At 38.2% G+C, this 72,089-nt stretch overlaps 1 protein-coding gene and 1 long non-coding RNA gene across 8 annotated transcripts; one reads left to right on the forward strand and one right to left on the reverse strand.

Moving 5' to 3' along the window:
• Positions 1–27,648: 27,648 nt before the first annotated feature.
• LOC110912678 lies at positions 27,649–48,323 on the forward strand. Of its 7 annotated transcripts, none has more exons than XM_022157453.2 (26): positions 27,650–27,908; positions 28,078–28,158; positions 28,231–28,368; positions 28,467–28,577; positions 28,652–28,702; positions 28,773–28,873; positions 28,946–29,039; positions 29,119–29,250; positions 29,320–29,544; positions 29,632–29,710; positions 29,887–29,975; positions 30,057–30,140; positions 30,230–30,304; positions 30,388–30,435; positions 37,632–37,727; positions 37,803–38,032; positions 38,117–41,067; positions 41,145–41,221; positions 41,338–41,418; positions 41,500–41,571; positions 41,648–41,744; positions 46,202–46,256; positions 46,917–47,045; positions 47,152–47,269; positions 47,687–47,766; positions 47,898–48,323. In XM_022157453.2, the coding sequence occupies exons 1-26, from the start codon at positions 27,741–27,743 to the stop codon at positions 48,190–48,192; spliced, it is 5,757 nt and encodes a 1,918-aa protein (XP_022013145.1). In that variant the 5' UTR covers positions 27,650–27,740; the 3' UTR covers positions 48,193–48,323. The 7 variants fall into 7 exon arrangements, with proteins under 7 accessions (XP_022013146.1, XP_035830478.1, XP_022013145.1 ...); XM_022157452.2 differs by having other exon boundaries at positions 27,651–27,908; positions 41,639–41,744; XM_022157455.2 differs by lacking the exons at positions 27,650–27,908; positions 28,078–28,158; positions 28,231–28,368 and having other exon boundaries at positions 28,487–28,577; positions 28,777–28,873; positions 41,639–41,744.
• Positions 48,324–49,738: 1,415 nt separating this feature from the next.
• Positions 49,739–51,637, reverse strand: LOC118479797. The gene is made up of 3 exons (XR_004860852.1): positions 51,547–51,637; positions 50,378–50,430; positions 49,739–49,939 (listed from the first exon to the last, which is right to left on the reverse strand). It is a non-coding gene; the product is annotated as an uncharacterized LOC118479797 (long non-coding RNA).
• Between the last annotated feature and the right edge of the window lie 20,452 nt (positions 51,638–72,089).

The following is a 72,089-nucleotide window of genomic DNA, read 5'->3' on the forward strand; positions in this document are numbered from 1 at the left end:
CACACAAGTCTCGCTATTCGGTACATCCAGGGTCGGATAAAATGTACCACGATATTAGCACTACTTATTGGTGGCCTAGCATGAAGGCCCACATTGCTACGTATGTTGGAAAATGCTTGACCTGTGCGAGAGTCAAGGTCGAATATCAGAAACCAGCTGGCCTACTCCAGCAGCCTAAGATACCTCAGTGGAAATGGGAAGAAATTTCCATGGATTTTGTTACGGGTTTACCTAGATCCCAGCGTGGGAACGACACAATATGGGTCATAGTTGATCGACTCACCAAGTCTGCACATTTTCTACCGATTAAGGAAACAGACAAGTTCTCCACACTTGCAGACGTCTACCTTAAAGAAGTTGTCTCGAGGCACGGGGTGCCCACATCTATTATTTCGGATCGCGATGCACGATTCACGTCAGAACTATGGCAAGCGATGCATAAATCCTTTGGCTCACGACTAGACATGAGCACAGCATACCACCCTCAGACGGATGGGCAGTCTGAGCGTACGATCCAAACTCTCGAAGACATGCTTCGGGCATGCGTCATCGATTTCGGCAACGGCTGGGAAAAGCACCTCCCTCTGGTGGAGTTTTCTTACAACAATAGTTATCACACCAGCATTCAAGCCGCTCCATTCGAGGCATTGTACGGGCGTAAATGCCGGTCACCTCTCTGTTGGGCAGAGGTGGGAGATAGTCAGATCACGGGTCCAGAGATTGTTGTGGACGCCACAGAAAAGATTGCACAGATACGACAACGCATGGCGGCAGCACGCGACCGTCAGAAAGCCTACGCAGACAAGCGTAGAAAGCCATTGGAATTCGAGGTCGGGGACCGGGTTTTATTGAAAGTTTCACCCTGGAAGGGTGTGGTACGTTTTGGTAAACGGGGCAAACTGAATCCGCGATACGTCGGACCATTCGAAATTTTAGAAAAGATTGGCAAAGTAGCCTACAAGTTGAACCTACCAGCTGAACTCGGGGCAGTTCACAATGTCTTTCATGTATCGAACTTAAAGAAGTGCCTATCAGATGAAAACCTCATCATTCCTTTTAAGGAACTCACTATCGACGAGCGATTGCAGTTCGTCGAGGAACCAGTAGAAATCACGGACCGGGATGTGAAGGTCCTCAAACACAAGAGAATCCCTCTTGTCCGAGTTCGTTGGAACTCCAAACGTGGCCCAGAGTACACCTGGGAACGCGAAGACAGGATGACAGAAAAGTACCCCCAGTTATTCGGGAACAAGGCAACCACTACTGAGGCTGAAGCTACTACTTCGGAATTTCGGGACGAAATTCCAGATCAACGGGGGGAGGATGTGACACCCCAGGAAAACCAGTGAACAGTACAGTTTACCTAGCTTCCTCAGTGAGTGCATACCAAATTTCGGGACGAAATTTCCAATTGGTTGGGGATAATGTGACAACTCGAACTTTAGACTCGTTTTGTGTAACGTTACGTGTCTATACGATATTTTGAATTAATAAATGTTGCATGAACTTTGTGAAAATGTGCAATGTGTTGCGTTATATTGAATGTATGTATGTATTTAATGATCGAACCGTACAAGCTCACACCACTCGCACAAGGCCGTTTGGGCCTCATTCTTGTACGCGGACCAATAGGGCGGCCCATGTGGGGTTCGGCCCACACCTCCTCTACGTACATGCTCACATACACAACTAGGGTTTTTAGTTTTCAATCTTGGCAACACACACAAACTCTCTCTCTCTCGGTTACCTTGGAATCCGACGGCACCAAGATCACAAGTTGGATCAACCCTCGTTTACTCATCCTAACTGGTTAGTGTTTTGATTGTTGATTATGTGTTGAATAATGTTTGATCTACTGTATCATATGTCGATTTAGGGACATGATGTATATTGAATTGTGATGTAAATGGATGGGATATGGTGTTCTTGATGAATCGGTTTACATGTTTGTGTGCGTGGATCAACATAGATAATCGTATATGATGCTTTCATGATTTTGTTTAAACCGGATGCATGTTAGTTGTGATGTGTTTATGGCTGATATAACAATGATCGTAGTATTGTTTAATGATTTAGATTGACGGTATGAATGAGTTAGGAACGTGTTATTGTTCATATGGATTAAAGGGTAATTGCCATTGTTTGATCGGTTCTATGCTAAGTAAACGATTGGAAACTGTTGATTGATAATTACTAAAGTTGGAAACTATTGAATTAATCAAAAAGGGATTGATTTAGATTGTAACTGTTATGCATAATTCTTGGCAATTAGTTAATGGGTCACACAAGGTCTCTTGTACGATCAAGAGGTCCATCGCACAAAGCCGGCCTGATCACACAAGGAAACCCGGTCGCACAAGGGCTCCTAATCGCACAAAACGTATTTGGGTCACACGGGTTTGAACTATTGGGCCGGACAGCCCATAATGCTTCGTACAACCCAACCTGAGCGTACAAGATCAGTCGGGTCGCACAAGCTGGCTGTGATCTGTTAACTGATTTGGGCCTCAAGGCCCAAAGGCAAATCGCACAACCTGACTCGATCGGGCAAGACCTGTCGGACCGCACAAGTCATCTATGTGGGCCGTTCACATTATTGGATCGCACAAGTCCACTATCGTGTTTTATTTATTTGGGCCGAGACCACTATGCTTGAATTGTTATATGTTTGGATCAATTGATGTTGGATCTCTTATGCATGTTATTGGGCTTGTTCTACTTCACACATGTTAACCATATTGTTTGACTGATTTCGGGTTGCTAAGATATTACATACGTGGTTGCCATGATAATTACGTGCTAACAACGTGTTCACCTGTATGATACATACGTGCAATGTTTGAACCGAACCTGACTTGTGTGGTAATCTGTTAGGACGTGGTTAACCTGTTAGTCAAGAGTCTTTTATTTGTGTATCTGCCGAGCAAACCAAGGTGAGTTCACACAGCCAAGGCATGGGATTCCCGGGTTGGGGATTGGGTTGGATATGATGAATGTGGAATGATTACTCGTACTTACGCATATACCAGACTATAGACCATCGTCCTCAGGTTAGTCAGGACACGTTACGTAAAGCCTACGTAACCCAGTATATTTGCCCTATGTCTCCCGGGTCGGGAAGGACACGTTACGTAAAGCCTACGTAACCCCATACCATTCACTGGCTTCCAGGTCGGAAGGCCACGCTGCGTAAAGCCTACGTAGCCCCCACGCGTACCACTGTCCTCGGGGAAGGGCACGTCACGTAAAGCCTACGTGACCCTGTACGTATTCCTGTTCTCGGTAAAGTAGAACACATGGTCGGATGTTAGTCTAGTAAGTACCGTTAATGAGAAGCCCTCATTAGCCAGGATGAACATGGGAAACCCCCACCTTTAGTACACACTAGTATGGGAAGCCCCCACTAGCTATACTTATGCATTACGTTATGAACATACTTTTTGTGAACTCGCTCAACTAGTTTGTTGATTATTTGCTGCATGCCTTGCAGGACCTTAGGTATACTTGGAGCTTGCACCAGAGGAGAAGCGGGTCGTTGTGGACAAGAACATGTGGATGCTTATTAAACACTTTTACATTCACACATTGATACTTATGATTTGGGTTTTACATTTAATGCTTCCGCTACTTATAACAGTATTTGGTTTTGAAACATCAATCGTATCTTTGATTATTGTTAAATGCTATGTTTGATATGATTGGTGGCTTGATCCTGGTCAGTCACGCTCCCAAGCGGTGGTACTCCGTGTGTGGGATTTTGGGGGTGTGACAACAACTTTTTCCACAGACAAGCTTATATGGGGTTGTACCTATGGTTATTTTATATGCGGTTCGAAAAGCCCATAAAGCGTCGTCTAATTTATCGGCTCATTCTTTTTTATTCAATCCTACGGTTTTTCAAGTATTCTTTTTAAACCTCGATTAGTCACTTCGGCTTATCCATTTGTTTGAGGGTGATACGCGGTTGAGATCCGGTGATAGACCCCATATCTTGTTAAAAAAATTTCAAGTTGATGATTACAAAAATGGGTACCCCTATCACTGATTAATGCTTTTGGAGTTCAGAAACGAGAAAATAGTCGTTTCAGGAATCTTACCACAACTCTTCCATCATTTGTTGGAAGAGTTTCGGCTTCGGCCCATTTTGACAAGTAATCCACTGCCACAAGTATATATTTGTTTCCTTTTGATGGTGGGAAAGGTCCCATAAAGTTTAGTCCCCACACATCAAAAATTTCACAAACAAGAATACCATTTTGTGGCATTTTGTTTTTGGAAGAAATATTACCTGACCGTTGCCATGCATCACATGTCTTGATAAGACTTTAGGAGTCTTTATAAATGGTTGGCCAATATAATCTTGAATCAAATACCTTTCGCGCGGTACTAGCGGCACCATGATGTCCTCCGTATGGTCCCTCATGACAATGGCGGAGAATTTTTCTTGCTTCGCTACCATGTACGCATCGTCGGATAAGTTGGTCGGCACACATTTTGAAAAGATAAGGGTCTTCCCAAAAATAATGCTTTACATCGGCAAAGAATTTTTTTTTTTTTTGATGATGTGACCATCCTTTTGCGACTATTCTGCTAGCTAGGTAGTTGGCGTAGTCGGCGTACCATGGTTCTTCTCGGTATTCCACCATTTCTAAGGATTCCGTTGGGAATTTTTCATTGATGAGCTCGTCCCTAGTTGCCTCCAAAGCTGGATCTTCCAAGCGGGATAGATGATCTGCAGCGGTGTTTTCTGCTTCTCTTTTGTCTTTTATTTCAATGTTAAATTCTTGGAGGAGTAGAATCCATCTGATTAAACGTGGTTTGGCATCCTGTTTTTTAAAGAGATACCGAATGGTTGCATGGTCTGTATAAACTATCGTTTTAGAAAGAACATGATAAGAACGAAATTTATCAAAAGAAAATACTACAGCTAGTAATTCTTTTTCAGTTGTTGTGTAATTTTCTTGTGCATCGTTAAGTGTTTTACTAGCGTAGTATATTGGGTGAAAATGCTTATCTTTTCGTTGTCCCAAGACAACTCCAACTGCAAAGTCACTTGCATCGCACATGATTTCGAAAGGTAATTTCCAATCAGGCGCTATCATGATTGGTGCATTGACTAGCATTTCTTTTAGTGTTAAAAATGCTTGATTGCAATCCTTGTCAAAGATGAACGGTGCATCTTTTTCAAGTAATTTTGTTAAAGGTCTTGAGATTTTAGAAAAGTCTTTGATAAATCGTCTATAAAATCCGGCATGCCGTGGGAAACTTCTGATGGCTCTAACGGAGGATCGAGGTGGTAAACAGGAGATGTATCTATTTTAGCCCAATCAACCTCCATTCCTTCGCTTGATATTTTGTAACCGAGTACTATTCCCTCCGTTACCATGAAATGACATTTTTTTCCAATTAAGGGCGATGTTAGTTTCCTCACATCAGGATAGCTTTCGTTCAAGGTTGTCAAGGCATTGGTCGTAGGAATCTCCAAAGATAGAAAAGTCGTCCATGAAGACTTCCATAGTCTTTTCTATCATATCATGGAAGATGGCCACCATGCAACGTTGGAAAGTTGCGGGGACATTACATAGACCAAAAGGTATGCGTCGATAAGCAAAAGTTCCGTAGGGACATGTGAATGTTGTTTTTTCTTGGTCTTCGGGAGCTATCGGTGTTTGAAAGTAACCTGAAAAACCATCTAAAAAACAATAAAATTTGTGACCGGGTAATCTTTCTAACATTTGATCAACAAAAGGTAAGGGAAAATGATCTTTCCTTGTTGCCTCATTTAATCGACGATAATCTATACAAACTCTCCATCCGGTGATGGTTCTTGCTGGTATTAATTCATTTTTTTCGTTGGTGACCACCATCATACCTCCTTTCATGGAACTACTTGGACGGAACTCACCCAAGGACTATCGGAAATTGGGTAGATAAGTCCAACGTCAAGCAGTTTGATGACTTCGTTTTTAACCACTTCTTAAACGTTTGGATTAACTCTACGTTGTGGTTGTATTACCAATTTATAGTCATCATTCATTAAAATTTTGTGCGTGTACATAGAAGGGCTTATTCCTTTAATATCTACAAGCTTCCATGCGATCGCGTTTTTATGTTTTTTCAAAAGTGTGATTAATTTTTCTTTTTCTAAACTAGTTAATTTTGAAGAAATAATTACAGGTAGCTTACCATCCTTATCGAGAAAATCATATTCCAAACCTTTTGGGAGTTCTTTGAGCTCAAGTGGTGGGTCTTTGGGAGACTCCTTATGTCACACCCTGAAATTTATCAGAGCATTGGCGTGACTGGACTGGTATCTTCATTGCACAGCGGAAGCAAATAAGCTAAGACTTTCTAGAAAATGAACGCCACTAAGTACTCGACTCTTCATGGTCATCCTATTCCAACCGCGCCTTGTCTTAGAATGCAACCTGAGAAAGAACATGCGAAAAAGTCAACATAAAGTTGAGCGAGTTCATAGTTTGTTTGTAAAAGATCTGAAATAAATCTTTTGAGTTGTGAAAGATTTGAAATAAATCTTTGGAATAACCGGTTTTCGAAATGGTATTGAGAAAACGAATTTAAAAATCATTTTCTTGTCCAGATTATATGAGGACTTTGTATTTGTAACGATCTATGATCGTAAAACCATGTATTTGTAAAGTATGTATAACCGTCAATGCCCACCCTGACTTTGACTCTATGCCCGTATAATCCTATACCTTAAATTTGTATAAAACATGGTTTTTATTTTGTATAAATCAAGCGTTTTGTAAGCGTGTATGATAAAAATCCCTGGTATGTAGCAAATAAGGAAAAGAGATCACCAATGGTTTGCAAGGCCATTGATATGTGTGAAGTGGAAGTAGGGAGACTCAAACCTAGCGGATTTATGCGTCGGGCACAAAGTCACCCCGAGGTCCGTTTCTAGTTTGGCCTGGGGCTGGGCTCGCTACACCCAGATAGATCTACCGCTCCTGTCCCTCGGTCCTACCATGAGGATTAATGGCCCCATGTTGCTCCTACCCACTCACATGATCTAAGTAGTAAACCTCCTTACGCTAACCATACCATGTAAAAAGTATTCGTAATTACTGTAACATATATTCCACCCCAGCCACCCTGGCTAAACCTCTCCAACCACCCTGACTGAACCTCCCCAGCCACCCTGGCTGAACCTCCCCAGCCACCCTGGCTGAACCTCCCCAGCCACCCTGACTGACTCCCTAGTTATGAAAAATCATTCACATTTCGAAAATATGCATTTGTTTTGTAAAAACCGGTATGTTTAGTATAAACCTTTCGTAAATCATTTGAGTTCCTCGAAATCCATTCGTGATATGATTTAGAAATACGAGTTTTGCGTTTGTTCAAAACTTTGTATGTTTCTGAAAATCGTGCATGTCTTACCACCCCGAAAACATTTACAAAAAAAAATGTAAAACAGTAAAAAGTGGGGGTTATGAACTCGCCTGAATATTCCTGTGCAAAGCTAGCTAATTACGACTTCGTGATGTCGCTTCCAATATGAGACTCGCTAGCGTGCATCCTACAATATTCCTAACACGGAATATCTAATAAGTTTCTAAATAATTGCGGTAACTACCCTACGTGTTACCGAGCTCTACCGAATCGTTAATCGAACGATTCGACGGTGTGTTGATAACTTAAAAGAAACGAAGAAGTTAAACTTGCTAAGTTTCGTTTACTATATGTCGAATGTATATGCCGTTTAGGCGTTCGAAATAAATATATAAGTTACATTTATTTTATGAAAACTTCATCGAGTCGTTGCATGTTTAAAGTAAATATATACTATATTTATTTTTATAAAAGCGAATCCATCTTGTTTGATATTTGGAATAAATATAAAAACTTTATATTTATTTTTACAAAATGAAATCATGTAATTTGATATTCGAAATAAATATGTGAACTATATTTATTTTGTAAAAGATTCGTCGACTTGTATTGGAAAATAAATATATAACTATATTTATTTATAAAAGGATTCGAGTTCGTTTGAAATAAATATAATAATAACTATATTTATTCTTGTTGTCGAAATAATTTTCCATATCGTTGTTCTCGTAAGTTGTAAGTCGTTGTCGAAGGAAACTTTATATTTGTATCTCGTAAAAGTCGCTTTAATACAATAGTTGTCGTTTTACAAGAAAAACACGTTTTTATAATAAAACTCGTTTTATTTTACGGGTTTTCTCGAAAAACGGGCAGAGTTTCCTCTGTTTTTGGACGCCCCCGACAACGCGAGTTGTCGTTATTTTTCAAAATCAATCAACATATTCAACCAACAATATATATTTCCAAAATTTTAGTCATATGTAAAAGCGTAAATAATCGCTAATTATGTTACGAGGGTTCGAGCTCGGTTGTCACGTAAGTAATAAAAATTAATGAAGGTAAATAATGTTCGCGTGCTTAATTCTTTACCAAGTCTTCATGCTGAAAAGTCGAACCGCCTGACTGAGTTGACCGGGTCAACTGAGTTGACCGAGTCAGCTCTTGTTGAACCGAGTCGAGCCGAGTTGGACCGAGTTACGCTGAGTCGGACCGAGTTTGACCCGGGTTGACCCGAAATCCCGATTCTGAGCCGATGTCCGATGTGAACCCGAACCTGACCCGTGACTAAACTGAAACATAATCCGAATCACTAAACCAATATAACTGTATATGAACCGAATCAAATATAAACAACCTCGAAGCAAAGTGAACTGAGGAGAACCTGAGATAAAACCCGAAATCCAACATAACCTGTCGGATAAAGCCGCTGACCGCCGGACCAAAATGCGGACCGCCGGACCGACACGCGGACCACCAGATTGAGACGCCAGCCGCCGCTATGATTATCATCATCATCGTCAAACGTCGTCATCATCACCTCCGTCTGAAACCTGCCGGATAAACAGGCTGACCACCGGAGAAATGAACCGACCGGCGGTCCGAGCCTTTGACCGCCGGTTCTTCCTCTCTGCTCGGCTCTCTCTCTCTCTCTCTCTGCTCGACTCTCTCTCTCTCTTCTCGACTCTCTCTCTCTCTTTTCTCTGCTCCGTCACCGCCGCACCACCACCAGACGCCGGTGGTGGTGGTTCGTTTCTGAACCGCAAGAAAAGGGGGGGGGTTGTGATGCCGGAAATAATCTCCACTGGCCGGAGCTCCGCCGCCGCCGGCGGCTCTGCCGTGCACCGGCCACCGGCTCAGCCGGTTGTCGTCGATCAGGTGTGAACGAGGGAGGGGGTTGTGTGTGTTGTTATTGTTGTCTGTGTTTCAAATGAAGGAAAAACAAAAGGGGCAGTCCCCTTATATAGTAAGGTTAGGTGAATTGGGCTTTGGGCTTGGGCCCAAGGCCCACAAGCCCAAAGTTGCGTGTTATGTGTAGCCCGACAATTTCTACGAGGCACGTTTTAAGACCGGAAACTCCGTAGCCTGGTAAAGTAATATTTTGGAGTGAAAACGCGTAAAATAACGTCGGTATCCGTCGTAGTCGCGTCTTGATCGTCAGTTGCGTAAAAAGCGCGTAAATTGCGTCGTTTACCGTTTTTCGATCCGGTTTCAAATACGATTATTAAAATTCGAAAACGAAACCAAATATATCATAAAATTTTAGTTTTTAAACAATACGCTCCTCTTTCGTTACCGGTGCGTTTCCTGCAGTCGCGTTTCTCGTTCCTGTCCGCGTTTGTGTTGTACGGAAACCTAATAAATTCACCAAATTAATTTTATAGACATAAAATATTCGTGTAACCTTCATATTTGTCGGCGTTGTCAGTATTTCGTACGGCTTCAGTTTGTTGTCGTGTAATATTCAGTAGGTTTCTCTGTAAACCACCATTTGCGCATTGTATAGTCGAATGAACGTTCCTGGGCACTCCAAAGGCCTAATTAAGTTAATTTGCTTTGTAAACACTAATTATTATTGTGTTAATCATCTGTTAATCACGTAATTAAGATCCGTAAATTGCCGGTTGTCACACCTTATTTAGTTGCTCATTTTAGTCAAGAACCAAAAAGGTTTGTTCAATGGCGACCACTTCTTCGACAAAGTGGTCGATTTCGTCTTCCGTATCGGGTAGTTCATCCTCATCTTCAATTAGGGGGTCGTCATTGCCGATTGGATATTTCATTGATTGGTCAAGATCGACATATTTTTTGTTGGCCCCTAATTGAATGGGTAGGTTGTTTTGCTTCCAGTTAATCAAAGCTTTATGGGTTTTCACAAAAAGTCGTCCCAACACAAGTGGAGCGTCATCAAGAATGACGAAGTCGGTTGGGACTACCGTTTGATTTGTTTGGACTAACACATCCTCAACTACTCACATTGATTTTATTATTTTCCGATTAGAAAGAAAAATGGGTATTTGAAGTGGAGAAAAATCACTAATACTTAACTTTTCGAAAATGTAGTTTGGCATTATATAAACACAAAGATCTTTATCGATTGTAATATTACTAATAAAGGAAATTTGAAAAAAAACATGGAACCGGTGTGATGTTAATTTCAAATGGATCATCTTTTATTAGCGTAGTTTGATCATTTGCTAACTTAATGCTTACCATTTCGTCAATTTTAGTGTTAGTGTTTAGCTCTTTTAAAAACTTAGCATGAGTAGGTACCAAACAATGGTTTTCGAAAGAAGGTGTTAAGAGATTAATTTCTTGAAAATTAGACTCTTTTTGAAGATTAGCGTTTTCGGGCTTACCTTTTTCGTTGTTTGGTTCATGCGTCGGTTTTTCACTTACTTGTTCTTCCATTTTTACCTCTTCTACTATTACCTCTTTAGTACAAACTACCTCTTCCCTTGCGCGGGATTCTTTTATGTAGCGTTCGATAGTTTTGAGGTGTTCTATTATTCTTTCGGCTACGGGGAGGATAGTTGGTGGTTCGTCAAAGTGAGCGGGATAAGTATCCCAAAAGCTTGAGTGCGGAAGTTCGATCCTTGGTCCTTCATAATACCCATATGAGGTAGGTGGTTCACACCATTGTTCCTCATAGTAAGTATATGATGGAGATGATTCATACCTTGGTTCTTCAAGATATGAATATGAGGGTTCATACCTTGGTTCTTCAAGATATGAGTATGAAGTTCATACCTTGGTTCTTCAAGATATGAGTATGAGGGAGAAGGTTCATACCTTGGTTCTTCATAGTATGTGTATGAAGTGGTTGGCTCGTACCTAGGCTCCTCATGGTATGTATACGAAGTGGATGGTTCGAAGAGGTCACAATATTGTACCGAGTGAGGATTACCGCAAATGGTACAATACTCTTCTTCATAATCATCCTCTTCATAGTAGTAGTTGTAACCTCCTGAGTATTGATCCATAAGAATCACTCAGCAGACCACACAAGAGTCTCGGGACCAGAAAACAAAATAAAAACGAAAACAGAGGCTCACCACGGCCCCGTGTTTAGTGAGCACGGCCCGTGGTCAGGATCTGTATCTGGGCGTTTTAAAAATTATTACTGGTTTAGTTCAGCACGGGGGCGTGTTCAGTGAGCACGGCCCCATGTTCAGACTCTGTATCTGGGCGTTTTGAAATGTTTTTGTTGTTTTTATGTAGCACGGGGTGTGTTCAGTGAGCACGGCCCCGTGTTCAAACTACTGTAATGCAAAAAGTTCCTAAAAATGTAAAAATGTGCGCATAGTTTTAAAAAGGTTTTTAAAAATGATTAGGCCGTCAATTTTAAGCTTTCTTAAAATCCTTGTGTCGCTGGTAACGGCGCCAAAAACTTGGTGTGCGTTAGGTGTGATATGATTTTATTGATATTTTAAGCCCATTTTACGCATTAGTCAAGTTTTAAATTTATAAAACACGATATTCTACTAACACTAAACACACACTTGGGCAACTGCACCCATCGTGAGTGTAGTATAGTGTTGGAAAGATACCGAGATCGTCCAAGGACACAAGAGCTTTTAGTACCGGTTTATCCTCAACGTCTAATCGATCTAAATTTTTGAGAAAAGGTTTGAAACATGAAAAATAAAAACTAAAATGCAGAAATAAAATAAAATAAAAATAGATAGACAAGATGAATCACTTGGATCGACTCGCCTTTAATGTATCTTTTGATGATTTTTGCACTTTCAGACTTTTTAAGTGATTATCTTAGTTATAGTAGTAGGCCCCTCTTTTGAAGGTGATGTTACCCTCAACCCAGTGGTTTGAGTCAGCAAGGATACAATCCCAAAGGGTCGGAATATTGAAAGATAATTAATTAAGTTATTAATGCGAAAAGTGGTAGGCCCCTCTTTTGAAGGTGACGTTACCCTCGGCTAAGTGGTTTGAGTCAGCAGGGATACAATCCCAAGTAGCCGGTTTAATGTATTAATAGTAGTTTACATATGAGGGGTTCAAGTTATTCGCACCCCCGCCATCCAATACCAGTGGGTATTGAAGGAGGTCCTAGTAAGCTTGAACCAGGTCTTTGCAGGATCTATACACTGAACAAGGCAAGAACCTAACTAAACCATTCCCTTAACCCCCCACTAGGTAGCCAACATATCTCTATATAGACCGTACAGACATGAATGATGCAATCTTTTACTTTATATAGACTATAAAGTAACGCCAAAACACCACGGACAAATGATAAATAAAATTCACCTTCAATATACGAAACTAGTTATTAAAGTCATTAATACAAAACCAAATAAAAAGTGCCGAAAGATTAAAAATCAAAAGTAATACATAAAAGACTTGTCTTCACCAAGTGATGTAAGAGGCTTAACCAAACATGGCCTTTGATTGGTAAGAACTCTTACTATCAATCTTAGATCCTAAGAATACTACACACTCTAAAGATGGATGATGGATGATGGTGGTGGGTGTTGGTGGTGTAGTGGTGGTGGAGTGGTGGCAAAGTGGGAGAGTAGTGGTTTGCCAAGGGATGCCTTTGAAGTGAGCCAAGCACCCCTATTTATAGCCTGCACAGAGCTTTGGCCACGACCTCGTGTCCAGCGGGCACGCCCCCGTGGCCAGCCTTTTCTCTTCCTTCATTAAATGCAAGTGTCAGCAGAGGGTCCCACACGACCCTGTGTCTAGTGGGCACGACCCCGTGGTTAGAATCGTATCTGTACTATCAAGATTTTGCAAGATTCTGCGTATCTTTGCATTGACCATGCCCCGTGTTGAGCTGGGCACGCCCCCGTGGTGGGCGTAGAAACTTCTACAGGTTTGTCTTTTCTGCAGGCACCTGACCACGCCAGTGGGCATGGCCCCGTGGTCAGTCCTCTGTTGTCTTGTTTTTGCTTTGGGGATGTTGCCGAGGGGTCGGGCATGTCACGTTTTTTCCTTTTCTTTGTATTTATGTTGGTTTTGGCTGTATATTTGTTCATTTTGCTCGTTTAAGCTCATTTGGTCCTGTAAATTCAAAAGGAAGACAAAAACACACTTTTTCCAACATTAGTACTAAAAAAGGGTTAGTTTTATGCCTCATTTGATGTAATTTATATGTTACATTTTGCAGACATCAATAACCCTTAGGGTTAGGCGTTAATTGTTTGAATGGGGAAAAATTGGATGCACAACTACTGCGGATGAGTGGACGCTGTACGCACGAGGTAAATTATCGACCTGCTCGTTGACGGGCGTGGACTTGTTCGTTGACCTGTGAGTTCATTAATTCTTGATTTCTTGTTTTGTTTTATTTTCTTAGCTTTGTAGTTAGGGGGTGTTTGGCCTAGCTTTTATTTTTTTTGGCTTATGCTTATATTTTAAAGTAGCTTATGCTTATTTTCTATCATTTGATAAGCTCTTTTTAAGTGTTTGGATTAGCTTATATTCTACAAGTTGATAAGCTCTTTTTAAGTGTTTGTGTTAGCTTTTTTTATTTAGCTTATGTTAGTAGGGTCGAGATTTAGAGAAAACGGTAGAAAGTGTGAGAACGGTGAGAACGCTTATGGATCGTCCGATCAAAACAATCTATGGACTAGATTGGCACGGTGGCGTTTTTGTAAATAACATCAATTTTATTACGTGGACGCGCCTCATTAAGGGTAAAAAGGTCTTTATACTTCTATACCAAAACGCCATACTAATGAATAAAACGCCATTACGAACCAAAACACATCCCTATATAAACAAAAACATCCCAGACATAAAAACACACCCCTAGAACCTGAAACGCCATGTTTTCTACTATATACCATTCATCTTACAAATGCCAAAATCCCCAAAACATCAAACACACCTACTCAAAAAACGCCATATTTACTATATACCAATCATCTTAGAAAACGCCAAAACACACAAACATCAAAGATTCCAAAAAATCGACGGTTCTTTCAAATACACTATGTCCTCAGTAAAATGCCAAAAATGGCAAATATCGTTTCTTGTATATTCAAATATTGTTCTACGCCAAAGTTTTGGAGAATGCATTCTTCCCTGAGGTGCTGTGACTCAAATAGCATTTTGCTGCATGAGATGGACAAATCATAAACAAAAAGATCCTGGTGTCAGACTTATGACATTTTTTGTGTTTTATTATTGATGAATATTATAATGGCATGAAAAGACAAATGACACTGATGAGTTGTTTGAAGATACGTATTCAAAGAAAAAACTTATGTCATTTTGTCTTTCCAAACGGCTACAAAAAACACAAGCATGACAAAGCCAAACCGCCAGCGAACATGTTTCAAAGAAGAAAGTGACTGATGACCGTGAAGATTTGGAAGATGAATTGTTTCTATTTTTATTTTTTTAATTTTCTTTTTCTGTTGTTTGTTATGTATTTTTCAACTTAGAATAAAAAAATACATTATACAATATATACAATTTACGTAGCCCCTTAGGAACAATTTCAGTTTCCAAGTTTAGTTCACCTACATCTGCCGGTCTTTCTTATATATTCTTGCCAGTCTCGCAATTTAGAGAGATTCAGCTTCCGAAACACACCACAACCGCTTGTGGAAAACGTGCTACTCCGACCGAAACAATAGTTGTCGATGCCGGCTGCTGCGGTAGAAATTTGTGATGGAAAATTTGCGGTAAACAGCCACTAATCCGACGGAATCAACTGACGATGGTGGTTCCAAGGCTGGATCGGGTCTTCTAGCGGTGAGTTAGGGCATAAATCGGAAACCGATGATGAAGCGAGCTACAGGGGAATGCAGGTAGATGTCGACGGTATCATTTGGAAGCCCCCATTTGCCGATCTCCGGCAAGTAGTGGCTGCAACTGGTGGATAAGGGCGGTATGAGAGGGTAGTGTCTTCTAGCGGTGAGTTAGGGCATAAATCGGAAACCGATGATGAAGCGAGCTACAGGGGAATGCAGGTAGATGTCGACGGTATCATTTGGAAGCCCCCGTTTGCCGATCTCCGGCAAGTAGTGGCTGAAACTGGTGGATAAGGGCGGTATGAGAGGGTGGTCGTGATTGTTATCGGTGACGGAGATGGCGGTTTAAAGATGGGATGATGACGGCAGTGGTGGTTTTAAGTTGAACCGACGGTGGTGGTTACAAAACTTTATCTTTTTGGTGGAAAGGCAGGTCCGATGTGATTAGGTTGAGCGACGGTACATGGTGGTGTTGTGATGGAGGCGATTAGATGCTGCTGCTACTGTATGGTGGCGTTGTTGGTTTTGTGGTGGTGGGTGAAAAGTAGACTGGTAATTGTGGAGTGTGGCGGTGATTTGGCCGGAGGTAGGTGTAGTGGTGATGACAAAATTGTTTGAGAGAGAAAGAGAAGATATAAATTTTTCATTTAGCTTTCTTGAGAAAAAGGAGTACAAAGAAAAAGAAAAAAAATAAAATAAAAGGAAAGAAGTAAAAAAGTAATATTAATTTGAACTTTGGAAATTTTGGAAAGTTCAGTAATACGGTCCTCTGTGGTAAAACTTAAAAAATAGAATTTAAAAATCATGAAAGCAACTTGAGGTAAGCCTTTAATTATTATTTTATTATTTCTTCTAAAAAGTTTGATACAATCTGTTTTATTAATTTTATAACCTGTGTTTTTGATAAATTCTTTTTACTTGACAAAATAAATGATATTTAAACTCTTTATATCTTTAAATTCTATTAAAATGTTATTTTCATTGCTTATATTGATGTTAATTTATTTTAATGTACCCGACTGGTCATTGTGAATTTGTATATTAGTTTGTATTAGTAAATTATTTTGAAAATTACATGAAAATAACAACCATTCTTATTTTCGGAAGAAACCCGCCGCGAAGCGCGGGGCTTCCTTACTAGTTATATTAATAAAACGCCAGACAGTCATAATGCTTGTGAAACGCCATAAATGCAGTAAAACGCCAAAAACTTCCAAACTATAATGAAAGTAGTTTGCAGAAGTATTAATAAAAGCTAAAAATGAAAAAAAAAACGCCAAAAACTACTTAAAGCCATTAAAAAACGCCAAACTTGGGAGATGGAAAATCTATGACCCTAAAAAGTCATAAAAAGCTGAACAAAACAAGTAAAAATACACAGTAACTGAAAAGACGGCTACTTTATTAATATCAATTATTATAAATAAAATCCCGCCTAAACTACGCGCCAAAAACATCCTATAAGAGAGACGTCTCTGCACAATCAACTGATCACAAACCAAAAACAAACGCCATATTTCCTAGAAACCCATCACTTTAAAAACGCCAAAATAATAGTTAAAAAGCCACAGATGCAAAACCTTGTTTCTTCTATAGTGAGTATTAGTCTGAATGAAGTTTCACTGAATGGATTCTTCTCTGAGGTGGGTATCTCTATAAGTTTTTGCTGAATGGGATGGACAAATATTCAAGAAAAAGAGACTGATGACACTGATATGTCATCATGTCACTTTGTTCTTGATGGATATATTGATGGCATGAAGGGATCAATACATTAGAGTAGGCGTTGGTCTTTAACATGTCATCAAACAAGGATATATCAAACCACAACAAAGAATGCCACAAAAAATAAGCATCTTCTAAAGACGGGCGTTATGTAGGAAAATAAGGATCTACATAAGGTATTCAAAAACAGGTTTAAAACGCCAAAAAAGGTTAAAGTAGAAGAGGCTGATGACAGTGAAGATTTGGATGAGAAATTAGATTATAATTTTTAATTTTTTTTCATTTTCTATTGTTTGTTATCTAATTCTCTGTTGTTTATTATCTAATTCTCTACTAATAAAAAAATTAAGTATAAAACGCCAAAAACTACAAACACCAAAACATCTGATAGTGTGAAAAACTGTGAGAACGGATGCTAGCAAAGCACGATGTTGCTATATAAAACGCCAAAAAACGCCAAACAAAGTATTACTGGAAAAATCAACACTAATTGATAGATGAAATTGAACGAAATATTAATTGCTAAACAGTAAAATGAAGAAACGGTAACATTATTGCCAAACATTTATTATATTAAAAGCCTCTACATGGAAAATTGAATTTATTTATCTTTTCAAAACGCCATAATTGCCTATCACATTATAGGCCTGTATCCTACATGGCACAACACTTGATATAATAAAATCAAGAAAATTACTGATGTTTTTTACATTATAGGCCTGCATCCTGATCTAAAAAAAATAAAAACGCCAAAACATACTTAAAACGCCAAAATATTTACTATGATCCTGATATAAAAACAATAAAAACGTCGCGTATTTATTAAACGCCAAAAAATGGAAAGATGAAGTGACACGCGTTTAAAAAAAGAAATATGAAAGGACAAAAAAGCCCCTCCGCCCTTCTTTATGTCGCGTGACACGTGTTGGGCCAGGAAGCGTTCTCACCGTTCTCACACTTTTGAGCGTTTTCTCTTGATCCCGTTTCTATGTTAGTAAGATGACCAAAAGGGGCATGGTTACATATTATCACATAACTCTGATGATTGCGTAGATCTCGTATCACGTGCGGAATCCGTGTACGAGAGTAGATCGGACACAAGAATGCTGATTCAAAGTTGTTCATGTTGATTGATATGACAATTACAATACCTTGAAACAATATGTTCTCAAAAGTAGCAAAAGTTCTTAAATGTTCAAGACTCCTCCCCTATTTATAGGGTGAGTCCATCCTTACTAACACTTGCACCCTTTTCGTACAAATGGACTCCTCGTACTAATGGACTTTTATCTAAAGATCGACACTTAATCAAGGACGAACTTCTTAACAAAGTATGATCCTTATCTAAATATCGACAATTCTAAACCATGTCTTGAACGTTTCTTAGCTACGATACGTGATTGATGGAAGCGATAGACATTTGCATCACACTCAATGATGAATGATGGTAGTTAAATATCTCTTTAGGTCCTCTAGGAGCACGACTAGCAACCGTTTTTCCACGACGATAATCTGGTATATGATAACGAATGTTGGTTCCTTTATATGGAGCAAGATAACCTCTAGTATATGGATATCCAGCATCAACAACGTAATATTTATCTATAATGAATAAAATAAATAGTATTACTTATAAAAGAAGTTAAGCAAAACATAAGATTTAAGCAAACATGGAATGGTACTAACCACCTATTGGACGTGGAAAATTAACCTCGGGCCTACGCAATGCTTCATTGAAAATTCTAGTATCATGTGTTGTCCCCTCCCATCCAGCTCATGCAAACGTAAAACACATGTTAAAATCACATGTCGCCATTATGTTTTGCGTCGCGTATCCTTTTCTACCAATATATTTTGGTTGCTCGTGTTCTTGGACAGATGCCCTCACATGTGTCCCATCGATAGCTACAATGCAATCCTACATAGAGAAACATAGGTGGTTCATTATTTCAAGGTATACTTTAAATATGTAACATATGATATGGACTACCTTGAACATCCACTAATACCTTTGCAATTTTGATGAGAGAATGAATACAAATTTGCTTAACCCTTCTGCAGTTTTCACGAGAATGAACTTGGCTTCTTTTAATAAAACTTCAATGTGGAATGCAAATATAAATACGAGGTAGTTGGCTGCAGTTTTCACGAGATTGAAGTTGGCTGCAGTTTTCACGAGATTGAAGTTGGCTGCAGTTTTCAGATAATGAAGTTATGCTATACCTGTTTATTAATACACTATAAATGCAATATAAATGCAATTTTAACCATGTGAGGTAGCTTCAATATAAATGCATTTATATACGTGTTACTTCTCAAATTTTATATACTTATTAGTTATATATCATTTTAATAATTAAGCAAATCCATTATATACTTATATATCATTTTAATAATCAAGCAAATCCGTTATATACGACAGTAAATGATGTGTTTTCATTTGTATAAACCCGTGGGTAATGAGTAACGATGGTAAATGATGCGTGCATTCTTTAATTTGTTACAATAATAAGTTGCTTCAATATTAATCCACCACCATTTGAGGGCAAATGAGTAACTTGAACCTTACATAAATAAGCTTCTTCAAATAAGCTAAAAAACCATCTTCATATTCATATAAGCTTCTTCAAATTAGCTTATATAAACTAATAAGCATAAGTGTTGGGATCTAGGGGCCATCATGATTGTGTTTGTTTGCATAAAACGAATAAGTGCAGCGAAAATGAGTAGCAAACTTTGTAAACATAATCATAGGAAAATATAGATTGATAAACAATTGCTATTTCATTGAGTCAAAAGATTTACAATAGAAAGCAAATGATTACAGCAAGCTTACAATCTAAACTCCCCCTCAGCCTGATACACCAGAGTTGGTTGCACAAGATGAAAGGATGAATTGAGGAGAAGAACTCACTCAAAACGATCAAGTATAACAGTACAAAATACTGTCATATTTATAGGCAAACCAAACTACTGATCTACCTCAGCTGACGTCTCCATGATAGTGACATCTAACGACCTAACAAACTACAAATACTGTTCTATACAAACTACTGACATGCAACATCTGATAAGTAATAAAATGTAAAGCTAAGGAAAACTACTGCTTCACGTTCCACTGTTGTAGCCTTAGTATAGATGTTGAGTCTTCAGTGCTTTCTTCAAAGGTGATCAGTCTTTGGGAGGGCAGTGCTTGAGTCTTCAGCAGTACTTAGGAAACAGCAGTAGATAGAGCAGCAGAGTTTGTCTTCAGCAGTTGTTAAGTAATCATCAAGGTTTGGTTTGTCAGTTGTTGTAGTTGAGCAGCACTTTAAGATCCATCAGCTGTTAGATAACCACTGTCAAGGGGAGAGCATAGGATAAATTGCTGCTTATTGATGGTCCACTGATGAGATCCGGTTTTGGCTTTACATTATCTGTTCCTCTGTTAGGGTTCAATCCCAACAATCTCCCCCTGGAACAGATAATGCCAAAACCCTTCATTATTTATGGATATTTTATTGCCTCATTAACAGCTCCCTTATCTGACCTTTAAATTGTAATTCAAAGTCAAGGGCATCTGTATCTTCATCATCCCTGCTAAGTGGAAGATCAAGGAGATCCTGCAAATCTTCAAGACTCAGGCCAAGAGCTTGTTCCCTTGATATTTTCTCCACTTCTCCACCAGACCTGAGCAAAGTCAATACGCAGGTCTGTTTGTCAGTTGCCCACTTTTGTATTTTTGAGCCTGGTGGGTTTCTTGAGAGATGCTTATTTGCAGAAGTATTTGGTGAGGCTGGCCTGTTCATCACTGGCTGAGCAGTGGTAGCAGAATTTTCCTGTTCAAGTTCTTCTTTTAACGTTCTTATCAAGCCTTCTTTTACAACAACATTTCCAGTAAGAATTTCTTGAACAGTTTCAGCTCCTAACTGGCTTTGTTTCCTTCTTTTGTAAATGGCATTACCAGCTGGAGCAGTGGCTCTCCTGTTTTGCAGCTTTGATGGTCTTTTTGAAACCGCTGCTTTAGGATAGTCAGATTTTTGAGGAATTTTTGGATCTTTCTTTCTTAATTCCTCCAACCTTTTGTAGGTTGACCTGACCACATCTTCTTTCCATCTAGCAATTTGTCTTTTTGTACCAAAATCAGCAACAACCAGTTCTTCTTTCATTCTCTTTAGCTCCATTTGCTTATCAGGTACATTCTTTCTGAACTTTGCCCAATCAGGAGGAGTGTGAGTGACTTTCCTTTTTATCATGTCTTGAATTCTTGCAGCTTCAACTTCAAGTTCAGGAAGAGTCCACTCTTTGTACATGTGTCTCTCTCCTTTGTATCTTTTGTGAAACATAATGCTTTCAATGTAGTCTTTCTTCAAAGTTTCAGCTGCTCTTTCTGAAATTTGTTGACTGACATTCTTTGCAAAACGTTCTAGGGAACTGACTTGTGTGAGCAGATATTGGTAGTATCTTGATACTTCTTTGTCAGATTTCCCTTGTGTGTTTCTTTTTGAAATATCCTCTGCTTGCTTGGCCTTTATCTTCAAATATTCTTCAATATTTTTGGGCCGGGGATATCCTTTGATTGAAGGCAAACTCCTTTTGGCAGGGTCATCCTCAGTATAGAAAGATTTTATTTCTTCTCTAACAGCTTCTAGTTCAAGAGGAAATTGAACACCTGTAGGAGGTAAGGGCTTGTGCATTGGAACAGAAGAGAGTGGGACTGGTTTTGGTATTTTGACAATAGCTAAAGGTTTTGAAGATGTTTGGGAAGGTGCAGTGACATCATCTTTAGGAATTAGCCTTCTCCTCTTTATTTGAGGAGGGACTGATGATGTTTTGGATGGAAAGGTGGTTATAGTGGCAGTGGTTTGTGATAGACTAACAGTTGTTGAAACAACTGGTGTTCCAACCACTGTTGTTTTTACAGCAGAAGTTATAACAACTGCTGTCTTCTGTCTTTTGACAGGAGGTGATTTTGATTCTGGTGGTGATGGTGGTAAAGCAGTGGATGTAGTGTGTGTTGAGATGGTGTGTGTTGAGGTGGGAGCAGATGTTGAAACTACTGAAGTACCAGCAGCAGCTGATACAACAGAAGTTACAACAGCTGTTGTAGGTGGTGGTTTTTTAGCAGACTTTGAACGTCTGACCGGAATGGATTTGGGTAGCCTTACTTTTCTAGTAGGCTTCTTCTTTTCATCAATAAGATTTTCATTATCTCTTGACCCTGAAGTACCCTGATCCGGATAATCCACCCTGGCTTTCTTTTTGGCCTCTCTATCTCTTTTCACACATGCAAGTGCTTCTGCAAGTGCATTTGTGGTCACATCAATTTTCTTACTCCCATCTGGCAAAGGAATCTTTTTGGTCATATTTGAATTTTCTGGTGCAAGGTAGAGACCATCTGTTATTCCTTTCCTTCTCCACTCCTGAATTTTCTCCCCCTTTTTGGCATTATCTTCGGGGAGTTGATCAATGAAGAATACTGGTGGAGGAGCAGTGCCAGAGTTGTGCAGGATCTGAGTTTTGAGAGCCTTTAGATCAGCCTGAGTGTCTTTCAACCTAGACTCCATAGCATTTCTCAGCTCTTGAACATGTTTTTCATGTTGCTGATCTGCTATTTGTGCTTGATGATGGAGAAAAGGTTGAAATAGAGTCCAGAGCTCATTTATAGCAAGTGCCTGTTGGAGAGCAGGTGCTTGAGGTGGAACAGCAGTGGATTATACCTTTTGTACCTGTAACAACTGTTGAAGCATATCTTTGAGCTCTGCAACAGAGTTATCAAGTTTTTCAACACGAGCCGTCAATTTCTGGTACTTTAAATCATCACCCAATTTAATGGGATCATCTGATTTCCCACTAACAGTGGTTGTATCAGTGGTTGAAGTAGGGAGTTTACTCCAAACATTAACCACTGATGCCCCTTTGTCTTGGTACTGGGGTCTTCTTCCTTCAAAACTTGACAACCTTTTGATGTTGCCAGTAGGATAAATAAATCCACTGGTGGTTGGCAGAGGTGCTATAAAAGGAATTGCCTCCAAGGAAGTCTTATTGATGTAACCACTATCCAACTGTAAATCAATGGGTTCAACAGTTGTAGTGGCTGCTTCACTTGGATTACCACAAAGAGTTATTTGTAACTCAATGGGTGTAACCTCCTCAGGTTGTGTTGGTGGGTTAGCAAAGAATGATACAGCAGGCTCAGTCATTTGTTGAGGTATATTCTCATTGACAGGTGATTGAGAAGGACTGAGTAATGCCTGGTTCAAATCAATTGCATCCAACAGTAATTGTGTTTTTGGTGGAATTGAGGATGTGATGGTGGGTGTAGAAAGTGGATTTGCTCCGGGCATTAAGCTGTGGATGATGGAAACGAGTGTATCCAGAGCATCATAATGTGGTGGCCCTTTGTGTACAACCTGTTCTTTTTGTGAAGAAGCAGGAGGAGTTATGGTTATGGGTTGAGATATTTGTACCAACTGCTGTGAGGAAGAAGCAGCAGTGGTTTCTTGTGACATTTGTGTTGTCACAGGCATTAACTCTGGTATCTCATCCTCCAGAGTTGCCGTTTTGATTGGTTTGGGGGGTTTTTGATTTTTCTTTTTGTAAAGCTTTTTGGGTTTTGTAGGTGTGGGTTTCAAAACAGTTGGGCTGCTACTTTGATCACCTAGAGCAGTAGGCTCAGCAGCAGATACCTGAGGAGCAGTTGTAGCTGCTAAATTCTGCTCAGGTACCCCTGCTTGTGTTTTGCAAGGTGCTAACATTCGTGAAAAAGTTTCAGATGTTAGGCAGTTTATTACAGTTATTTCACCTTGGTTTATTAAAGCTAAATCATCCTTACTGAATTTCTTTTCAAAATAGTAACTTAAAAACCTTGGAAACAGTAAGAATGATTTGGTTTCAACATTATTAACCAAATCTTTAAAGATTTCCCGAGAATAGTTATAATTTTCTTCTTGAAGAATTGCATATCCCAAATTTTGAATCTTTATAGGGATCTCATTAAAAGAAGTGGTTTTGTTTGAAACACACAGTAGGAGGGTATGAAATAGGAATCTGGGTGCAGGAGGAAAATAACCTTTTTCTAAGGTCAGTTTCTTCATCATGGTGGCTTCATACCCTCTTTCAATGAAGTCAATGTGCAACTCGTTTTTAGTGAAGGAAGTTTTACCTGCCTGGTCATCGAGTTGAAAGACTTCGGAGATGGATTGTGGCGTGATTTGGACAGTTTTACCCTTTATAGAAGAGTGAATGGTGGTTGTAATGTCTCCTTGTTTTTCAAGGGTTGCATTTTTCCAAAACTCCCTTTGGGTCGCCAAATAGATTGGTGCATCGGCGGTGAGCAAAGTTTTGTACTTTGACTTTGCCATGATGGTAATAATGGAATCGAAAACATCTGTGGTTCCTGGTTTTGCGAGAAGACCCAGGAGATTGTGAGATTTTTTCAATGGAATTTCAGTGGAGGTTGCCTTTTGAGAGGCTGTTTTCGATGATTTTGATGTGGGTTTTGCAGATGACTTCGATTTTGTCATTTTTGAAACGAACGATCGAAGGAATTTTGTGAGAGATGAGAAGAAAAACTGCTTTGAGAAGAGAATTTTTAAGAATTCAATTCGACAGTAAAACCCTGTTTGGATTTAATCAAGGTTTTATTTAGGGAAAAAGTGATTGCTGATGTGGCAGCGTTTATTTTTTATCTGAAGGCTAAAAACTGACCACGTGTCAAACATCTGATGGAATGGTAAATAATGGAGGACAGTTGTTTTGACAACTACTGATGGATCAAGTATCAGTAGTTACAACGGTAATAAAATGAAACAGTGGATGTAACAAAGATTTTAAGCATCAGTGTTTTGGAGAACAGAGGTTGACACTTTAGCAGTGGACAGACTTTAGTGAGCAGATGTTAAGGCACAACAGCACTTTAGAAACAACAGTGGTAGAAGATAAATTGGTTCAAACAACTGATAGTGCAGCAGTATCTCAACTTTTGACAAACAATGTTAGCATCTGCTTGTTCAGATGTAGAAAATGATTTGTTCTTGTATAAGCACAATCTCTTGTCTATCATCTGTTGAGTACCAGAAATGCTATTCTTAACAAAATACATTTTAGATGTGTAATATCAAGATTAAATTGTCAGCAGTTATCTTCAGAAACTTTGTTCAAGGTTTTGCCATCTGTCTATTTTCTAGACAGTGGTTTAGCATTCCAGATGATGAAGACATTTCTACATGAGCTGCTCATTTTGTGTCTAATTACATGAACTAGATCATGAGTATCTCAGTAGTCTAAATCAATTTGCAATCAATTTATGATCTGTGAAAATCAAACTTGAGCTTAACATGACCTTGATATGTGTGTCATTTCCTTTTGACCAGATTTAAGGATAGTAATTTCACACAAAAATAAGGAAATTACATCCTGACCAGAGATGAACTTTTACTATCAAAAAATGAGTAAAAGTACACAATATATCTTATAAAAATGAAATATATCTGGCTTTATTTAGAGAAAAACACCTTAAGAAAAATTAAAGGAAGTTTTGAAAATGATCAAAAGGATCCGACAATTTTCCAGTAAATCCATGATCATATTATCTCAAGTTATTTTGACCATTGTTTTGGGGTCATTTACTTGTCAATTGATTGAAAATTTCTTTTAAGCATAATCACTGGAGATGCCATTTTTACCAGAACAATTTCTGCATTGATGAATGCACACAGTTGCGTGATGATGACCACTGATGATCTAACTTTTAAATCCCAAAAGTGTTTTATGCTTATACTCTTTTGCTTTTGATTTCAAAAGTTTTTTTGAGATAGCTACACTTTGAGATTTGTTCATTTTTCTTTTCCCTTTTTACCCTTTTTATTCATATGTTCAGAAATGCTCACTAGGAGATCATATTTCGAACATACTTTGTCCATAATCACTTTGAAGCAATGTTTTGAGAGATCTGACCATTATTTGATCATGCTTAGATCTCACATTTACCTATGATTAGGACAGTTTTGACACCTTATTTTCTCAATGTGTTTTGGACAAAGTTGATTTGGTCCTTTTGAAGGATACTCATCTTGCCTTTGAGCACATGAGAGATTTTGCCCAAAGTTTTATTTCCCCCTTTTCTATGTCAGCAGTATTCTAGTGTTTCGGATGAACACAAGTTTTGCTGAACATAGGTACATACTTTAGTGTTTATTGAAAACATCACAAATATCGAAACAACAATTGCAATCAATTTTGAAAACATCGAACAATCCCACAATTTATCAGATATTTTACGGATCTGAAAACTATGAGTGACATATGCATGAAAACACTTGTTGTGAGAGATTTGTGTGTCATATGACATCTTGGTTGATTTACAGAGTTTCTAAATAACCACTTTGACTATGATTTACTCGTTACGCTGTTTTTTCAACTGAATGCAACCAACCTTTAGTATCAATAACTTCTGAGCTGAACTGTTATGTCAAATTGATTGTTAGATCAAATTTGACTGTCCAAGCTCTGATACCAATTGTTGGGATCTAGGGGCCATCATGATTGTGTTTGTTTGCATAAAACGAATAAGTGCAGCGGAAATGAGTAGCAAACTTTGTAAACATAATCATAGGAAAATATAGATTGATAAACAATTGCTATTTCATTGAGTCAAAAGATTTACAATAGAAAGCAAATGATTACAGCAAGCTTACAATCTAAACTCCCCCTCAGCCTGATACACCAAAGTTGGTTGCACAAGATGAAAGGATGAATTGAGGAGAAGAACTCACTCAAAACGATCATGTATGACAGTGCAGAATACTGTCATATTTATAGGCAAACCAAACTACTGATCTACCTCAGCTGACGTCACCATGATAGTGACATCTAACGACCTAACAAACTACAAATACTGTTCTATACAAACTACTGACATGCAACATCTGATAAGTAATAAAATGTAAAGCTAAGGAAAACTACTGCTTCACGTTCCACTGTTGTAGCCTTAGTACAGATGTTGAGTCTTCAGTGCTTTCTTCAAAGGTGATCAGTCTTTGGGAGGGCAGTGCTTGAGTCTTCAGCAGTACTTAGGAAACAGCAGTAGATAGAGCAGCAGAGTTTGTCTTCAGCAGTTGTTAAGTAATCATCAGGGTTTGTTTTGTCAGTTGTTGTAGTTGAGCAACACTTTAAGATCCATCAGCTGTTAGATAACCACTGTCAAGGGGAGAGCATATGATAAACTGCTGCTTATTGATGGTCCACTGATGACAGAACACACTAAGTGTTAAGTTGGGGGGTGGCGGACGTCAAAGTGATAGTTGGGGGTGACAGCGGCGAATGACCAATAGTTAAGGGTGATAAAATCCAATAACCCAAAAAAAAACACCCCCTAAATTATATATTATATATATATATATATTGTTAGTGAAGGATGATAAATAGTAATTTTAATTTTATAATAATATATAGCTTTTTATTATTTTTTATTTTTAATAACATATTTTTAATTATTTTTCATTTTTAAAACCATATATTTCATATACCGTTTTTTAATAATTCTCCTTTTTAGAACATTTATTGTCGATTAATTCGATACTTCTTTAATATTATAAGTTTATAACTTTTTCTTAAAACTTAAGTACGTAGTTATGATTGATTTTTATCCGGACATTACGTTATAAATTTTGTTAAAAACGAAATTGTACTTATAATAAAGTATTTATATGGTATCATAAAACAGTACAATGATAAACTAAACCGTTCTAATGGTTTAGCTTTCTAAACAACATGTTTTATTTTCAAATCATGTTTGTTTTACATTATCATTTGCTCGGTTTCGCCGAAACGCGCGACAAAAAAACTAGTAATAATAATAGATGAGTAGGAAGGAAGATGAAGACCCTGAAGTAAGTAAAGCAAAGGTAAGCTCCGGCAGGGCAGGAGGCAGTAGGCGAAGGAGAAGGAGAAGAGATGAACGAGATGGAAGTGGAGGCTCGGGTGAAGCCCCTAAGTTACAAAGTGAAGGCCATTTCCAGAGAATCCCCGTCGCAGAAGGCTTCACATGTCCTCGACATTGACCTCCGCAACCACTGGTCCACAGCCACCAACACCAAAGAATGGATTCTGCTCGAACTCGATGTACCTTCCTTCCTTCTATCTATCTATCTATCTATCTATTTCCTTGCTTGCTTGCTTCTTCTTTATTATTACTATTATAACTACTACTTGTTACGCTTTCGTTTCAATTTCCCTCTTAGGGTACCTTTCTTTCGGATCTGCAATTAGACACTTTCTTTCATGTTTGCAGGAACCTTGCCTTCTATCACACATAAGGATATACAATAAGTCTGTCTTGGAATGGGAAATTTCAGTTGGCCTGCGCTACAAGGTAGTAGTTGTTTTCTTAATTTAATTAAATTAAATGCCATGCCAATCTTTCTTCTCTTTTGCTTGCTTGCAGCCGGAGACCTTTATCAAAGCCCGCCCACGCTGTGAAGCACCTCGCCGCGATATGCTCTACCCCATCAACTATACCGCCTGTCGTTATGTCAGAATATCTTGTTTGCGGGGTAATCCCATTGCTATTTTCTTCATTCAGGTAGTACTAGTATTATTATGCTATTTCCTAAAGCCAATTCCTATTGTTATTATTATTTTGTGAAAAAAAAAGAAAAAACAAACCTTCCTGCCTTGCAGTTGATTGGTGTTCCAGTTATTGGTCTTGAACCAGAATTTCAGCCTGTTATTAATCACCTATTGCCTCACATTACTTCTCACAAGCACGATGCTGAGGACATTCATCTTCAGGTGGAACAATAATTTATATGTGTATCTTTATTTCTGTATACTTCTGATTATCATCTAACTCCACTCGTATATAGCTTCTTCAAGATTTGACAAATCGGTTGATGACATTTCTTCCCCAACTTGAGGTATATTTTTTCCGTTAAAAAATGTTGCCTTGAGCTTTTTGTCTTACTTAATGAAAGTATTTCTGTGCAGGCAGATCTCAACAGCTTTCCAGATGCTCCAGAAACTACTCTTAGGTTCCTTGCCATGCTTGCAGGACCCTTTTACCCAATTCTTCACATACTAAATGAGAGGTTAGTAGCTAGCAAGCATATAATGGATTTTTATTTTCATGGGTCTTCCTCTCCTCATTGTAATAATTACAGGGAAACTGCTAAATCATCTAGCAATGCTTTGGAAATTGAAGCATCTAAGAACAGTCTTCCTTCACCAGCTTTAACAGTTTCCTCTAATTTTGAGGTACAAACCTGAAATTGTTCCTTGTCTTTCTTTGTATTTTGTGTTCAAGTTGAGTTGACTAAATTATTTTCATTTTTAGCCAAGGAGATCACGTAACACAATATCCACTTTCTCTCACACTGCCACTCCAACTGTTTTTCGGCCTGATGCAATCCTTCTGTTGCTAAGAAAGGCTTATAAAGATTCTCATCTGGGAACTGTTTGTAGAACGGTAATAAATGGCCGATCTTCTAAATTCATATGTGATAAAATGGCAACAGAATTATAAACTCTATTTCAGGCTTCTAGGGTTTTACTGAAGCTTGAACATCCCAACATACATGAAGGAACAGTTGATGATAAGGACCCAAGTTCTGAGTCATTTCATGCTCATGATTATTCAAACTTGTTTGGGGAGGAGTTTAGGGTAACTGATGATCATTGGGACTTAAGATATCTCCAACTTTTAGATATGAAGGCGGTTGAAGAAGGAATATTACACGTTCTTTTTGCTTGTGCATCCCAGGTGGGTGATTAAACTTATTAAAAGTGAACTACTTTTTCAATATGACCTCACTTGAATTACTTGTTGATAAGTTTATTTATGTTTCAGCCTCTGCTTTGCAGTAAATTGGCTGGAAACAGTTCTGAATTTTGGTCCACATTGCCACTCATTCAAGCTCTACTGCCAGGTTTACTAGCCAATTGCTTTCAATATGTTTTTTTTTTTTTTCGTTTGGGGCGGGGAGAGGGGGGGGGGGGATGTTTCTGGTGATCAAATCAAGCATGATACTTGACGGGTTCTAATCCCTATTTATTGAGTTAATTAGTTATGGGAATAATACTGTTTCTTATTTTAATCTTTCAGCACTTCGTCCTAATTTTAGCAGTTCCGGTCAAGTTGATGATAGTTTTTCAGCATGGAGACAACCCTTTGTACAACATGCATTGTCTCAGGTTTCCTCTTTTTTTTTTTTTTATAATTTTTTTAATATTTGTAAATTAAAATGTCTTATTTTATTTTAATTTTGTCACCAGGTTGTGGTGACATCAACTTCTCCCTTGTATCGCCCACTTCTTCATGGATGTGCTGGCTACTTGTCTTCTTTTTCACCATCACATGTTGGTTATTTTTTTTACCAGTTACCTTATTATATATATTTAATTTGATATGCATTATCATTGAAAGAAAATTGCTATATGTGGTGCAGGTCAAGGCCGCATGTGTTCTCATCGATCTCTGTACGGGTGTGCTTGGACCATGGATAGGTCAAGTAATTGCAAAGGTCATAATAAGATTAAATTATTTTGCTCATAATTCAAAAGTTACACATTTTTTTCAACAAAAATGCTTTTTGGATAATTGCAGATGGACTTGGCTGTGGAGCTTATCGAGGACCTTTTGGGTGTAATTCATGTAAGTCAAACTTTACAAACCTCAAAAACATTCCAAAATTGTTTTCAGATTAGTCAAAACGATAGGTCGTATTTTATTGATGATAAACACGGTACAATATAAATTACTATAAAGAGTAAAACATTACACTTAGGTACCCTCTAGTATATAAGATATAAAGTACATGGTCTAACATTCCCCCGCAAGTTGAGGGCGGGGAACGACCTGCAACTTGGATCTTAAAAATAAAATATGTTGAAAAGGTAAAGGCTTTGTGAAAATATCCACGATCTGATCACTCGTGGATATGAATTGGACATTCAGTTGACCTTGAGCTACCTGTTCACTAACAAAGTGGAAATCAACCTCCACATGTTTTGTACAAGCATGAAATACATGATTGGCTGAGAGATAGGTGGCCCCAGATTGTCACACTAAAGAGTAGGAGATGTTTTTACTGGAATGCTGAGTTCATGTAGAAGAGACTTTAACCAAATTAATTCTGTGATAGTGTCACTGGAAGCAGCCTCTCTATTCCTACAGGGTAGAGGTAAGGCTGTCTACATCTACCCTCCTCAGACCCTACCTTAGTTTTGCTATTGGTGGGGTTTACTGAGTATGCTGATGAATTCCGCGACAGTGTCAGCAAGAGCCTTATACTCAGTTCAGTTGAAGACCTCGAAACAGTTCGCTGTTTATGGGCACACCAAGAGATGAGGTTGGATCCCAAATATATGGCAAAACCCTCCCGTGGATCGACGATCGACTTGACCAATCAGAATCAGAGAAGGCCTGAACCGGTGAAGTTAAGGTGTTCTGCCAATGAACATCGGTGAAGGCTTGTAAGGAGGAGCCCTAGGTGTGACAAATAACGAGACCTAAACCAGTTGTTCCTTTTATGTAAACGCAAGATACTTTTAATAGCTGACCAATGATTGTCTGTTGGAGCGTGCATGAATTGACACACACAATTTATAGCAAAGGCAATATCCGGTCGAGAGAGAGTGACATACTGTAAGGCTCCAACTGTTTGACGATACTCATCGGATCTAAAAGTAAAGGGCTATCATCAATGGTCAATACTTGTGAAGTACTCATCGGAGAACACATCGGTTTGCAATCAAAGAGACTGAGCGATGAAGGACATCTAAAATGTATTTAAGTTGTGATAAGACAATATCCTTGTTATGATGAACCACTTCAATCCTCAAAAAATAGTGAAGTTGGCCAAGATCTTTAATTGCAAAAATGGAACTCAGACGATGAACAATGTTGTCAATGGTTGAGTTGTCGGTATTGATGATGTCGTCTACATAAACAAGAACATAGACAAGAGTACCACCTGAGTTTAGGATGAAGAGAGGGATCAGTTTTGGATCCACAAAAAACGAGCTGTTGATAAGCGGTTAAACCAGGCCCGGGGAGCTTGCTTAAGCCCATAAAGAGATTTTTTTTTTTGGGTAAAGGTTTCACCCTGGTAAATTTTTATATCACAACAAAACCAATAAAGAACAAGTGGTAGACAGAAACGACTACCAATTCAAATCCCCGACATGCCGGGGAAATGAACAACCAAGAAAGAAAACATCTAACACACGAACCACAACTAAACACCAAACAAATCAGACTAGCATCCTAGACGAACACTAATTTGATCTGAGCATTAACACAACCATATTAGCCTAGTTGATCGTAAATTACTAGCCCTTTCGGCAGCTTCCAATCTTCAAGAATTTTCTCCACTTGTCTCGAATCCTTGAACTTCAAAGTTACCAACTTCAATCGAACCGAGGAGTTGACCGCATCCGCAACTTGCTGAGTTGAGCGTTGCGTACTCGCAAACAACCTGGAATTCCTTTCTAGCCAAATCTGATAAACGGACGCCGCAATCAGAATCCTTCCAATAACGTGCTTTGCTAATTTTGAACCAGATGTGAGAACAAGATGCTGGAAAATGTCCTCCCACTTATCCGAGATGTGTTGCATTGCTCCCATGGGTTTAACTATCATCCACACTTGTGTCGAAAAAGGGCATTCGAAGAATAAATGCGTTCGAGAATCAATACCGTGCTGACACAAAGGACAACACATCAGCCGCAAGTTTACGGGACCACCAACATCCCAAGGCTTCAACCTATCTTGAGTCTTCAGCTTGTTCCCAATCACTAGCCACATGAGAAACGCATGACGCGGTATACACTGAGAAAACCAAACTGCTCTATACCAGTTTACACTTGGGTTGCTTAACCGAAGTGTATCCCAAACATTCTTGGACGAGTATGTTGTTTCCTTTCCGTTATTATCAATCCAGGCAACGGTATCTTTTTTATTTGGCGTTAAACTCGGGATCTGCATATTTGCCAGAGCCGGGTATGTGTCTAGCCAAACCTCCGGCCATAGCCATTGACCATCATTCACCACTTCTGCTAGCTTTGTGTTAATGCCAAAACCCGCTTGTTGAAACATCCTTGGCGTAATAAAGCTCCCAATTGGATCCGCATGGGACCATTTATCATACCAAGCAAATGTCGCCATGCCATCTCCTATCTTTGACCACACATGCTCACGGATAATCGGTCTAAGCTTTAAGATTTTTCTCCACCCCCAAGTATTTCCTTGCTTAATCGGAACATCCCAAAAACACCTTTGTTTCAGCTTGTATGTGTGAATCCACTTAACCCAAAGAGACTCTCGATTAGTTAAGAGGCTCCACACATGAAAAGTCATCAATGCCTTATTCACATCGTCCACACGTTTAATCCCCAACCCCCCTTCCTCTCTAGGCCGACATATAGTTTTCCACGCAACCTTTGCCTTACCTTTCCCTACTGAGCCGCTTTTCCATAGAAAATCTTTCATTTTCCTTTCGAGCTCCTTGGTAATACGCTTTGGCAGAATGAAGACAGATGCCCAATAGACGTGCATAGACGACAGAACTGATCTGATGAGTTGAAGTCTTCCCGCGAATGAAAGAAACTTGTTGCCCCAATACGTGATTCTATTTTCCATTTTTTCAACAAGAATCTGGCAATCTTTATACAATAACCGTGAGGAAATAAGGGGAACGCTAAGATATTTAACAGGAAGGTGACCTTCTTTGAACGACACAAGGTCCAGAATCCTTTGTTTAACCTGGTTGGTCACGTTAGCAAAGTAAACCGTGCTTTTAGGGATGCTTGGAACTAAACCTGACATGTTTTTAAAACTTTCAAGAGCTTCTAGCACAAGTTTGACCGATTTAATCTCGCCTCTTGCAAACATAAACAAATCGTCAGCAAAACATAAGCTTACAATTCGTTGTTTATCACATTTATTATGAAACCGAAAATTCAACGAAGAAGCAACCATGTGATCAAGCCGAATAGTAAGAACTTCCATCACGAGGGTAAACAAGTACGGCGACATCGGGTCGCCTTGTCTGAGCCCCCTTTCACCTTTGAAAAACCATGCAGGTTACCGTTAATGCTCAACGAGAACGTAGTGGATGAGATACACTTCATAATCCATTCAACCATACGATCATGGAATCCGAACCCTATGATGATTCGTCTCAGAAAACTCCAATCAACTGTATCATATGCCTTCTGAATATCGATTTTAAAAGCACATCTAGGCGGTCCCGTATTTCTGTGATAATTATGCATCAGTTCTTGCGTAAGCATAATGTTGTTAGTAATTCTCCTGCCCGGGATAAATGCCGATTGGTTTATGCTAACCAACTCCTGCAACCCTTGCTTGATTCTATTGGTGATTATTTTACTCAGACATTTGTATATCGTGTTGCAGCAAGATATTGGTCTATAGCCCATAAAGAGATTTGTGAAGAAGACACACATGATTCGGTTTACTTGGATCAACGAAACCAGGTGGTGGTTTCATGTGAACTGTTTCTTTCAAGTCACCATGTAAAAAGGCGTTTTGTACATCTAGTTGACGAAGAGACCAGTCGCTTGTCACAACAAGAGACAAAAGAACCCGAAGAGTGGTTGCTTTGATCACTGGACTGAACGTCTCATGATAGTCAATGCCGGGTTGTTGAGTAAATCCTTTGGCAACAAGACGTGCTTTATAACGGGTGACTTTGCCTTGTGCATCTTTCTTTAACCTGTATACCCACTTACAATCAATAATGTTAGTGTTGTTGACATATGGGACTAAAGACCATGTTCCATTCTTATGAAGCGCCTCAAATTCCTCAGTCATGGCATGACCCCACTTCGGGGACTTGTTGGCAACGATAAAAGAGGTTGGTTCGATTAGAGAAGAAGAACGAGTGGCATAAAAGCTGATGGATTATAATTAGTGGTTTTTTTTTGGGGGGGTTTTGACGAAGATGAGATGGTCGAGGCCGAGGGGGAGGTGGTGGCGGATGAGGATTAGAATGTTGTGAGGGAGGTGAAGAAGGAACAGTGGTGTGTGAGGAAGGTGATGTTGGTGATCGTTATGGTGTGGGAGAAGTAGGTGAAGTAGGCGTGGTAGAGTGTGGTTCGATTTGAATGGGTTCAACAGAGTATTATGGAATCAGTTGGGGTAAATAGAGACATATGGGGAAGGTGGAGGGGCTTACGATTGAGTGACAGGAGTTTGAAAGGGGAAGGCATCTTCATTAAAATGCACATGCCTGACTATGTATATCCGTTCGGTGATAGGATCAAAAAAACGATAACCATGATGATTTTGACTATAGCCGAGAAAAACACATAATGTAGAGCGAAAATCCATATTATGATGGTTGTACGGTCGAAGATAGGGACAACATTGACACCCGAAGACACGAAGAAATGAGTAATCTGGTTGGCGTTTAAAAAGTTGTTGAAAGGGAGACTTGTTTGAAGATATTCTGGATGGTAGTCGATTGATGAGATAAACGGCGGTTTCAAAAGCGAAATGCCAGAATCGTTGTGGAAGATGAGACTGGGCCAAAAGGGTAAGCCCGGTTTCCACAAATTGACGATTATGGCGTTCAACGATTCCATTTTGTTCACTAGTATAAGGACAAGAATGTCTGAACAATGCTAAGCTTTGTGAAAAAGGAAGAAAGGTTACGAAACTCCCCTCCCCAATCTGTCTGGACGCTTTTTAATTTGGTGTTAAATTGTCGTTCCACCATTGTTACAAAACGAAACGATGCCCGTCAAGAGATACAGTTGGAGAGGGTCCCCAAACATCACAATATATCAAATCCAAAATATTATTACTTTGAAACTTAGAGTTATCTAGAAAGTTTGGATGATTTTCCCAACTGATAGGGGGGTACACAAAGATAAACAAAATTTAGTAGAAACTGGTAAAGAACAAGACGAAACAATAGACTGAAAAACAATTTCAAGTGGGTGTCCAAGACATTGATGCCAAATGATTGAGGGAGCTCTGGTTGCTATGAAGACCTGCTTGGGAATGGTTTTAAGCTGAGGAAGATGGATGGAGCATAAGCCGTTATCACTTGGACCCATAAGAAGAATGAAATTCAAAATAAACATTATTGTCAAGGCAAAATTGTTTAACAGATAGTAGATTATTTTTAAGTGTTGGTACGTGAAGAATATTAGAAAGATTAAATGTTTTATTAGGTGAAAAGGATTTAGATGAACCAATGTGGAGAATAGGCAAAGGCTTACCATCACTAACGTGGAGGGAATCATTACCTTGATAGACTTCGGTGTTGTCAAGGTTCAATAAGTCAGGAGTAGCATGGCCATTAGCACCGGTGTCAGGGGAGCCATGTGGCTCCTGAGGTTGATCCAGTGTCTGAAAAACTTGCAAAATTAGCTTGAGGTCTTGCAAAATTAACTTGAGGTCCGTTCCGAGCAACAAAAGTAGGTTGATTCGGGCATTGGGATGGGAGGTGCTCTACACCACAATGATTACAGTGGCCATACACCATGTTTTGAGTTATGCCCAAGCAAACTGTCGGGTAGGACCAATATGGGTATTATCACGGCCCGGTTGTAATTACCACGATACGCACCTCGGGAATTTCCCCGACGACTGCCTCGGGTGTTTGGCGGCCGAGCAGCATAGAAAGCCCGTGGTTAAGAGTTGGGTGGGGTAATAGGATTTAACTGATAACCCAACTGTGTTGCCAACTGTTGTAAACTATTTAGCTGTGGCTGAATGGTGCTAGGGTTCCCAGTGGTGGTGGCAAAAACTTGTGGTGTTTGTGATGTTGGAACAATAATATTAGACTGAGGTTTATTAATCATGTAATCATGGTCAGCCAAGAGGCCGTGCAATTCATTGAAAGTTACTGGTGGGTGACGGGTTAAAAGATTCGATTTTGACACGTGATATTCATCTCGTAATCCAGAGATGGTAAGCATAACTAGGTCTTTGTCCTTCATGGGTTCACCAATATTGGCTAAAGCGGTTGTATATTCCGTTGCTCTGGTTAAGTAAGGGATTGGGTTTCATCATTTTTCATCATTATAAATTTCCTATTTTTCGTTCGAAAATTTTAAAATTATATAGGATTGTCCCCCCAATTATGTTGTCTAAATATTTATACAGTATATAAATTGGGTCCCATGACTTTCCGCCCCCTCGGAACTTTTGGTCAAGCTCCGCCACTGGTCACCTACTTTATCTGGTTCTATAATAATTTTCGGTTCTGGACACGGAATGGTTCCATCCACAGAATCAAACAAGTTAATAGTGATTAAAAGGGCTCGATCATCACTTTCCAATACCCATAGTTTGTTGGGGAGGGTCCGAATTTACGAGTATTATGAGCAGTTTTCTCAGCAGTAGTGAAGGCAGCAATTGCAGCCATGGGATTTGATCAGAGTTTTAGATTGGCAGGGAAAACAAAACCCAGTTACCTGGTTGGCCAGAATTTATTATAGATCGATCCGAATTTGGATTCTGATCAGATTGATCGACAGTTGTAGGAATTTGATGGTTGATCAGAAAGCTGCTGTTGTGATTTGATTCGGTTGTTATCTGATTAGAAGGTTGCTGTGGCTGTTTGATTGGGTTGTTATCTGATCGGAATGAAGTATTGTTGCCGGAAAAGAGAAGGGTCGACGATTGGATTGAGAGGATCGCTTGCTCTGATACCAAGTCGAAACAATAGGTCGTATTTTATTGATGATAAACATGATACAATACAAATTGTTATAAAGAGTAAAACATTACACTTAGGTACCCTCTGGTGTATAAGATATAAAATACATGGTCTAACAAGACTAATAAATAATTTTTGATATGTGATTTTTTAGGGTGCTCGTCCTGCGATTGCTGATGCACGTGCTGCTCTAAAGTACATTATTTTGGCATTATCCGGTCATATGGATGATGTAATGGCAAGATATAAGGTTAGTTTTTTTTTTACAATGGTTTGTTTTATATAGCAGTTGCTCCATGAAGATGAAAATATGGTTGTTTTTTAGGATGTTAAGCACCAAATTCTGTTTCTTGTGGAAATGCTGGACCCTTTAATTGATCCAGCTTTAACCCCTTTGAAGAGCATGATAGCGTTTGGAAATGTATCTCCAATATTTCATGATAATCAGGAACAAAATTGCACCGGTGCATTAAATATTATCAAAACAGCGGTAACAAAATCTGCCATCCTTCCCTCTTTGGAATTTGAGTGGAGACGTGGTTCAGTTGCCCCTATGTAAGCATTATCTTTTATTGTAAACTTCTTTTTTTTTTTTTAATTTTAGTTTTAAAAATTATGTTATCATTATTTTTGTTGCAGTGTACTTCTCTCAATTTTGGAGCCTCACATGCATTTGCCACCTAATGTTGAACTTGGCAAACCTCAAAGAACAGATGTCTCTCTTAATGAAAAGATTACTGACCAAGATGATAGTGATGATGTCAAGCTAGAAACTTTTGATGATGTAAGCATTCTTTTTGCACCCCCTGAAGTACGGGACATGGTGCTTTCGTGTGGTTCTGATCAAACCACCTCAGATCCAAGCAACGCAGAAGAAATACAGTTAGTTGAGAAAAAAGCGGCCAATATTGAGTACTCTGAGCTGCATGCAGAATGCCTACATCTAATGAAATTTGCAGATTGTGAGTTGTGGGCCACTGAGTTTCGACGGGTGGCATCCGATTTACATTCACAAAGTGATAATAATACACCAGAGGGTCATAACGCTGCTCTAGATGCCCTGTTATTGGCTGCAGAGTGTTATGTTAATCCTTTCTTTATGGTGTCATTCAAAGAAGGTCCTAAGCTCATAAATGAGAATAACTATAGTTTCACAGAAATCAGAAAAATTTTGGAAAAAAGCGACAGTAATTTGGAAACTATAGCTAATGTCGAGAAAAAACGGGACAAAATAGTTGTAGAAATTCTTCTTGAAGCTGCTGAATTGGATTACAAGTATCAGAAAACGGCCCCAAACAATGATGAAGGTGATGATGTCATGCACTTTTCTGTGCAGGATTTATCATCTATGGATGCCATCACTTTAGTTCGACAAAACCAAGCGTTATTATGCAAATTTTTGATAAATTCTTTGCTTAAAGAACAACACATGAAGCGTGAGATTCTGTTGCAGAGTTTGGTTTTCTTGTTGCAGTCAGCAACTAAACTTTATTGTTCTTCTGAACAGATAATCGAAATCATATTAAGTTGTGCTGAATATTTGAATGATTTGCTTGTGTCTTATTGTCATAAAGGGATTTTGAAACTGGAATTGGTTAAGGTACACGAGGTGGAACGCCACTGGATTCTTCTTCAAAGATTGGTGATAGCTTCAAGTGGTGGTGAAGAAGGGCGATTTAGTAATTTGGTTCCTCCATCATCTTGGCTGAGGAAAATATCATCTTTTTCTTCTTCTTCTTCTCCACTGGTTCGGTTTATTGGATGGATGGCAATATATCGTAATGCAGAGCATTATCAAAAGGAAAGGCTGGTTCTTGCTTCTGATTTGTCTGAATTAACAACTTTGTTATCGATTTTCAGTGATGAAATGGCTCTAGTCAGTGACCAGAAAGAGGAATCATCTTTTCGTGTAGTCTACCCTGAAATTAGCCAGTTTTTCCCAAATTTAAAGAGACAATTCAAAGCGTTTGGTGAGGCTATATTGGAAGCTGTTGGATTGCAATTAAAAGTTGTTCCTTCTAGTGCTGTACCGGACTTGTTATGCTGGTTTTCTGATTTATGTTCATGGCCATTTCTTCAAAACGGAAAATCTTCTTTTGTTAAAGGGTTTCTTACAAAGAATGCAAAGGCAATCATTTTATACATACTTGAAGCCATTATAGGTGAGCACATGGAAGCAATGGTGCCTGAAATGCCTAGAGTTGTACAAATGCTTCAGTCCCTATGTACAACCTCATATGCTGACGTGGCGTTTCTAGATTCGGTTTTAGGTTTGTTGAAACCACTCATCTCTTATTCCTTAAAGAAGGAGGAAAATCTTGATTTTGAGTCTCTGTGTTTTGATGAGCTTTTTAGTAACATAAGCAACCGTTCTGAGACATATAGCCGGGCCCCAACAATTCTTGTTTTAGCTTCCATTTTTCTTGATTTATCATCACGAAGAAAACAGGAAATGTTGCAGTCACTTGTATTTTGGGCTGATTTTGCTACCTTTGAGCCAACAACCTCCTTCCATGACTACCTTTCTGCATTTCAGGTAGTAATGGAAAGCTGCAAAACGTTTCTCATTGAAAGACTACAAGTATCGGGCATCATTCCCATTGACGAAAATTCAGAATCACATTCATTGTTCCTAATTGATGCTTTCCAAAGTCACATCGGGAATCGAAACCCTCATCATTTATCGGTTGAACAAGTTTCGGAATTCTCGAAAAATCTTGAAATTCTTATTTCCAAGCTTAATCCAACAATCGAGCTATGTTGGAAGCTTCATTTTCAACCAGCTAAAAAGCTCACTGCCACGTCAGCACAGTGTTTTGTCTACTCAAGATGTTTAGCATCCGTGTTAGATAAAGATTCAGTTGACAATTTTCATTGGAAAACAAGTCTTGCACAACTCGCTGAAACAGTTGTTAAATTACAAGAAAACAGTTGTTGGGAGGTTGCCTCTACAGTTATTGACTGCATACTTGATGGGCCTCGGTTTTTGGGTTTGGATCAAGTAATCGGGCCTCTTTGTTTAGCAATGAAGAAATTTTCACAAAGTGCACCAAAAGTTTCTTGGCGTTTACAGACAGATAAGTGGTTATCATCATTATTCGATGGAAAGATCCAGAGTCTTCTGGATAGTCAACTTCTATTAGTTGACCTTTTATCTTCAATGATGAGTCATATTGAACCAGAACAACGTTTTACTGCAATTAAACATTTGGGGCAGCTGGTGAGCCAAGAAGCTGACAGTGAACCATGTGATGAGTCAATTTTATCTTGTATTGTTTCAAACACATGGGACCGAATAGTTGTGCTGGCTTCATCTGACACGTCATCACTCTTGAGGACACACGCACTGGCGCTTCTAGTCAAATGTGTTCCATTTGCTGAGAGACCACAGTTGCAATCTGTTCTAGGTGCTGCGGATAATTTTCTTCCTTGTTTAGTCAACCTTGGTCAACAGACATGTGAAGGACCTTTTATGCAACTTTCATTAGCTCTGATTGCCACCATCTGTTTGTACTCCCCTGTTGAAGATGTTTCTCTGATTCCTCAAAATATATGGAAAAATTTTGAAACTTTGGGTCTATCAAAAACTGGTATGCTTAACACGTTTGTTTACATTGTTTTAATTGATTCTTTTTTATCGATTATCGTAAGTGTCTGTTGTATATAGGGAAGCATGAAGATCTTGTTCAAAGTGCTTGCCGGGCTCTTTGTAAGCTTAAAAGTGAAGGGGATGAAGCCAAAGGGGTATCGTATTTCCCAACTCATTTCTTTCAAATATTTGTATTATTATTACTAATTTTATAATAAAAGTTTATTTGATCTTATTGAAATATTCTAAAGTGTATATCTTACATGAATAGATTCTCAAGGGAGTTCTCACATCAAATATTCCGAAACAAGAAGAATCAGATTTTGCAAGTACCCGCGAGTCACTTCTCCAGGTAAGCAAACATTTTGAAACTTATAATTGTATGTGATTATTGAAACTATTTTTATGCTTATTATATCTAATATATGTATAGGTCCTTGCGAATTTGACTTCTGTACAGTCATACTTTGACTTCTTCTCCAAGAAAACTGATGAAAAACTTATGGTAAGTTCTGTTTCACAAGATTTCAGTTGATTTTTTTAAATAATTAACAGATATTAATGTATCGTAGGAAACTCAGGAGGCTGAGATTGAATTGGATTTAATACGCAAAGAGCAGTCTGTTAACGAGTCATCTAATGATTTAACAGATTGGAGAAAGATTCCTTTTCTAGCAAGTAATTTCTCTTATATCAACATTTAAGGTTTAATGATATATATTCCACTATATATTTATGCTAATTGTATTAACGGATATAGTTTATAATTGTTATGTATATATTTAGAGATAGATATTGTATTTGTTCCAGATTTATCTCTTTCCTTATTTAGTGCTAGGGTTTGTTTATTCTTTGGATCCTTTATATACGATCCTCTCCTATGTATGATCATTCATTCAGATTAATAAAGTTTCTGCACTTTTATGGTATCAGAGCCTCGGCTCTCTACCAAATCGCTGTTGCTTTTTTTTTTCCGGTTCCCTACCCAGCTTCGGCTGATAACCCTGCAACATCTCTTTCAATCCCTGCCGTCGCAATCCCCTGTTCTCGAACACTACCATGGACGGCGATGGCAAAACTGCTCAACCAGACTCCTCCCAATCTGCCATCAAATCCAACCTACACCCCGCCTACTCGGTTACCAACATACAAAGCAAAATCCGAACCTTGGATGGCAAGAAAGTTACATACAGTGCCTGGATAAAACTTTTTCGGTTACATGCTACGGCATATCAAGTTCTCAATCACATCGATGAGACACCCCCACCCGAACCCAAGTCTCCGGAATATCCATCTTGGAAAGAACTCGATGCCCTTGTTCTTCAGTGGATTTATGCCACTCTATCTGATGACCTCCTTCTTTCGGTCGGTCCTGGAGAACGAGTCCACTGCACGTACTGCATGGGTCAAATTAGAAACGAAATTTTTGAGCAATAAGAAGGCTCGTGCTGGTGCCTTAGAAACAAAATTTTGCAACCTGACACTTTCTGCTTGCAAATCCCTGGATGATTATTGTCAACAGTTGAAGGACCTTGCTAACCAACTTGCAGATGTGGACCACCCAATCACTGAGGATCGGCTTGTCCTCCAACTTGTACGCGGTCTTCCCGCCGAGTTTGATACGACCGCGTCTCTAATCAATGCTAATAATGCAGGATGGGACTTAGCCAGGAATATGCTGAATGATGAGGTAATACGTCTTGAGGCTCGCCAAAAATCTACAAACTCCGTTTTAATGGCCCAAAACCAAACACCCAATAACCAACACTCAACGAACCCTTGCCCCTCATACTCCCCTACACCCAACCAACAACCTCCTAACCACACAGGGTACTCTCGTGGCGGTCGAGGCCGCGGTCGTGGCCGCTCCTATAGGGGTGGTCGGGGTCGTGGTTATGGCCGCTCACAGGGACAGCAGCAATATCAGCAACCATGGGCCCCTCAACAGTCCTCTTATCCCCAATGGGCCTGGTGGTCCACACCACCATGCCCCTACCCAACCCAACCTTCATATCAGCCCGCTACACCTTATCAGCAGCCCTCTGGCTCACCAACAACCCATTACACAGCAGCCCCAAATTCTGCATACCCATCCACACCTCCTCAGCATCCTGGTCCACCTCAGACTGTTTATTACCAGCCCCATGTAGGCCCAAATACTTACGGACAGCACCAGCAAGGTCCACTTGGTTCCGGGTCACCGCAACAGCCGGCGTACAATGCACTTTGCCCATCTGACATTGGAGCTGCTATGGCCTCAATGAATCTCACCTATGACCCTAACACTATCATGGATTCTGGAGCTGGCGGTCATGCGACAGATGAGCAAGGTATGATTGAACACCCTGACTCTTTTCCTGTTTGTAGTAAACTTTTAGTTGGCAATGGTGCGTCTTTACCAATTCAAGGGTCTGGAACAGGTTACCTGTACCTTCCCAACCGCACCTATGTCCTACCTAACATTTTACATTGTCCACAAATTATCAAAAAGTTAATTTCTGTGCGTCGTTTTACTCGTGATAACCATGTTTCGATCGAATTTGACCCTTTTGGTTTCTCTTTGAAGGACCTTCGAACTGGGCGCCTCCTTTCCCGCCACAATAGCACTGGGGACCTCTATCCAATCACAAAACCCGAGCTACCTGCCCAAGCAAGCTTTCTCACTACCACATCTCGGCCATGGCACGATCGTCTTGGTCACCCCGGCGCTTAAGTTTTAGATGTTCTTTTTCGTACTTTCAATTTTCCATGTAATAAGACCAAAAAGTCTACTTTTTGTCATTCGTGTCAATTATCAAACAGTAAACGTCTACCATTTTATGCATCTTCTTCTTTTACGTTTGCCCCATTTGACATTATTCATTGTGATTTGTGGACATCACCTGTACTCAGCAAATCTGGGTATAAATATTACATGGTTTTAATCGATAATTACTCGCATTTTATTTGGGTTTACCCTCTAAAATACAAGTCCGAAACCTTTCCTACCTTTGTCAAGTTTCACCGACTAATTGCCACACAGTTTAACAGAAACATTAAAACTTTTCAATGTGACTTAGGCGGTGAGTTTGACAATAACGCCTTCAAAACCTTTGCTACCCAACACGGCCTTCTATTTCGATTTTCCTGCCCGCAAACTTCATCACAGAATGGCCGTGCGGAACGAATGATACGTCGACTTAATGACATCATTCGCTCTCTCTTAATCCATGCACACCTACCACCGTCCTTTTGGGTCGAAGCATTGCACACGGCTGCCTATTTACACAACATCCTTCCAACCACACGCCTTAACTTCTATACACCTACCTTTGCTCTTTACCTCCGACATCCTACCTATGACCATCTACGAGTATTTGGGTGCGCCTGCTATCCAAATACTTCGGCTACCCAACCACATAAACTACACCCTCGCTCTATCCGGTGTATTTTTCTTGGCTATCCACCGGATTTCCGCGGGTACCGTTGCTTCGACCCCACCACGGGCAAAGTCACCATCTCTCGCCACGTCACCTTCGATGAGGCCACTTTTCCCTTCTCATTACCAACACCTATCCCCTCGTATAACTTCCTTGATGAAAACCCGCCACCTGGCTTTTCTTTCAACCGCTCCACCCTTATCCACCATCCTCCCACCACGGCCCCTCCACCACCATCTCCACCCTTGCCACGTCCACCATCCACAACCACCCCATACCAGTTTACTTATTCCCGCCGGCCTAAACCACTTTCCCATCCCCCACCACAGCAGCCGACATCACCACAACCTGCTCCAGCTCAGTCGTCTGCCCCGTCTTCCCGACCACCATCGACTCACCCTATGACCACTCGTTCCAAATCTGGTACCCTTAAAACTATTCACCACTCCACCCCCACCCCTTCCATCTCACCCATTCCCACCTCTTATACACAGGCCCTAACCGACCCGAATTGGTCGCGTGCCATGCAAGCTGAGTTTACTGCCTTACAAGAAAATGGGACATGGGAATTAGTTCCACGGCCTACGAATCAGCCGGTTATTAGATGCATGTGGCTGTTTCGACATAAATTTAAGTCTGATGGAACTTTAGAGAGATATAAAGTCCGGTTGGTCGTTAATGGGAAATCACAGACTGTGGGTATTGACTGTGAGGAGACTTTTAGTCCGGTTGTCAAACCGGCTACTATCCGGACTGTTTTATCATTGGCAGTCTCAAGATCTTGGCCAATTCATCAGTTAGATGTGAAGAATGCGTTTTTACATGGCCATTTAAATGAGACTGTATATATGCATCAACCTTCGGGTTTTATTGACAGGCGTTATCCAGGTTTTGTATGCAGGTTGAAGAAGTCTCTCTATGGCCTCAAACAGGCACCACGGGCTTGGTATACCCGGTTTGCTACATATATTCTCTCACAGGGTTTTCGCAGCAGTGTATGCGACAACTCGTTGTTCGTTTATACCCAGGGTCATAATGTTGCATATCTCCTTTTATATGTTGATGATATTGTCCTGACTCCAGGCGGTCAACAAGTGGCTATTGTGTTTTCTTGGGAGATAACCTTATTTCATGGTCTTCTAAGCGACAGCCCACTGTTTCACGATCCAGTGCAGAAGCTGAATATAAGGGGGTTGCTAATGCTGTCGCAGAAGCCACGTGGATTCGAAACTTGTTACTTGAGTTACATGTTCCATTGAAACAGGCCTCGGTTATTTATTGTGACAACGTGTCCGCTATTTATATGTCAGATAACCCGGTCCAGCATCAAAGAACGAAGCATATTGAGATTGATATCCATTTTGTTCGGGAAAAGGTGCGCATTGGTCATATTCGCGTTCTGCACGTTCCCTCATCTTACCAATACGCTGATATCTTCACTAAAGGCCTTTCGAGGCAGCTTTTTCACTCTTTCAGGTCCAGTTTGACCGTTTGTCCGATGACCGATCAAACTGCGGGGGGCTATTAACGGATATAGTTTATAATTGTTATGTATATATTTAGAGATAGATATTGTATTTGTTCCAGATTTATCTCTTTCCTTATTTAGTGCTAGGGTTTGTTTATTCTTTGGATCCTTTATATACGATCCTCTCCTATGTATGATCATTCATTCAGATTAATAAAGTTTCTGCACTTTTAAATTGTTCCATCCAGATTATGGGAAGGAAGATAAGCGCCTTCAAGAAATCAAGGATGAAATCGAGTCTCTGTATGTTGGAAATCTTGTGACTTCTTCTTTCTTTAATAATAGAATTAAGCCCCTCCGTGTTTGTGGCAGGGACGTAAAATCGTGCCAAATAGCATCAATGTCACACCACCGCTAGCGACTACCAACATAGAAGTTGCAACGCGTTAATATGATTAAATTAGAACAAAACGTAAAATATAGAAAATAATAACTAAGTTTATCAAGACCTGCGCGTTGCAACGAACCTGTCAAACGAAGAAAAAAAAAATAGATGTAAAAACGTTGACCCACACATGCACGTTCCGTCGTGTTAACTCGCAAACGTAAAAACGTTGAACCTCACACACACATTGCGCCATGTTAACTTGCAAAGAACGAAAGGTAAAATGAAAATTTGCCAAAGATGAAAAGTATAGGTGACCAAAGTTTAAAGTAATAAAGTTAGGTTAAATAGAAAATAATGAAAAGTTTTGGATTAAAAGTAAAAAAAGCAAAGTTTATGAGGTTAAAATTGCAAAAGATGAAAACTTCGGCTAAAAGTAAAAAATGAAAACTTTTTTGAAAAAATCCCAAAGCATAAGGTATAAGATGATCATGCATAAAAAAGTTGCTAAATAATAGTAGGTAAATAAATTCTAACCCTAATCTGTTGGAATTAGTAATATTGTTTTTTGTGGACAGTGAAAAGGAGAAGCTTAAAGAAGAAATTGTAGCCCGCAGACAGAAAAAGTTGCTTGTAAGACGTGCACGTCAAAAATACTTGGAGGAAATTGCTCTGCATGAAGCAGAGCTCCTTCAAGAACTTGACAGGTTACCTTTTCTTGTGTTATAAAAAGTTAATAATGTTATAAAAAAAATTGATTACTTTATAGAACTTCATACAAAAAGATCTGAAATCAGATCTCCATTTTGATAGAGAAAGGGCTGCCGAAATGGAAAACGAGATTGAGAGACAAAAAATGCTGGCTGTAGAACGTGCAAAAACTAGTGAGCTTCAGCATAATCTTGATATGGAAAAAGAAAAGAGAACACAGGTATTTTTTTTTATTTCTCCTTTTTTATATTTTTTATACAGTTTCATTTGGGGGTGTAAATGGACCAGCTCAGCGTGTGACAACCTTTTCAAGTTCAAGCTCGGCTAGGCTCGTTTATTATATATTATTTAGTTACTTTATCTTAATTAGTGTGATTATTTTTGTTATGTAGTAATGTATCATTGTGATATTAAATAGAAATTATTATATCCGTATAAATAGCTATATGCTCATGAGCCATATGAAGCTTGGGCTTCTTTATTAAATGAGCTTATTTTTAAGCTAGGCTTGATTTAAGCTTATAGCGAGCAGATCCCCAGTGGCTCGGCTTGTTTACACCTCTAGTTTCATCACTGTTTTTATCTATAATTAATTTATATAATGTATTCTTATTTCTTTTAATACATTTTTTTGCAGAGGGAGCTCCAACGAGAGCTAGAACAGGCGGAGTCGGGGCTTCGGCCAGGGTCAAGAAGGGAATTTTCCTCCAATAGCAGGCAGGATTTGGTGTTTTTTTTTTCGACCTGTGAAACTCATTCATATTTTAGCTATTTTTTAGTTTTAAATGTTTGACCCACCAGAGATGGGTCACATTGCGAGTTTCTAATTTTCTCAATCCTGTACGCAGTCGACCTCGAGAGAGATATCGGGAAAGGGATAACGGAAGACCAACCAACGATTCAACAAACCCTAGTTCTTCTTCAATGCCACGGCAATTTTCAGGCCAACCACCAACTCTTCTGCAAGCGCGTGATGAAGGCGATGAAGAAAACTTTGAAGGTAGCAGAGACTCAGGCGATACAGGGAGCCTGGGTGAAGCAGATTTAGTAATGGCGTTGGAGGGGCAATCTGGTCAACGCAGAGGGAATAAGTCAAGGCAGATGAGAGAACGACGTGAAGGGAAATGGGAAAGAAGACATTAGGCAGATAGGGAATAGTCATTCTTCTCCAATTTGTATTTATGTATCCTGTATGTAACTGTTAAAAACATCATTTTGAAAACCCTATTTTTGGGTTCAAATGTTTCATTTATATATGAACTTTTGGAGTTCAATTTTTGTTCAACAAAAATGCTACATAAAAGTAGTCATCCTTGTTATCAATGTATCCATTATGTGGTGAGTATCCACATCTATAACTCCTATCCCTTTAGTGCATCCATTATGTAGTGACTATTCACCTCTATAACTCCTATCTCTTTAGTTACTATTGTACTAATGTAAGGGTCTATATATAATGGCATTTGTATATGATGTTAAAATCAATCAATAAGAAATCCATCTCTCATTCTCTCATTCTTCTCTATACATTGCTAGTAAGTCGTTGTTTTACAACACGTTATCAGCACGACAGTGCTCTTTCCAAAAGCCCTGTTTTTGTAGCCACCACCGACATCACACGCATCCAAATCACCTTTAAGGATTGTACCCACGGTGGTCACTTTTTCTAGATGATGTGTCATCGACACCTTGCAAAAGGATCCTCGTTTGAGAAAAAGGTAACCTTATAAAATCCTCTTAGATTATGATATATATTAATCAAGTGCATGCCACCATATGAAATTTTGCGTTAGATTTTATATGTATATATCCGACGACATTTAGACAGGTAACTAATAAAAGAAAGAATGTAGTGTATAGAAATTAAAACTTAATTGATTTGTCTACTCTAGATGCTAAAAAATAAAATCATATTTTAATTTGAGTTATAATTCATGTGGTGTGGTGTCCCACGGATCAACTCTATTTATTTAGACGAATGGCATACGATTTTTTACAATTTATTCTTGTTTAACATAATATCTCACTTTAGGCTGTTTAGAGATTTGCGGCTTATCATGTCGACTTGTTTTGCTAACTGTGAAGCACTACTTCATTAATTATTGATCAAATAAAATAATTTTTTTACAATCTTATATAATCAAAAAGTTTTATCACGTCAGCGTTTTTGTACATTTTGAAATACATTTCATAAAGTTATTACGACTTAAAAGGGTAATTAATAATATACTGAAGTGAAGTTTATGCACTGGCCAACACATAAATGTTTCTATTTTCTTGTTTCTTCTAGATTGAACATACATGTTACCACTTAATTTTTCCAATCTGATCTGCTTTAGTCTTGTTCTGTTGACGAATGACGATGATTTGGAAGTTGATACAAACCAAAATAAGTTAGTATTCATGATTAGTTTAAATATTTATGATTGGTAAATGAATGTTTAGAGATTTGTCATGATTAGTTTGAATATTTATGTTTGGTAAATGAATTTCTAAAATATTATATAAATTTGAAGATCCACACCTTGTATTACGGTTACCAAAGTTACACACTATGATTTTAATATTTATTGTTTTAAGTGATTTGTGTCACACCCCCAAAATACCACTTGCGGAAAACACCGCGGGCGTGTGACGTACCAGGACTTTAGCCACCAATCACATTGAACTCATAAATATATTTAAATAAAGTTTTCATTCATTAACATAAAGTATTACAAAACGTTACATATAATTCATTGTACACAGTGAAAGCATAACTCATTTGTTAAGTGTTTCATAAACCACGCGTACGTAAACCATTAGACTTGTGTTGCGATTCCATGTTTCTCGACCCATGACCACTCCAGCCTTCTAGACAGCAAGTTCCAGATGATATAACCCTATGGACCTGCAAGCATGCAGACAAGTGTGTCAGACGACGCTGGTGAGTTCAAAGTTTTGTTAACGCGTTTAGTTACCAGTTTCCAGTTTAAAACATTTCAATGATTCGTTGTTAATCACACGCTTACCGCCGATGGCTCCAGATTATTTGCCCTATTCCCTAAAGCCTCTATCAAAGCAATGGTCAAGATGAGGGTCATTAATTCACTCCCGACCTTCTCGGTGCGGTGTGAGGGTGCCAAACCTAAATAACGCTATTAACTAATACCCCGTTGCCTTCCCGGCAACAATCGGTAGGAGGGACTTGAGTGATAGATATACGTGTATTAACCAACAACCCAGGTTTAACATTCCAGTCAAACCCATTTACCCGACATTCCTCCCCGGAACGTTTACAGATGTCCCTCCCCGGGACGCATGCTTGGAAAAAGAGCAGTGAACTCACCTTTGATTTGCTCGGTAAGATAAGATACTTGTTCACACTTAATCAGTCAAAGCCTATGATGTTCATGTACACATAATCAGTTTACATTCACGTTGTTCACATATATCACGTATCCAACATACACGTTACGCGAGTAGTATACCAGTAAGACACACAAGCTTATACAAGTCGTAACTGTTAATCATGCAATCCATTGATCTATGACGTTTGTCGTAAGGTCACATAACAAGTGTTTTGTTCCCAAACAAGTCTACATCCCATGTTCACGACACATATCAACAATCACAGATGTACTGTTTATTCTTACGTGTTAAGTCAAAGTTCTCATCTGATTAACATTGTTACCATGCAACCAATAGACTTTTATAATCCAACTACTCAATTCACACAGTTTCACACAGTTTCATTCAATGTCATATACATCATACAGTTTCATTGTATCTCATACACATCATACAGTTTCATTGTATCTCATACACATCATACAGTTTCATTGTATCTCATACACATCATATAGTTTCATTGTATCTCATACACATCATACAGGTTCACATAACAATTAATAACAGAGGAGTGTTATATCTATACAACCAAGCCAAAGTTCTCATTTTTAGTCAGTAGGGTTATCACATAACAACAGTATCCCATGTACATAACTATCCTTTACCACATACACGACGAAATCCCCAACCTTCGTCGACACATGCTATGACGAAATATTAAGTTTCATCGGATGGAAGTGTGTGGCGAAACACTATGTTTCGTCGGATTAAAGTGTGTGACGAAATACTAAGTTTCATCGGATTTAAATGTGTGACGAAACACTATGTTTCGTCGGATTGAGGTGTGTGACGAAATACTAAGTTTCGTCGGAGGTAACATCAGATAGTTGTTGTGCACCTGCAAACCCTAATGTCCTACTGTTTCAACGCATCATCTTAATCATCGTCATCATGCTAACACACGTTGGTGAACATATAATAGTCAATTATCCAATCAAATCAAGTAACATAATCATTCATATGGTCTCAACAACAATACAAGATCACATTCAATATACTAGTATTCCACAATTTACAGATCTTTCATCACTCGCATTCATATATATACGAAACATGTATTGATCTACCAAGAAATCATATAACGATTAAACAATGATGTAAACTAACCGAGATACAAGATGGAGGTAGGATTGCTCGAGCAGGAGAGGCTTCGAGGGAGGGAAAGGGGTTGCCGTCGATCACCAAGGGGTTAGGGTTAGGTAGTTTGCGTTTTACTGATTTGTAAACATCAGGGGACCGTACATATTTGTGTGTATGTGCATCTTAGTTTAGTTAGGGTTGGGCTCAGTTGGGCCATGTGAAGTCTGGGCCGAAGACCCATTGCAACAGTGTATTACCCAATACTCACTCACATACACTTACGAATCTCTCGAATAAAACTTAACGAATTTAACATACGTGCAAACATGAATTAGGTGTAAAACAGGTCGTTACAGTAGTGGTTCGGGACGGGTTGTCACAATTTGGATAGAGTCATTATTTGGTATTAGTTATGAATATTTGTGAATGTTATCATATTCTTGTTTAATTTTAATATTTGAAATGCTTGCATGGAAATTGAGATGAAAGATACTTTGTATAATTTGGAAAAAAAACTTGAAAAGACAGAATATTATGTGCTATTATCAAAATCATAACTATTATAGAAAATTCATGCTTATATACAAGTAATAAATGAGCGCATGTTAAGTATAACCTCAAATAAATTCATGAAGATATTTGTTTATTTTTCAAGTTAGAGTGACAAAACCATGTATATGGATATTTGTGATTGGTTATATCGCGATGCGTTACTACATAATATTCATATTTCATAAATAAATACATATTTCATAAAACTGATGAACGCATGTTAGATCATAAGTTTGTGTCACAAGTCATTTTTTTATAGTGACATAATATAAAGTGATGCATTGTATAATCATCACCTTTACATACTACCATAAACCTTTTTAGTAGTGTTCTTGATATATTTTAATATTCAATCATGACAGTAAGTCAAATTAATTATATATATTTTATTATACTTGACATGAAGGCATCTTATCAATTATATATTGTATAATTTGACTTTACACAGTATATTTCATATGCTATCGCTTATGCATATAGACAATATTGAATAGAGTAATTGCATTAAAATTGTGGTTTATTACCATTTTTATGAAAGCTTATGAGCATGCTTAGTCACAAAGTGTGAGACTCCATAAAGTTTATTATAAAGTTATGGAGCTTGTAAGATTTTAAAACCGATCAATCTAAATGACTCGGTCATATAACCACTTCTCAATTTATATCATGTGATGAGAAGATTATTTATAAGAAAGGTTTGAATAAAAAAAAATCTCCATTCTGGAGTAGCAAGATCATTAAAGAATATATAAGTTTTAAAACAATCACATGTAAAAGTTGTGTGAATCTAATCCATGAAGTGAATGTGATGATATAATCACCAGTGTAAAGGTGAAGATCATGTACACAACTAAGAAAATTGTAATGATGTCACCATGATTTTTGTTTGGTTATAATCCATTCCTTGAACTGAATGTGATGATATAATAATTGGTGTAAAGTTCGTAATCATGGTAATTCAGAAAATTGTTATGATGCTCATGTAATGAGAACAACCATGTTAATAATGTGATGACTATACAATGATCGTTATAAAGGTCGTAAGATATAAGATTGATAAATCTTATACGACTCAACTACTTCTCAATTGATGGTAAACAAAAAGAACATTATCTACAAGGAAAATCGATTAAATTCTTTTCATTTGTCACATTTGAGACATCTGCCCCTAAAGTAGCAATATCATTATGAAAAAAGAAATGATTTTATACTCATGTGACCGAGTAAATAATGAAAAGCTATGAAGCTTGTTCTGGTTCTACTCAATTCCCAATAGCGAATGTGATTATCATTGTAAATGTAATGATGGACCTAATTGAGACACTTGTAATGATGAGATTGACTATAAGAATTGTAATGATGGCCATTTTAATGGACCACCAAAAGTGGCAAACTGAGGAGTGATTGCATAACGTGATGGTTTTAACTTTGAAGTTATAATATATTCTCTCGTATCATACGTTTTGTATTACACACAAGCAAGTAATACATATACAATCATAAACCATAAGTTTATGGATCATAATTATTTAATTAGTTGGCATGACCGGTCAGACCATCCCGAGTCATTGATGATGTGAAACATATTGAAGAACTAGAAGAAATTGGAAGATTATTCAAAATAATAATTAGCATGTAATGTTTGCTCTCAAGGGAAATTATATATTTGCAAAATAAACGAGGGTGTGTATACCTAAATATTCTGAAAGTGATTAAAGGATATGCATATCCCAACATGATACCATTTAGTTTTTTTTTTTTAAATCAATGCATCATCTAAATGGTTATCAAATCCACAACCTGAAGCTTGTGTGATTGTGGCTTAGCTAATGTGATAACAAGCATATTAATCCAGATTAGTATATTTATTTGATAATAGTGAATTTGATTCCCAAGTTATTAACGATCATTAGAATAAGTGTTATTGTTGAGATGATCACTAAACGTCTACTATTAGTTACAAAGCCAATAATCATGAGAGAAGCAAAAGTTCATTTAGGTACATGTAATTTTATATATAGTACCATCAATTCACATCAAGCCAATAAGTTATAGTTCTCCCCGTACAGTTGGTTTTTGGTCAGGAACCAAAGATGTATCATCAAAGATTTTGGTTGTGCGACATATATTGAAACTCATCCACCACACCGCACAAAGACGGGACTTCTAAAAAGTTTGAGAATATGTTGGGTATAAATAATCGTCTATGATTAAATACTTAAAGCCATTAGTGAGAAATTCGTTTATGGCTCATTGGTTTTCACTTTAGTGAATGAATGCTTTCAACATTAGGGGGAGATAACAAACATATGGAAAGTGAAAAGTGAAATGAATTATCATGTCATCTTGATCCTCATACTATAAACTATGAACTAGAAGTTTAAAGTATAATTCATTTACCAATATTAAAGAACAAATTACCAGACAAGTTCACTGACCTAAATAGAGTGACTAAGTAAGTCGCATAATCAACTGCTTATGCTCCGGTTATCTTTGTGTCCCAAGAGGACAACCACATATTTTTGTAATGAGTCTATTGCACGCCTATAGCGTGGTAGACTAGTTGATTCCAACAATAAAATTCCTCGAAAATTGGAGCAAGTAATTAAGATGGTCAAGTCGAGGTTATAGTAATAAGATCTCCTGAAGAGACAATAGACGTGATGGTTCAAGAAGAGCCTCAGGTACCTGAAAATAAAGAGATCTCGATAAGTTGTATCATGTCTAAGATATGTATGGAATTGAAATAAAAATCGACGTCGTTATACTTTTGTATATAATGTAGCGCTTAAAATGATTAAATGATTAGGATCAAGATTTAAGATCTGCCTATGAATGAATATTAAGAAATGATTGGCCAAAATAAAAAGACGCAAATAAGACAGAGTATAGTTCTCTAATGAAATGGAAAGTTTCTGGACCAACAGTCCATACAACTGAAGTTGTAAAATATGTTGGATACAAAAGTGTCTTTTATGCGAATTATGTGAAAATCAAATTGAGTGATATAAGGAAAAATTGGTGGCACAATAATTTTTGCAAAGACCTATGATTGATTATGAGGGGACGTTTTCTCCAGTGGTGGATGCATTGACTTTCCAATATTTTATTAGTCTGGTAATATAAAGAGAGATTTGATATTCGTCTTATGAATGTTATGTGTCATTTGATACTGAGAGTTTACATGAAAGTCCCGAAGGATTAAATTATGTAGGTCATGTAAAGTAAGTTCTCGAGAACAATGTTATCATTATATACATATTCAGATTTTGAATGTTATGATTTTTTACATGTTGGATATAACTGAAACTCCTGATGAGTTTCTAAAGCAATTGGGTGCTTAAAAGGTTAATTGTAACATCTTAACAATGTAATACTTGTGCACCAAGAAACGTACATAGAAACTTGTACCCAGTAATTGTGATATCTCAATAAATAGTGTACACGCATGGTACAATATGAATTTTGGAGATAAAAGCAAGTGTTCTTGATATTTTTGCATATGATATAGATATCTATGTGTTAAAACGGCAAGTTTATATAGCAAAACTTCTAAGAGTGAAAGCACATGCATATTTGGATAAAGATGGAAATAATTCCCTCATGGATTGATAATGCTAGAAGCATTAATGATGTCAAAACCTCAAGAACGTAGTATATCAAGTTCATAGAATATGTATGGACTAAAATAGTTAGATCGAGTGTTATACTACTCGAGATATTTGCATAAAGAGGGATATAAGTTTGATTAAATTAGCCATGTTTTATCGACTTCTACTTTTAAAAGTTCACTATAATCGCAGTTTATAGTGATGATGTCTAGCCATTATCGAGAGAAATTGTCGAGCTTTTAGAGGGAGAATTTTTGAATGACCTTGGCACGGTCTAATTATTATTCGAACTGCAGTTCGCGTATATATGTAATTATATTTTACCAATCCCCCAAGTACATCCAGAAGATGATGTTTGGATATTTAGTATGGACATAGTTGAACCTTAAAGTATGTTAAAGGTTGTTAAGTCATTTGTTATAAGAAATGTCTATTATTATCTCCTATCAAAGTAGAGATTCTCATTCTAGAAGTACCATCGTTAAATGCATAAGTGCATTAATATGTTTTGCTAGCTACATATGGTTGTAATATCTTTCACTTGAGCTTATTGTCATGATATAACCCGTGTCAAGCGAAGAGACATTGGAATGAGTTCAAAGAAACATTTCAGGTTTAAACGATATTTAATTATATTTTACTAACCCATCAAAACAAGTTTGGTTAGTCTTGTAGATACAGGAATGTAACGAAACACACTCATGTAGATATGATAATTTTTGGAAAGAGGCACCTAAAGTCTCGTTAGAAGATTATACAACATTGCTCAACATAAAGGATTGCACATTAAGGGATCAAGCAACAAATCATTCGCTACAAAGGCTTTATTCGACTTTCAAGGAAGATGGACACACGCCACTTAAAAGATACATGTTAAAATGAGGGGGGGGGGGACTTATTCAAGTTGCACTCTTTTTCCCTTGACTAAGTTTTGTCCCATTGGGTTTTCTTAGTAAAGGTTTTTAATGAGGCAACATATCTGATCCAAAAGTATCAGGGGGAGAAAATGCGCGCTGCACTCTTTTTCCCTTAGCTGAGGTTTTGTCCCACTGGGTTTTCCTAGCAAGGTTTTTAACAAGGCAGCATCACCAAGCGTATTAAAAAATAGTATATCATGTGGATAGTCAGGGGGGAGTGTTATGAATGTATCCATTATGTGGTGACTATCCACATCTATAACTCGTATCCCTTTAGTGCATCCATTATGTAGTGACTATCCACCTCTATAACTTCTATTCTTTAGTTACTATTGTACTAATGTAAGGGCCTATATATAATGGCATTTGTATATGATGTTAAAATCAATCAATAAGAAATCCATCTCCCATTCTCTCATTCTTCTCTATACATTGCTAGTAGATCGTTGTTTTACAACAATCCTGACTTTACTTGTATGTATTATGTCCACACAAAAAATAAAGTCATGATATGCCCAACCTGAGTCGAAAGCAAGAAACATAAAAAATAAAGTTGTGTTGCTCAAAAGGTTATTGACACATATTTCAACTAATTGAAAACCATAAAAACAAACACTAGTACCGGTTTTGATAATACTACGAATGGTACCAACGTTCGGTTTGGTTTGCCACGATACCAAATATAGCCTATGATACCAAAAAATACATTATTTTAAACACAACTCCATGTTTCACAAAATTTATACCGAAATGTCAAGGAAAATAAAAAAAAAACTAATCATAACTGAGTATTCAACTGCTTGAAAAGTTAACGAACACAAATTTTTAAACGAAAGTCGATTTAAAACCATAAAAATGAATACTAGTACAATCGGTCGAACCATTTCTAAGCCAAACCCGGTATGGTTTAAAAACCAGTCTTTAAAACATTGGCTTTGTTGTTTGGGTTTGAAGTAGTAATAATAATTACTAACCTAAACGTATTTTTATAAGAAAATGTGTACATGTAAATGCTTATTTGCATTGAAAAGAAAGAACAAAATTATTAAATTTAAATTAGTAACCATATAAAGATTTATGTGTTAAGCTTTACATCACTATATGCAATAACATTAGGTTTATACAACGAAAAGATGTATAGGTCGATACATGACATGATAAATTTATAAGTTCCATGCTGCTTATATGCTATTACAAAATGTCGCACACAAGTGTTGGAAAAAAATGTCACAGACAAACCATTATTGAAAAGTATAAACCATAAATTAAATTCAATAAAAGCTGAACCAATATGATACTACCAATGGCAGGTTTACTGCCATAACAAGCTCCACGAGTGTAACATTTGTGCTTGAAATAATTGTGAACAGTTCAGTTATCAATAAAACAATGTTATTTGATCCCAATGTTTGTTTGGTTATGTTTTATATTTTTCATGTTTTGACTTTTGTTCGATTTTTAACTCTACATCGCTTTCTAGAGAATTATACACAAACTGGTGCGTAAACGTACCCAGTTTAATGCGACAAATACTCCGGAACATCAACATATACTCAATATACCTTAAATAACCTTTACAAAACTTAGAAATAAGTTTTGAAGGCTTTGGTATGGCAAAAACAAGTTAATTCGCCTACAGGGACTAAACTTGACAAACTGCGAAATTATGCCAATTTGAACTGTAACAGACATTCCGGAACATGACCATAAGTTAAACATACCATAAATATCCTCTCCATAGCTTAGAAATAGGCTTTGAGGTGTTCGGTGTGCTAAAATAAACTTTTGGGTCATTCAGGGACTAAAAGTGTCAAAAAGTGCATAAGTTTGCACTTTCGCGCATAACTTACGTTCTGAATACATCCGGACATCCAAAAATTTATGTAAGCATCTTAATATTATGCCTTAGTGTTTGGCATGAGAAAAATCCATTCGTCGCGCAATTTGGATCGTTTTTCGCGCTTATGCGCATTCCGTCGTAATTAAGCGAACATCGCAATCGTACGGCCAAACGAACCAACATCCGGCATATTTTTAGCATGTTTCATATCCTCAATGTTTAGGCATCATTTTAGGGCCTTAAAGATGCCTTAACGGGCCTTGAACGTGTCGGAAATGGCCTTAAACCATAACAGGGACCTAAACTGTCATTTTTGAAACTTGGCTTCTGATCAGAACCTCCAGGCGGCCCGTGTCAGCCCTGCAGATGCAGAAACTCGTTTTTCTTGCTGAAAATGGCCTTTCAAGCATCCAAGGGGCAATGCCTCTTCACAATCTCTGGGGTTGGGGTCACATTTTGATACCACAACATTTTGACAAGTGTACGAATGAGATCAAGGCACGATATTCAAGAAACGATCCTAACGGTCTTGCATATCCTATAAATACCCCCGCATTCTTGTTTAAACCCACAAATCTGATCAAAGAGCTCTAAGTTGAAGCCATTGCTTCATACCTGAGCTCCTGGATCAAGATTAGCTTTCGGGGACCCTTCGTAAGTGTTCTTTCGTTCTTTTATTCGCTTTTCGAGTCCTAAAGTCAAACTATGTTTGACTTTCTGCGTTGACCAGCCTATGGTCAACACGAAGTTCGTTTGAACTTCATAACGTGATGTAACACCCCTAAAACGGGTTTGGTAATCATACTCCGTTAATACCAAAAGACGGGTAAAGTACCGTTAGCAGTAAAGATAACCCGGTAAATATTTGGATTTAATAAGAAATCCTAATAATTTAAATACAAGCGAATCAAAGAATTAAGGAATTGAGTTTATAAGAACCCGAGTCAACGGGACTTAAAATAAAACGGGTTTTTAGCTCCCGGAACCCACCAAGTAACTAGGAGTATTAACCTAGTTAGTTAATGTCTTGACAAAATAGAACTAATGTGGTTAAGCTACCCTTTAAACAACTTGTGTAAAGTGAAGGGACTAGACATGGACAATTGAATTAAAGTTTCAATTAAACAAATTAATAAACAAAACACACACATACGTGTGTGTGTCTGCGACTTCAACCAGAGCCAAGAAGGGCTCTCTTGCTCAAAACCCTAATCCCTCAAGAATCTCTCAAATTGAAGCCCAAATCAAGAGCCAAATCATTGCATGAACACAAATTCGTGATCACCTAGTCATGGGGATTACAAGGTATGTTAAAAATTATGATTTGGTGATACTTTGAGATTATGATGAATAATCATAATCGAAATTCTGGAATGAATATTGATTCTATGAGTGTTATTATGATTATATCTTGGTTTAGAAACAAACCCTAGTAGAAAATTTGATGAATTGTTGTCAAAACTAGGGATTTGATAATTACCCTATTATGTGCTAAATGGGTTTTTGTATGTTATGATGAACACTCGGATCGGAGTGTTAATTGGATGAATATTGATTGTTATGATATAAGTTCTTGATGTAGTCCATGAACACTAGATATAGAGGGTTGAAATTTGATGTTAATCTTGCTAAAAATGACTAATTACGGACTAGTTAGCAAAAGTGTAGAATGATGCCCATTAGGTGTTTGTTAAAATGCCTAAATGAGAAGTAAAGTGTTGAAATTCAAGTGAAACGCGTAATTGACAAGCTTGACTAATTACATGAGACATGGGATAAAACGGGTTCTAATCATAATGTTGATTTGCCTTAATCGTGCATATTATATGATTAAATGTAGTTGACTTTAGAAAGTCAAACTAACTAGTGATGAAGTCGAATAAGTGGTTTCGGCTAAGAAAATAAGTAAAGTGGTATAGTCGTGATTGTTAATGACTAATCTAACCACCTTGTAAATGATGAACAATAGTTGGCGCTTAAACAAGCTAGGTGAAGCTTGGAGTGAAAGCGGGTCAAACGAGTCAAGCATAGAAGAAAAGCGTAGCTCGGATGCAAGGTAAGTGTAATTTACACACTTATGTAGAATGCTTGTTATTTCGATACTTATGAACGTGAAAACAATAATATTGGAAATTTGGAAAATCGTCAAGTGTTGACTTATGTAAATCATGGTTAAAAAGGATACCCATGGCGTAAGCCGAAATGGGTTGAAACTGCAAGAAAAGAGTGTAAAAGAAAAAGGGTATGGTTATAAAACCCGGGATGGGATGATGTACAAATTGGAAATCAAAAACGGTGTTTTTGATTTAAATAGACAATGTTGGGCATATAGTCCAAACGAGTCGAATGGTGGTGATAACACCATTTGACAATATCGATTAATGTGGTCGTCAAGTCTTATGTTAACAGGACTAATTAGCAAATCGGATAGTTGCGTCATCATTGATGGTGTGATAATAAAAGCGGGGCATAAATCGGGTCTATTCGTTGATCCGAGCCAGGTACGCATATTTATGTTGTAGTTTTTTGGTCGAATAATTGGTGAGAGTCCTTCATTGTAAAAGAAGGACCAAAATCGACCAAAACGCCCTTGTAGGCTAAATTGAACAAACAACCCTTAGAGGTTGTTTGGAAACGAGTCTTATGATTAAACAAAAGCTTAGAACGAGTATGAGTAGTGAAAATGTAATTCTTGGGTCGAAAGACTCCTTATGAGTCTTTGCCGTAAAATGATATTCCAAGGGGTATAATTCGGAACACATAGATATCTACTTTAAATCCAACACACAATTAGTTGTGATGGAAGAATACTATATAAGAAATATAGGTTACAATGCTAGAATAGAATAAAAGCGATTGTGAGCCTAAAAGTGCTTAAATACTCTTAATGGGTCAAAATAAGCAATTAAGTGTAAACGGGATTTTATTATATAAGAAACCCGTGGTTTGAGAGTAATATGATAGGAGATATTGATATAATGAACCTCATGATTTTAAAGATCAAATAAGCAAGTTGGTGTGATAAAATCATGAACGGGTCAATATTTGGTAAAAAGGGTAAGAAGCTGAAGACTTAAAAGTCTTAAGTTTTGCTAAGCCGAATGTCGAATTTTAACTCCATATGATGGAGGATCAAATTACGATCACGTAGGAAGAAACGGTAGGTCAAACAGGTTAACGATTAGAAAGATACGGAAGTTTTCGTGTCATTAAGCGGCAAATGGAAAAGGCTGAATACAGGGACCACCGTAACTTACGGTGTCACCGTAAGTTACGGTGGAGTTGAACTCTTTACGGCAGTCTCCCCCTGAGTTACGGTGGGGAAAGTCTTAAACAGAGACCACCGTAACTTACGGTGCCACCATAAGTTACGGTGGAGGCAAACTTGAAATGCAATGTTTTGGATCAAGAGATTATCCTTGGGATTTCTTTCCATTATCATTTATCTTGATTGGTACCGTTATTTAAAGTATCAAAACTAACTGTTGAGTTGGTTTTGAACACAGGTGTATGCTGAGAGCCCGGATGAAGATCAAGCGTCAAGCTCAATGAGGAACCGAACACATGTTTAATAAAGCTTCCGCAACGTTGTTTTGTCGTTATTCTAAACGGCGAATTAAATCACATTATGTATATCGCTTAAATTATAAAAGTTTTTAACAAGCCCGTATTTTCATTATAATTGTGATTGTAATTACATGATTATGAGTTTAAATTATACGAAAAATGTTAAATAATAACTAGGGTGTTACAAGTTGGTAATCAGAGCTCAAGGTTAGAAGAATAAAGTGTTCGGTTCGAGGCTTGATCACAAATCCGGTAAGTACAAGTATGTTAATAGTTTAGCATGCTAAAGTGTTGTAAACAACACATAGGGCTATCGTGTGATACACGTTACCCCAATTAAAATGATTGATATAGTTGAGAAAATACGCATGTTGACGCGTATAGTAGAAAAAGTCTTGTATTATAATACGGGCGATTATTGAAGTTGACTTTACTAACTTTGTGAATGTTTTAATTGAGGGACACCCGCGTTTGAAGACGACGAGAGTCAAACGAATTGTGGATATGATAATGGAACGATCCAAAGTATGACGAGAGGAGCATGCTCACCAAGGACCAAAATCGCGTAACAGTCGCGAACAAGACTAATGATAAGAGAAGCCCATTAGGGCAAGCATTACCAGGTGCACACATTTAAATTTAATCGCACGAGTCGTTATGTGCAACAAACACGTAAGTAATAACGGTTGCATACACATATGATAGAACTTGGAAAACCTGATTTCCAAGAGAAATTTAATAGGAAATATGTTATTCACAATGATGAATAACAAATGAATAACAAGACTTGTTTATATAGAAACTTGGACGAGAGTGATCATCCAAGTAAGTATTCTCAATATAAAATGATCACATCAATGAATGTGAATAAATGTTTATAAAAAGGGACATTGTACATGTTCAAGGATAAACGACTAAAACTAATAATTGTTAACTAACAATTAAATAAAGTTTTACCAAATGAAACCATAAACATGGAGATAATTTGAGGAGTTACTTACATGGGACGTGATGTGGTAATTATAATAAGGTCACGCGTACCACGTGTTGATCGCTTACTCTGGCCAAGTAAGTAGTGAACACATGATAGCATGAGCTTCTTATAATGAGCGCAGTCATGTCCGATGTAGTAAGGTCAAGATGAATGAAAATTTAAAGGATCCTTAGGGTCAAGAAATCTTACGGGCATACTCGTATAAATGGTTTTCGCGGGAACCATAAAAACGATGTATGGCGCACATAGAAATAAAAGACCCAAGGAAATTCGTGACATAAGTCATTTTGACGAAACAACCATGGTAGACAAAAAGGGCATTGTAATACCATAGTATAAATGACCCGCGGGGCCATAGAAACAAAGGTATTGCCCACATGGGAAAAACCGATCAAAAACCATGGTAGACAACAAAAAAAAATGGCATTGTAAAACCAAAGTATAAATGACCCGCGGGGTCATAGAAACAAAGGTATTGCCCACACGAGAAAAACGATCAAAATCGTTGACTTTGGTCGTAGTAAAGAAATGATGACGATGATAATCATCATTCATAGTTTAAAGGACTGTCAAGGACGGTCAAATAAAGAATAAAGGTTTGGTTGAATAAAAGCGAGGGCTTCCGCTAAGAGAACCAAACAAATTAAAACGAAAACTTGACGTATACCGGAATGCTTGCACTAATAATGACTTCGGTAAAGTACCCGGTTGATGGGTAAGGATTTAAACACATGCGTAAACCGAGAAACGGGAACACGAATTTAAAGTCAAAAGACTCGGATTACAAGTTATGACTATAAAATCTCGTAGATAGAAATTGTGAGTAAATATGTTCAACTATTCGAAGTCGAATGGGTTGAATAAAGAATAAAGTTGATTATTATAAGTGATGGATTTCACATTAATAGGTCAAACAAGTTGAATAAAATATAACGCCGAATGGCATTAATGAACGTTAGCCAGATAAAGGTAGCGTTCAATGCAAGAGAATAATAAGCCCGGTAATGGGATATAACCAAATAAGAATATATGCAAATCAAATAACAGTAAGCATAAGAACAAACTGACGCGTAAATAACGTCAAAAGTCATAAAATCGGAAGGATTAGTCCGGAAGTAAACAAATGAAACCTTAGACTACGGTCAAGGTCAATTGAAGTTCAAGGGTGAAAATAAACGATTCCAAACATAATAAGAAATGCCTGGAAGCTATATGTGTATATATGCATTTGAATATAGACAAGAATAAAAGATGATCTACGGGATCATCATAACCTACGGGATTAAACACAGTGTTAAGGTCTACGGACAAAAAAAAAAAAAAAAAGGGGGGACCCTCGGGTCATAAAGAGAGGGAAACGAGTTGTTAATATCTCACCTTAAGAAGGTGAAAAACTTAAAGAAATAGCCTATGGGGCTAAGTGAAAGAATCTACGGGTCAATAGTGTAAAGTAAGGGGAACTAGTTGTGATTCCCCGCATAAGACTAAGACTGTAAAAGAATAAATTATGGACTGTCAATATCCTGGTATGGACAATGAACAAAGGTTAATGAGAAGATCCTAAAACTAAAACTTTGGTTTTAGTAAGAAATAACGTTTTACAAACATAAATTCTGATAGTAATTTAAATAATAAGCATGAAAAATACAAGTCTTGACACTGATAGGCGCAAGACGACATATTCGAAAAGTGTTATTTTCGAAAATAAAAAGGGTTGATGCAAACTAAACGCGATGTGACACGATCATGGTTAGGAAATGTAATGTGAAGTAAAATCACGTTATAACCAAGCGAGCGATAAAAGTAACTGAACTAATAAGACTATTTAATGAGACCGGTTAAGGTCACCAATTCAAATCAAGAAATTTGGTTTGCTAGTAAGCGGTAGATTCGGTATAGCTGAACCGAATCAATAAATTTGAAAACAAAAGAAATAGTTGCTAAAAGTGAAATATTTCACTAAAGACCCTTAAACGGGTCAAAGTAACGGATTCATAAAGAATTCGATAGTATATGAAAGCGATGGATATCGCTAAGTTAACTAAACTAGTGGAAAGAACGAGATTATGTTATTTCGAAGTTACACTATGTCACATGAGATATGTAGACAATTAGTAACCAAAAAGATGTTATCGTACTTTTCGGTAATACTAACGATTTGTTAAAAAAAAGTATAGATATTGATTAAAAGACTTATTGGCTCAAATACATTGAGTCTAAACTCAATGAATTATGTAATAAAAGGTTTCGAGGACGAAACCTCTCTAAGGGGGGTAGACTTGTAACACCCCTAAAACGGGTTTGGTAATCATACTCCGTTAATACCAAAAGACGGGTAAAGTACCGTTAGCAGTAAAGATAACCCGGTAAATATTTGGATTTAATAAGAAATCCTAATAATTTAAATACAAGCGAATCAAAGAATTAAGGAATTGAGTTTATAAGAACCCGAGTCAACGGGACTTAAAATAAAACGGGTTTTTAGCTCCCGGAACCCACCAAGTAACTAGGAGTATTAACCTAGTTAGTTAATGTCTTGACAAAATAGAACTAATGTGGTTAAGCTACCCTTTAAACAGCTTGTGTAAAGTGAAGGGACTAGACATGGACAATTGAATTAAAGTTTCAATTAAACAAATTAATAAACAAAACACACACATACGTGTGTGTGTCTGCGACTTCAACCAGAGCCAAGAAGGGCTCTCTTGCTCAAAACCCTAATCCCTCAAGAATCTCTCAAATTGAAGCCCAAATCAAGAGCCAAATCATTGCATGAACACAAATTCGTGATCACCTAGTCATGGGGATTACAAGGTATGTTAAAAATTATGATTTGGTGATACTTTGAGATTATGATGAATAATCATAATCGAAATTCTGGAATGAATATTGATTCTATGAGTGTTATTATGATTATATCTTGGTTTAGAAACAAACCCTAGTAGAAAATTTGATGAATTGTTGTCAAAACTAGGGATTTGATAATTACCCTATTATGTGCTAAATGGGTTTTTGTATGTTATGATGAACACTCGGATCGGAGTGTTAATTGGATGAATATTGATTGTTATGATATAAGTTCTTGATGTAGTCCATGAACACTAGATATAGAGGGTTGAAATTTGATGTTAATCTTGCTAAAAATGACTAATTACGGACTAGTTAGCAAAAGTGTAGAATGATGCCCATTAGGTGTTTGTTAAAATGCCTTAATGAGAAGTAAAGTGTTGAAATTCAAGTGAAACGCGTAATTGACAAGCTTGACTAATTACATGAGACATGGGATAAAACGGGTTCTAATCATAATGTTGATTTGCCTTAATCGTGCATATTATATGATTAAATGTAGTTGACTTTAGAAAGTCAAACTAACTAGTGATGAAGTCGAATAAGTGGTTTCGGCTAAGAAAATAAGTAAAGTGGTATAGTCGTGATTGTTAATGACTAATCTAACCACCTTGTAAATGATGAACAATAGTTGGCGCTTAAACAAGCTAGGTGAAGCTTGGAGTGAAAGCGGGTCAAACGAGTCAAGCATAGAAGAAAAGCGTAGCTCGGATGCAAGGTAAGTGTAATTTACACACTTATGTAGAATGCTTGTTATTTCGATACTTATGAACGTGAAAACAATAATATTGGAAATTTGGAAAATCGTCAAGTGTTGACTTATGTAAATCATGGTTAAAAAGGATACCCATGGCGTAAGCCGAAATGGGTTGAAACTGCAAGAAAAGAGTGTAAAAGAAAAAGGGTATGGTTATAAAACCCGGGATGGGATGATGTACAAATTGGAAATCAAAAACGGTGTTTTTGATTTAAATAGACAATGTTGGGCATATAGTCCAAACGGGTCGAATGGTGGTGATAACACCATTTGACAATATCGATTAATGTGGTCGTCAAGTCTTATGTTAACAGGACTAATTAGCAAATCGGATAGTTGCTTCATCATTGATGGTGTGATAATAAAAGCGGGGCATAAATCGGGTCTATTCGTTGATCCGAGCCAGGTACGCATATTTATGTTGTAGTTAAAAGTGATATTTTGGTCGAATAATTGGTGAGAGTCCTTCATTGTAAAAGAAGGACCAAAATCGACCAAAACGCCCTTGTAGGCTAAATTGAACAAACAACCCTTAGAGGTTGTTTGGAAACGAGTCTTATGATTAAACAAAATCTTAGAACGAGTATGAGTAGTGAAAATGTAATTCTTGGGTCGAAAGACTCCTTATGAGTCTTTGCCGTGAAATGATATTCCAAGGGGTATAATGCGGAACACATAGATATCTACTTTAAATCCAACACACAATTAGTTGTGATGGAAGAATACTATATAAGAAATATAGGTTACAATGCTAGAATAGAATAAAAGCGATTGTGAGCCTAAAAGTGTTTAAATACTCTTAATGGGTCAAAATAAGCAATTAAGTGTAAACGGGATTTTATTATATAAGAAACCCGTGGTTTGAGAGTAATATGATAGGAGATATTGATATAATGAACCTCATGATTTTAAAGATCAAATAAGCAAGTTGGTGTGATAAAATCATGAACGGGTCAATATTTGGTAAAAAGGGTAAGAAGCTGAAGACTTAAAAGTCTTAAGTTTTGCTAAGCCGAATGTCGGATTTTAACTCCATATGATGGAGGATCAAATTACGATCACGTAGGAAGAAACGGTAGGTCAAACAGGCTAACGATTAGAAAGATACGGAAGTTTTCGTGTCATTAAGCGGCAAATGGAAAAGGCTGAATACAGGGACCACCGTAACTTACGGTGTCACCGTAAGTTACGGTGGAGTTGAACTCTTTACGGCAGTCTCCCCCTGAGTTACGGTGGGAAAGTCTTAAACAGAGACCACCGTAACTTACGGTGCCACCGTAAGTTACGGTGGAGGCAAACTTGAAATGCAATGTTTTGGATCAAGAGATTATCCTTGGGATTTCTTTCCATTATCATTTATCTTGATTGGTACCGTTATTTAAAGTATCAAAACTAACTGTTGAGTTGGTTTTGAACACAGGTGTATGCTGAGAGCCCGGATGAAGATCAAGCGTCAAGCTCAATGAGGAACCGAACACATGTTTATTAAAAGCTTCCGCAACGTTGTTGTGTCGTTATTCTAAACGGCGAATTAAATCACATTATGTATATCGCTTAAATTATAAAAGTTTTTAACAAGCCCGTATTTTCATTATAATTGTGATTGTAATTACATGATTATGAGTTTAAATTATACGAAAAATGTTAAATAATAACTAGGGTGTTACACGTGAGTGTGATCACGATGGTTATAGTCCCTAGTGACTACACCTACTGATTACCACGTTATCTAGGCTCAGTGACGAGTCGTAGTTTCGGCCAACATGCGCATTCTTGCGCATTCTTGCAAGGTTCATGACTAAACATTTTCTCAATCATAAGTCGTGAATTCTATTTTCACAAAACCTATGTATCTCACAGGCATTTTTATGCTGACGTACCTACTTTCACATGTGTTTTCAGGAGCTTTTGCTTAGGATGATGATTGTGACACTAGGGCGGACCTGTGCCTTAGAGACATAAAACAAAGATAGACTTAGTTTAATTATATTATAAACTCTTTATTTCCTGTTTAAAGACAATGTAACACGCTTGTTTGATAAATAAAATATAACTTTGTATGCCATGGTTGTGAAACAAATAATTCTGTTGCAACACTCCCCGACGTTTCCGCCACGCTTGGTTGTCCCACGTGGTCGGGGTGTGACAGAAGAGTTGGTATCAGAGCCAATGGTTATAGGGAATTAGGTTATTAGTAATAACTTTCTAGGACCCTAACACAAGTTATCTTGTGTTTAGATTTTAAAACATGCACTTCACCTATCCTTAGGTGATAACGACAACGAGAATAGCGATTCCGAATCCGCTTTGAAAATTAATCATCTGTTTTAGGATGATTGATTACTAGGTTTTGAACCCTTTTGAATTTTCAAAAATCTCGTCAAAGTTTTTGGGTTTTAATAGTGTGAACACGTGCAAACTGGAAGAGTGAATGCCTGTACCCTGAGTTTTCTGTCTAAGGCTAGAGTGTTCGTACAAATCCACATAATCGGACCAGTCACTCTTACTTGGGAACTCTTGGGGTGAGTGTTCACTTGTAGGCGAACATGTCTTCGCGATACATTATTTTTGACCCATGTACTAGACACTGGGTGTCGCTTGTTTGCTTTGCGATGCGGACAAATAACCACCATCTTTGCTTTTGCTGATTTTGCTTCATCTCATTCTCTTCATCCAATCATCTCACTCGTTTCCTTTCATGTTTTCCTTTTTTAGAATGCCTCCTCGACGCGAAAACCAGATAGCGACTGCCGAACTGGCCGAAATTATTGCACAGCAAATGGCTGCTCAATTCCCAAATCTCTTTGCTCAATGGAACCAAGCCAACAACAACAACACTGCTCCATGCAATTTCAAGAGTTTTAACTCGGCTAAACCACTCAAGTTTAGTGGTTCCGAAGGAGCAACTGGGCTTCTTCAATGGTTCAACAGCATTGAGAATACATTCCGTCACGTGCAGTGTCCTGACAATCGCAAGGTCGAGTTTTCTTCGAGTGTGTTTCAGAAGAGGGCTCTTACGTGGTGGAACGGGGTTATGAGGGATCGCGGTGCAGAAGTTGCTCTAGCACAGACATGGGCTGAACTTAGGGCACTAATGATGAGGGAGTTCTGTCCTCGTCATGAACAGCGAGCTTTGGAGAAAGAGTTCGATGACTTAAAACAATACAGTGGCGAGCACCGGGCATATACTGATAGGTTTGAGGAGTTGAGTCTGCTTTGCCCGACAATGGTTGCCCCACTCGACAAGGCCATCGAAAGGTACACTGACGGCCTACCTGACTCGGTACAAGACATCATTACTGGTAGTAACCCTACCACACTTCGTCAGGCGATCGAGTTAGCAGCGACACTGACTGAGTCGCAGATTCGAAAGGGAAAGCTGCACAAAAAGGGTGACAAGGGTAAGGAGCAGGCAGCTGACAAAGAAGATAGCAAGAAAGGTCAAAACAAGAAGGGAAAGGATTCTGGTTCCTCAAGGGGGTCAAGGAAGCGTAAGGCTTCCCAAAATTTTGCTGTCACTACCCAGGTTAACCAGGCAGCTCCCAACCAACCCGCACACCCTCCAGCGAAGAAACCTTATGCAGGGAATGCACCTTTGTGCAATAGATGCAACGGTCACCATCAGCCGCAATTTCCGTGCCGTATCTGTACTAACTATGGGAAGCCAGGTCATCTTGCTGGTGTTTGTCGTTTTGCTCAGAATCAGGCAGTTCAGAACCCGGTTCAACAGGTTGCTCAGCCTCCTGCTCAGTAACAGGGTCAAGCTGCACGACCTCATTTTCCTCCTGGTTCGTGCTACAATTGTGGGGATCTGACCCACTATAGAAACCGGTGCCCAAGGCTAGCCAACCAGAATCAGAATCAGGCTCAGGCTCGAGGACGAGTTTTCAACATGAACGCACAAGAGGCACAAGCAGATGATAATGTGGTGAACGGTACGTTCTTTATTAATAATCAGCCAACATCTGTTCTTTTTGATTCGGGTGCCGATAAGAGTCTTGTGTCGTTATCTTTTGAACCATTGCTTCGCGTGTCTAGAACGAAACTAGGTAAACCATTGACAGTAGAAGTGGCGAGCGGTGAACCCATTGTTCTTAATTCTGTTCTCCGCAACAGCCAATTGAACCTTAACAACCATCTTTTTCCTATTGACCTCACGCCTATGCAACTTGGAAGCTTCGACGTTATTGTGGGTATGGATTGGTTAGCCAAGCATCGCGCAGAGGTAATTTGTTTCGAGAAGATTGTTCGTGTGCCACTTTCGACAGGCGAGATCCTACAAGTTCGTGGTGAGAGACCTGCTGGTGGTCTCAAACTCATGTCTTGTTTTAAAGCTCGGAAGTATCTGCGAAAGAACTATGTGGCCTTTTTGGCACAGGTTGTAGCAGATAAGGGCAAAGGTAAATCTATTCAAGATATTCCTGTTGTTTGGGATTATTCTGAGGTATTCCCTGAAGACCTACCTGGTCTACCCCCAGCACGCCAAGTCGAGTTCCGTATTGATCTCGTACATGGTGCAAATCCCATTGCCAGAGCTCCATATCGTCTTGCACCGTCTGAGATGCAAGAGTTGTCTAAGCAGCTTCAGGAACTCTCTGACAAAGGTTTTATCCGTCCTAGCTTTTCACCTTGGGGTGCTCCCGTTCTTTTTGTCAAAAAGAAGGATGGATCTTTTAGGATGTGTATCGATTATCGTGAGCTTAACAAGCTCACCATCAAGAATCGATATCCCCTACCTCGCATTGATGATCTCTTTGATCAATTGCAAGGCGCTTCTTATTTTTCAAAGATTGATCTGCGATCTGGATATCATCAACTCCGTGTGCATGAAGAAGATATTCCCAAGACAACGTTCCGTACTCGCTATGGGCATTATGAGTTCACAGTCATGCCATTCGGTTTGACTAATGCTCCTGATGTTTTCATGGACTTGATGAATAGGGTCTGCAAGTGTTATTTGGATAAGTTCATCATCGTTTTCATTGATGACATTTTGATATATTCTAAGATGCAAGCTGAGCATGAGCAACATCTTCGTCTTACTTTGGAACTCCTAAAGAAAGAGCAACTTTTCGCCAAATTCTCCAAGTGTGAATTCTGGCTTAAAGAGGTTCAATTCTTAGGACATATTGTCAACGAACAAGGTATTCATGTAGATCCCTCCAAGATCAGTGCGATTAAGGATTGGGATACACCTACTACTCCTACTGAAGTTCGTTCTTTTCTTGGTCTAGCGGGTTATTATCGCCGCTTCATTGAAAATTTCTCGAAGATTGCAGTTCCTCTAACTACTCTAACTCAGAAGAACAAGCCATTTGATTGGGGATTCAAGCAAGAGGAAGCGTTTCTGACTTTAAAACAAAAACTTTGCGACGCGCCTGTTCTAACCTTGCCCGAAGGCAATGATGATTTCGTCGTTTATTACGATGCATCTAAACGAGGCCTTTGCTGCGTCCTGATGCAAAGAAACAAAGTCATAGCATAC

The sequence above is a fragment of the Helianthus annuus genome, chromosome 6 (genome assembly GCF_002127325.2).
Source record: "Helianthus annuus cultivar XRQ/B chromosome 6, HanXRQr2.0-SUNRISE, whole genome shotgun sequence".
NCBI classification, from domain to species: domain Eukaryota; kingdom Viridiplantae; phylum Streptophyta; class Magnoliopsida; order Asterales; family Asteraceae; genus Helianthus; species Helianthus annuus.

What these genes read in the sequence shown, in the direction of transcription:
- LOC110912678 (XM_022157452.2), top strand. Translation starts at nt 27,741, where the DNA reads ATGAACGAGATGGAAGTGGAGGCTCGGGTGAAGCCCCTAAGTTACAAA. An exon ending in GGATTCTGCTCGAACTCGAT is followed by an intron (nt 27,909 to 28,077) that starts GTACCTTCCTTC and finishes TCATGTTTGCAG; the next exon opens with GAACCTTGCCTTCTATCACA. An exon ending in CAGTTTCCTCTAATTTTGAG is followed by an intron (nt 29,040 to 29,118) that starts GTACAAACCTGA and finishes TTTCATTTTTAG; the next exon opens with CCAAGGAGATCACGTAACAC.